Source organism: Hypanus sabinus, chromosome 28 (assembly GCF_030144855.1).
Source record: "Hypanus sabinus isolate sHypSab1 chromosome 28, sHypSab1.hap1, whole genome shotgun sequence".
Lineage (NCBI taxonomy): Eukaryota > Metazoa > Chordata > Chondrichthyes > Myliobatiformes > Dasyatidae > Hypanus > Hypanus sabinus.
Genome location: NC_082733.1, coordinates 31,810,458 through 31,882,546, shown reverse-complemented (window position 1 = coordinate 31,882,546; position 72,089 = coordinate 31,810,458). Strand labels below are relative to the sequence as shown.

The window sequence follows — 72,089 nt, the reverse complement described above, 5'->3', positions numbered from 1 at the left end:
CTGACTTGCACTCAGGCAGACAAATCACATTATATTAGTGCTTGCGGCTGTTACGAATGTGCCACAACTCTGAGGGGCCGGAGGGTACAAAGTAGCCCCCTCCTTTGTGAGAATCACAAGATCGCTATTAATTCGGGTCTGGGACCCAGGAAATGAGAGAGAGACATCCAGAATACGCAGGGTTTGGAATGTGCCCTGGCCTCAGCAAGACGGAACCACTGATAACGGCTATTGTCTCTTGGAGACGGAATTGTGTATTGAGTACTGTACTATTCATTGAAGTCCTCAGGAGATGACCAGAGTGGGCTGGTTGAGGGATTGCATCAGCTCAACCTGATTGACATCTGAGACCCCGTGAGTAAGGATAAAGGAGGGTCTGGGGAACAACCCCTTCAGACGCACCAGGAGAAACGCTAGAAATCCCGTGACAGCGTTTAATAGCGACAGCCAGTGGGGGGCTCGCGTGCGTCCTTTCCCTTTGCCTGGGATTGGGGCCTTACCACGGAAGAACTGCTTTAGCTAAAGGACCGGCTACACCAACGGAACTCTCAAAGGGTCGAAATCATAAAAAAGGAAAAGCTGGCAAGTTTCTAAAAATCTCTCTCTTCACTCCAACCAAAGGCTGCAGCCTGAATGAACTGAGTGACTTTTATATTTCCATCGGACAATACATTACCCCCTAGACAACGATAGAGCTATTTCTTATTGATTATTATTATACCCGCACTTTTAGATTTAGTATTGATGACGTATATTATCTGTATGTTTGCATTGATATTATTTTTGTGTATTTTTACTAATAAATACTGTTAAAAATAGTACAATCAGACTTCAATGGACCTCTCTATCTTTACTGGTAAGTGACTCAGTTACAGGGTTCGTAACACGACCAACTCAGGAAAAAAATAAAACAGTGAGGCACCATGGCAGTGCATCACGATTGCAGCTTGGGGCATTCCAGAGTTTGGAGTTCAATTCTGGCGCCGTGTTGTAGGGAGTCAGAATCAGGTTATGAAGTTTGTTAACTTTGATTCTGATTCCGAAGGAGTCTTTGTATGTGCTCCCTATGGAACGCCGGGATGTTCCCTGGGTGCCCCTGTTTCTCCCACAGTCCAAAGATGTACTGGTTTAGTTAATCGGTCATTGTGAATTGTCCAGCGATTAGGTTATGGTTAATCGGGGTTATGCAGTTTCTGGGCAGCATTGCTCAAAGGACCTAATCTGCACTGTATTGCTAAGTAAATAAATCAATAAATATGGGAAAATGTAGTATAGACAGTTTGACAGAATGAATAAATTATTAGACCCTGCAGAAAAACATGGTAAAGAAAATATTATATAAAAGGAAGATTAAAAAAACATACCTTTGGGGTGACATGATGGCACAGATAGTAGAAATGGTGTCTCGCTGCTCCAGCAAGCTGGGATGAATCCTGACTTTCGGTGCTGTCCTCTTCTACTGCCATGATGAGGCCACTCTCAGGTTGGAGGAGCAACACCTCATGTTCTGTCTGGTTTGCTTCCAACCTGACAGCACGAACATTGGTTTCTCCAACAAATAATAATTTCTCCACCTTCCCCATATTCTCTTTTTCCATTCTCAATTCTGGATCCCCCTTTACCTCTTCTCCTGCCTGTCACCTCCTTCTAGTGCCCCTCCTCCTTCCCTTTCTCCCATAGTCTGCTCTCCTGTCCTATCAGATTCCTTCTTTTTCAGACCTTTATCTCTCCCTCCTGTCACCTCACTTCATTTACCTCATTACCTCTCTCACACCCACCTTCCTTCCCCTTCACTTGATTTCACCTATCAACTTTGAGCTTGTGTTCCTTCCCCTCCCACAACCCCCAAAACTTTTTATTCTGGCCTCTTTCCCCTTCCGTTCCAGTCCAGATGAATGGTCTCAGTCTGAAACAGAAAATAAAATGGCTCTTTATTCCTCTCCATAGATACTGCTTGAGTTCCTGCAGTGTTTTGTGTGTGTTATATTGGTGCCGTCTTTGTGGAGTTTGGATGTTCTCTCTGTGGAAATGTAGGTCTCCTTGGGGTGCTTTGGTTACTGTCCATATCCTAAAGAGGTGTGTGTTAGGTTAATTGGCCACTGTAAATTATCCTGTTGTGTAGGTGAATGGGAGAATTTGGTGATGGTGGGAATGGGAAGAGATTAAAATTCGATGTTTATAATAGTACTGCTTGATGATCCAAGGATTCAATGACCCCAAGTGTCTGTTTCCATTCTATATTCTCTCTGGCTTTACGATATCTCCAATAGTAGGAAGATTAACATTGGAACAGAGCGATCTAAAAAGGTAAAATACACTTAAGGTTTTGAGGCAGAAGAGGGAAATTGGATTCAGCTGTTATACAAGACCACGAGAGCAAAAACATAGGAGCAGAACAGGCCATTCTTCCCATAACCTTTGATACCCATACTAATCAAGAAGCTATCAGCCTCCTCTTTAAATCCACCCAATGAATTGACCCCCACAACTGCCTGTGGCAATGAACTTCCCCAGATTCACCATATGTTTGTTGAAGAAATTCTTCTTCATCTTTGGTCCAAAGGGATATCCTTGTTTACTGAGGCTGTGTCCTCTAGTCCTAGACTCCCCACATCTACTCTATCTAGGCTTCCAACAGTTGATTGGTTTCAATGAGGTTCCCCCCCCCCCCCAGAGCCATTTAATGTTCCTGATACGTTAACCCATTTATTTCCAGGATATTTATCCTAAATCTCCTCTTTACATACCATGATATTGAATATGAAATCAAACAAATTATTTACAAAACATTAATTTGAGCATTGTATTCAAAGGCAACACAAGTGAATCTGCAGATGCTGGAAATAAATAAAAACACAAAATGCTTGCAGAACTCAGCAGGCCAGACAGCACCTATAGGAGGAGGTAGTGACAACGTTTCGGGCCAAAACCCTTCATCAGGAGTGAAGTAACGTGTGATGGTCGATGGGGGATAAGAAGTAAGGGGAGGGATGAAGTAGAGAGCTGGGAAGTTTCAGGGCTGAAGAAATAGTAGGTTGGGAGCAGAGAGAGAGGCTCTCGCTGAACTCCCATCGGAGAAAAGGTCTGAACTTCTTCAGTGTAGGCATCACTAAACTTTTGGACCACATGCTAACCCAGACCTGGTATTATAGTCAGCCTATCACTTCCCAGCATCCCTCCCCCCACTTCTTATCCCCCCTCGACCATCCCACGTTACTTCACTCCTGATGAAGGGTTTCGGCCTTCTGTCTCTAGTAGTGTTCAGTGCTTCCTTCATCTTATCAGTAGCTTCCTCTTGGTTTTCACTATAGTCAGTCATGCAGTCTCCAGCTGGAGACTCAGGAATACCATTACACTCATACTGTATGTAGAAGGATTCTTCATTGCTGTATCTGTAACAATTTTATCTTATCAGTCACAGTTGTTAGCCCTGTGCTGAACCCCTGCACCTGGCGGACTGGTGGATCGCCCTTAGTCTGGCCTCTACTCTTTGTACTGTTTGGGATTGTTGACCCTGCCAACAATTATAAATTATAAAGCCCTGACTCCAGCCAACATGGCACTGTGGGTCATTGAGGCATGCAAGCTGCCAAAACCCTATGACAAGGTTGTGGTCCTCTTGGAGTCTCCTTTAGTGTGCTACAGAGTAAATCTTCTGGAACTTCAGGTGCACAGACAAAACAGCAGAAATTGTGCAGAGAGCTTGGTTTTGGTTTGTTCAGTTAGATGCAAGTATCTGATGCTGTGAGGTAGACTGTGATTTGTTGTCAAGTCTCATTTTACAACAACAAAATCACTAGTCTTCCACAAAGTGTCAGATGATTGGAGACATCCAAAGCAAGGCTCATCTTCATTGGTCTTTAAACGTCTAGGGCTGTTGTGATTTTCCTGACATAGCAGAAATTAACTGGAACTACCATTCAGTGATTTGGAACATGCTTTCTACATTATTAACGTAAAATAATATAATTAAGCCAAATTTGAAAGGTCGGGTACAGGCCATATCGAAATGGCAGAGCCCAAGTCTGAGAGTGAGGAATATCCTGAGGTTTGGATGATCTATGTCCCAGGACAGATTGAAATGGTTGGGGTGTCGGGGTTGAAGGTGAGAGACAAGCCAGTTCGCCTCACTGCTGCACAGGGTTTCCTCAAATCTGAGCTGGGCTGAGGCCATGGCCTGCAACAAGTGTATGTCTGGATCAGCTGCATTGATGCCCAGCGTTGTGAACTTCACCTCTGAATGCTGTTTGCTTGCTTTTATTGTTTGCACAATTTTTATTTTTGATCTCTGCACACTAGGTATAGGAATCAGCCTTCTTTTGTTTTTAATAGGTTCTTTTGGGGTTCTTTGTTTTGAGGCTGCCTGGAAGGAGACAAATCTCAAGGTTGTATAACATATACATACTTAGATAATAAAATGTACTTTTAACTTTATATGTACACTAATATATTTACTCAGTAATTTATTTATTTAGGGATATAGCACAAAACAACTCCTTCCAGCCCAGCAACCCACCTATTTAATCCTAACCTAATCACAGGACAATTTAGAATGACCAATTAACCTACGTCTTTAGATTGTGTGGGAGGGGACAGGAGCTCCCAGAGGAAGCCCACATGGTTCAAGGGGAGAACATGCAAACTCCTTGCATACAGCACCAGAATTGAACCCTGAACTTTGGAATACCCTGAGCTGCAATGGCGATGGACTAGCCGATATGCTACCATGGTACCCATTTATGCAACTTTTTATGCAAAAACTATGCAAGTAAGAGACAAAAAAATGTATACAAGGCAAGCTTTATACACAATGCGAGGACCATGTATAATGGGAGAGGCATCTGTATGTGTATTTTTGTCTGTGGAAAAATAAGAACAAAACAGAGAAAGATTAATCAGAGAATTCTTAGAACCTCAATAAATTCAATAAATTATATCTGGTGAACTTACAACCAGTTGAAGATACAGAAAGAACAAAATAAAGACATGATTTCTTTTGACAAACATTAGCCAAAGCCCAGTATTTCCCATTTGTAATCTTGGTAAAAATAGCTGAAAGTGAAAAAACAAGGAGCGAGTTCTTTTTATGTAACGAAGCAAGGAATATCCAACAGTACCCAGAAGGAAAAATAATTGTAAAAACTAATAGGTTGAAGCAACGACTTCTCTAAATTTTCATTATAAACATGCAATTTATTTGTTTTCATGTGATTAATCTTGGATTTAACTTCTTTTAAACTGCAAACCTCAAGGGGGATTTCAAAAAAATTGAACACAGGCTGCAGAGCATCCAGTGTTGAATTCAGTTACGGAAGCACGTTTGCTGAGTTAGGGGACATCTTGTTTCAGTTAATGACTTTATTCCTTGGGTGACCTGTGTCAATGTATGAGTGTGTCACCGGCCAAGTATATCACCACATGTGCAACGGCCTAAGGGACCTTGGGGGGCAAGTTAAAAGGATTCCGTGTCCTCATTAAAGGACGCTCATTTTCAGAGACAAGTGGCTGAGTCATTACAGTAACTGCTCTCATTCTATACACTTCAATCACCATTGACCTGGATGAAATCGCTGTCAAAATGCGATGAATATATCATCCAACTCTCTTCACACTCATCAAATCAGAACAACGCACAGACTGATCTATCACTGAGAATGTTCCTGAAATAACACTTCCTGTTTCCTAAACGCCTTTTATTGTGTAATAAGTCCGAGCACCAACTGGAAAGCTGCATTGAGTTATTTATGACACAGTTATACGTTGAGCTGGATTTAAGCCCACTGCATTGACCCAGTGTCGATTCCATCACAAGTGACAGAGTTACCTCACTTAAGTATCCATCTGGTGCAACAGAACACATCTTATGTGTAAACTGACGGTTTCACTACAGTAAGAGCGTCGGGATTTTATAAAAAGCTAAGAATGACTGAAAATTGACATTGCAGTATGTAAGTAGAAAAATGTTAAGACTTACAGAAGTGCCAGCTAGCAGTAATGGATCCGTCACTGAGATCTATACTGTTTTAAAAGCAGGCCTTCAAGGAAAGCACTTGTTTTCATTGTTTAAAGAAAGAGAGAGACTGAAGGACACAGATTCAATGAGACTGACCCTCTTGGATGAGGCAGAGAAAGGTCACTGTGATAGTGGGTCAGCCACAAGTAATTTCTTCCTTACCCCCAATAGTCCCATTATTATCCCTGTCTAGCAGTGCTCTAGTTACGCTTATCGGATAATACTTGCACTTTTTCTAAAAGTTTTCCAACTCTGGCACACGATAAACACCTTTGCACTGAATGTGCTATACAGCCTGTTGTCTGATTTTTAAAGTCCACACCTTCATAAGGGCATGCGACCTTCACCAAAACCCAACTGTGACAGTCACCATGGGAAAAAACTGCAGAGGGATGCACATTGGAGCACGCATGTTATAGGCAATAATTGTTTCCTGTACCGCTGCCCACCATGAGTATCAATACCATGACGATCTGCAGGTTCGTGTTGCAAAAGTGCCAGGGAGTGGAAGGAAGCTATGAGGATGTAAACAACTGTAACCATGTCTACGCAGTGAATCATTGTGTGAATAAAACACCTTTGTTGACAGGTCAAATTATAATCTACTTCTATTATCTTAGTTAGAGAATAATAGGTTGACTCTGTGGTTAAGAAGGCATTCAGTGCATTGGCCTTCATCAATCGTGGGTTTGTGTTCAAGAGCCAAGAGGTAATGTTACAGCTATATAGGACCCTGGTCAGACCCCATTTGAAGTACTGTGCTCAGTTCTGGTCACCTCACTATAGGAAGGATGTGGAAACTATAGAAAGGGTGCAGAGGAGATTTACAAGAATGTTGCCTGGATTGGGGAGGATGCCTTATGCGAATAGGTTGAGTGAACTCGGCCTTTTCTCCTTGGAGTGACAGAGGATGAGTGGTGACCTGATAGAGGTGTATAAGATGATGAGAGGCATTGATCATGGGGACAATCAGAGGCTTTTTCCCAGGGCTGAAGTAGCTAACACGAGAGGCCACAGTTTAAAGGTGCTTGGAAGCAGGTACAGAGGAGATGTCAGGAGTAGGTTTTTTTATGTGGAGAGTGGTGAGTGTGTGGAATGGGCTGCTGGTGATGGTGGTGGAAGCAGATACGACAAGGTGTTTTAAGAGACTCCTGGATAAGTACATGGAACTTAGAAAAATAGAAGGCTATGAGTAACCCTAGATAATTTCTAAAGTAAGTACATGTTCTCCACAGCATTGTGGGCCGAAGGGCCTGTATTGTGCTGTAGGCTTCCTATGTTCTAATAGAGATAGTGAATCATACACCATCAGGAAGGAAGTGGTAATAACACTGAGAAGTCACTTTATATCCTTAGTACATAGGAACACAAGAAAAGGGCAGGCAAAGTCCTTGACTCTGCTCTACTATTTCTACTTTCTGATTTTTTACCCAATCTTCACTCCTCTTGAATCACTTTCTGCTCAGGATGTTCTTGATCACAATGCAAATCAAAAATAAATAAATAAATCTGAGAACCTGAGTTGTAGCGTCCTTGTAGGTCATCGAATCAGTTCAAAGTTGAGGTGAGTGAAGTTACCCATGCTGGTTTAGGAACCTGATGATTGTAGGGTAATAACCGTTCCTGAACCTGGTGGAGGGGGACCTAAGGCACCTGTATTTCTTGCTTGATGGCAGTACAGGTTGAGTACCCCTTATCCAAAACCCCAAAATTTGAAAACCTCTGTAATCCAGACATTTTTGAACACTGACCTGACGTCACAAATGGAAAATTCCAAAATGCTGGGAGGATTCCCAGGTGATGTGCAGGTTCCTGCACACTGCAGACAGTTCTGAGAAGTGATCTCGCTTTTGTAAAGAACAGAAGTTAATGAAAATAGAAAGAAAGCACTGCATGAAGCGGAAAATGAAGATCTTGATTGTGCATTGCAAGAATGGATTCGTCAGTGTCGGAGTGAGCATATGCCGCTTAATGGTATGGTGACCATGAAACAAGCAAAGATCTATCACAATGAACTGAAAATTTAAGGTAACTGTGAATATTCAACAGGTAGGCTGCAGAAATTTAAGTAAAAGCATGGTATTAATTTTTTCAAGACTTGTGGTGATAAAGCATCTGCTGACACGAAGCAGCAGAGAAATTCATTGATGAGTTTGCCAGGATCGACCCTGATGAAAATTTACCATGCTGAGCCACCGAATCAGTACATAAGTGTGATGAACAAGTGCAGACAAAGACTGTCTACCAGTAGCACGTAAATTGAGTCAAAAATAATGGTGATCCCAAGCTGTTTCATTATATATTCCAAAATCCGAAAAACTCTGAAATCTTAAGCTCTTCTAGCCCCAAGCATTTTGGATAAGGTGTACTCAACCTGTTGTGAAAAGTGAGCCTGGCCTGGATGGTGAGGGTCTTTGATGATGGGTAGTTTCTTAAGGTAGCGCTCCTTGTAATTGTGCTCATTAGTGGGGAGGGCTTTGACTATGATGGACTGGGCTGTGTCTCTGTCTGTCTCTTTAACCACAAATTATAACAATGGGAGAGCAGGGATTACCAGGAAAATAATGATTAGAAGAATGTTTCAATGAAGGAAACTTGGGAGAAGTTGTTTTGGATATTGGTGTGGAATCAGATGTACCTCTCTCCCAGCTTCTTCAATCTCACTGGCCTCGTTGTTCGCTTTTTCAATTCCAAATATCACTGACATGTAATTTCTTCAGGATAACATTGCTTACCTTAAGTAGTTCCCTGTTAGGAGAAACTGTCCACGAGAAAAAACACAACCCACTTTCAACAAACAACACACGCACAATGCTGGAGGAACTCAGCAGGTCAGGCAGCATCTATGGACAGGAGTAAAAAGTGGAGATTATGGTTTGAGACCTTTCATTGGGACTGAAAAGAAAGGAGGCAGAAGCCAGAATAACAAGGTGGGGGGAGAGGAAGGAGTACAAGTTAGCATATAATAGGTGAAGGGGCAAGGTAGGTGCATGAGGGATAGGGGATGAAGCCAGAAGCTGGTAGAGAATAGATGGAGAATATATGGGGCTGAAGAAGAAGAAATCTAATTGATGAGGACAGCAAACCATGGAAGAAAGGGAGGGAGGTGGGTGCACCACAGGAAGGTGATGGGCAGGCAAGGAGAAGAGAAGGGCTGAGAGGGTAACCAGACGAGGAATAAAAAAGAAGAGAAAGGGGACAGAGAAATTACCAGACATTAGATAAATTGATATTCATGCCATAATGTTGGAGGCTACTCGGGTGTTTATTCTTGTGTGTGGCTCCGGATTTCCAACATCTGCAGAATCAGCCTGTCAGTTTGAAAGAAGCAGTCAACCAGGTATCACGATATTGACCATCATATTGTTATTGGGCTACAGAACAGCATACGAAGGAAAAACTCTTATGCACCTATTGAAACTATTTTCAAATAACCATCATTTTAGAGGGTTTAGTATTAAAGTACAGTGTTTGACTGCGTATACTGTGTTATGCATGGTAAGCATATCTCTACATAGATGCACTAATTGAATCAGATGAATGATGTTAGAAGGATTTGTTACTTATTTGAGGGATTAATTGCAGAAATGACACAGAGGTACACAATTAAACAAATTAAAGCATTTATTTTATTATTCAGACTCTGAAATCTCTTACCAATGTAAAGGATTCATTCCTGTGGTAATTGCAATCTTCACGTGGTCCATCAAGCTCTTTCACCTTCAAAGCAGGCAGGATCTACACACAGGTATACCAGGCTCCTAGAACATGTGGGATTGGTATCTGTTGCAGAATTCCCCCTGATTATTCTACGCAGAAAACAAATAAATGTAAGTACAAAGAACAAATAAATATTTTTCTCAATATAGATGAGAAGGACATTTGTGTAATGATTCACCAAGGATGGGAATTCCCTCACATCACCCTCCCCATTGAACATCTGAGGCCACTACTGGAGATAAAAGCTGGTGGAAACACATGAGCAAATTTAACAACCAAGAATCAACAATGGAACAGGAACTTAAAAACATAAACACAAGAGGTCCCACAGGTGCCGGAAATCCAGAGCAACACATGCAAAATGCTGGAGGAACTCACCAGGATCCATGGAGAGGAATCAACAGTCGACATTTCATTAGACAATAGACAATAGGTGCAGAAGTAGACCATTCAGCCCTTCGAGCCTGCACCGCCATTCTGAGATCGTGGCTGATCATCTATTATCAATACCCGGTTCCTGCCTTGTCCCCATTTCCCTTGATTCCCCTATCCATAAGATACCCATCTAGCTCCTTCTTGAAAGCATCCAGAGAATTGGCCTCCACTGCCTTCCGAGGCAGTGCATTCCAGACCCCCACAACTCTCTGGAAGAAGTTTTTCCTTAACTCTGTCCTAAATGACCTACCCCTTATTCTCAAACCATGCCCTCTGGTACTGGATTCTCCCAGCATCTGGAACATATTTCCTGCCTCTATCTTGTCCAATCCCTTAATAATCTTATTTGTTGCAATCAGATCCCCTCTCAATATCCTTAATTCCAGCGTGTACAAGCCTAGTCTCTCTAACCTCTCTGCATAAGACAGTTCGGACATCCCAGGAATTAACCTTGTGAATCTACGCTGCACTTCCTCTACAACCAGGATGTCCTTCCTTAACCCTGGAGACCAAAACTGTACACAATACTCCAGGTGTGGTCTCACCAGGGCCCTGTACAAATGCAAGGGCATTTCCTTGCTCTTGTACTCAATTCCCTTTGTAATAAAGGCTAACATTCCATTAGCCTTCTTCACTGCCTGCTGCACTTGCTCATTCACCTTCAGTGACTGATGAACAAGGACTCCTAGATCTCTTTGTATTTCTCCCTTACCTAACGCGACACCGCTCAGATAATAATCTGCCCTCCTGTTCTTACTCCCAAAGTGGATAACCTCACACTTATTCACATCAAACGTCATCTGCCAAGTATCTGCTCACTCACTCAGCCTATCCAAGTCACCCTGAATTCTCCTAACATCCTCATCACTTGTCACACTGCCACCCAGTTTAGTATCATCAGCAAACTTGCTGATGTTATTCTCAATGCCTTCATCTAAATCGTTGATGTAAATCGTAAACAGCTGACCTTTTTTTCAGGACCTGAAACATCAATTGTTTATTCGTCTCCTTAGTTGCTACTTGACCTGCTCAGTTTCTCCTCTATTTTGTGTGTGAGGGTTTTTCATTGGCATTTGGACAGACCTTAACAGAAAAAAAAACAGAGAGGTAAGGGTCTATTGCGGGCAGAGAATTGGCCTAGATAGGCAACAGGTACGGATGAGCTAGGCTGAAGGGCCTGATATGTATTAAATAGCTCAATAGTTCTAAACTGAAGCTATTTAGTAGCAGGATCACTCTGAAAAGTGAATGAACAGCACTATACACACAACAAGGTATGGATACTGCTGGGCATGAATCCGTGACTTCTGTAACCAGGGAGAAAGTTCTTTGAGTCACCAAGGCAGAGCCTGCTCTTCTGCAGATTTGTTTAATTAACGGCACATTTAAGTTGCCCAAAACCGGCTGATGCTGAACACGTCTCATTTATTTTGCAGCTCTCTGTCCAGGAGGGAAACATACGAGCCTGCCAGATTGATCTGTTGGTAATGTGCTTTAATAGCAGGCTATGTTAAAAAAAAATGCACCACTAATGTCTTTTGTGCTCCTCAGCAGTTCATTTAGGAACCCACTGCCAAAGCCCTTGGTTGGCCTTAGTCTGTCAGCCTGTGACCTCCTCCTGTAATGCTGTAATCTTGCTGCGCGCGATGCGCCTGCTTTCACTGAGAGTCTGGAATTAAATGGGAATTAAATACATTAAGAGCCACAGGCTAAGGAAAAGGATTAACTGGCTTCTATTAATGAGGGAAGGTCAAGAATGGGAAGGCACTTGACATTTGGAAAATGAAATGAATTTGAATTTGCAATTAATGTTGTCCCGTAATAAATGCTTCTAGATGTGTGAGCAGATTTCATGCTGGTTCTGGGATGTTTATGAATTCATATCACTTCGTTAGGGCTTATTTACAAGAATAAGATAAAAGTGAGCCATGCACTTAGTACTTGAACAAAGCAGAACTGACAGGAAAAATGCACATGAAGTGCATTTATGGAATATTACTGGGAAATACAATTCTTTCAACTTTCTATTCAGCGACAACAATGGGACAGTGGAAGTAACCCCTTGTTCCTTGAAGGCAGCTGGAAAAACCTCTCTCCTTGGTTTTCTAGCTCACTCCTTCAGAATATGGAAGTACAAATCTTCAGGGATATTTTAGCTTTTCTTCAGCTGAGCCAATAGAATGGAAGTCGGCAGGACTTTTGACTGTAAATACTGTGTAAGCCTGATGGCCGAAGACTGGAGATTGGAGGACAGGAGGCGTGTCCTGGAGTTGAAGCACTGTCCATGTGTGAGGGTGGGAAAGAGGAAGGAAAGGGGCTTGTTTCACTGTTGTGTAGTTGTTTGGCCTGTGTTGTTCTGACAAATCTTGTGGGCATGCTCTGTTGGCAGTGGAATGTGCGTCTACACTTGCGGCTGGCCCCCAGCACATCCTTAGTCGTGTTGGTTCTGAACACAAATGATGCATTTCACCGTATGTTTCAACGTACATGTGATAAATCTGAACATGAATCTGAATCTAAAGTCTGATCTTCTCATCACCTTGGATGAGCTGAAGCAGAAATATCACTACTCCAGGTCTAGCAAAGTCACAGTCAAAAGGACCAGTCTGCTATTATTTCCCGTCTACTGATGAGTGACCCAAACACGGAGTCCTGCCTGAACGTGTTAGCATGACATTTAAATTCACTTTTTTTTTGGATTAAAAACAAGAAGTGATTGTAAAAAAACAATATTTTTAGCTTGCAAGTTTTGCTTTTGTTTTTGTTTCAATCCTCCAGTATTATCATTTTTTTCAGAAAACTAATGAGTTTTAAAGGGGTCAAAACAGGTTTAAATGATCCAAAAGGAATGAGAACCTTTCAGATAGTTATGTAAGAACAATTCTATTCCTCTCTGAACCTTTTTCCTTTGCTTAAAATTTTCCTATCCTTTCATTTCAATTGCCCAAAGATCAAAACCTTTGCCCAACTAGTTTAATGCTCTGCCTGTTTTCTGCTATTTTCTTGAAGCTTTTTTCGGTTCACCTCAGGTACAGGCACAGTTTGATCTTCCACTTTTACTTCAATTATGCACTTCACTAAGGAGGAAGTAATGGCAATAAACAAAGATTTGAGCTTTTCTTTAAAAACATTTATTTTCCTCCAGTGTCATGCTCAAAGAGTTTCTGACCAACTGCAGAGTAAATATCTCTGAACTACCTGTCATCAGATACTACCAGGTAAAATGCAGTGGACTTCAGGGTGAAGTTATTGCTGTTTGATCTGATTAGTAGATGTTAATACAAATTCAGAAGCATTCCAGTGTGGCCTTATTCACAATAGAATGTCAATAGCTATTACACCTGGGCAGAGATATGAGACTAACCCTGATATTGCCTGCCCTGCTGAGTGTTTCCAGTATTTGGCAAGATGCTGTGTCTGAATCCTCACATAAAGATGAAAAGCAATCATGTTAAAGTTACTGCTGATCTCCCCGCCTTTGTTTTGCCAGCTGTAATGCTTGCCCACTACATTCTCCAACCTGAGCAATACCAAAAAGAAATGTGTGAAGCTAACATGGCCGGTAAGGAAATAACATAGCACTCAGATCATTGGTGAGATGGAAAAAAAAACTCATTCCATCATCAATTATTTCAGGATGTTAACCGACCCTAAATGTGGGAACTTTCTCATTTCTTCTGCATGTGAGATTATGATAATATATACACAAAGTAATCTTATACAGTACGTCTCAGGAAACGGTCAGCAAATCTTTAGCATAAACTCTAACATTTTACCTCAGACAATAACAATAAGCTTCATAGTAGTTTCATATCAGCATAAATACATACCTATGATTTCATTTGCACTTTCTTAACTATCCTCCAGAGTCTCTTACACTCCTATATTAGCTTTACTGTTCAAAGCCTCTTGCTCCATTTCCTTGTTTTCTCAAGGCCACTGGCATTTGTCAAGTCTCCAAGACCTGAGTTCTTCAAATCTTCTTAAGGAATTAATAAATTTAAAAGTTCTGCTTTTAGCTGTGTGCAGTTCCACTGATCTCACACCAGTGGTAGAGCCGACCTCGGTGCTTCATCTCAGTCAGGAGACAGTGGATCCCCAGTGCTACTGAATCACGGAAGCAAAAATCCGAATGGTTTTCTTATCCTGTTCAACTATGCTGAAAGTCTGAAAATCTGGGACAGATTCCTGGCCATTAAATTTTCTACTACCTGAGATGAGGTAGCTTGAAGACAAAAGGGATTGCGGATGCTAGAAGCTGGAATACAAAAAATTAACAGGATGTTGAAAGAATTTAGTGGTCAAACAGGAATTGCAGAGGTAAAACCTGTAAATTACCTGAAACAGGGAAGCAGCGTTAGTAAATCTCATATTCAACAATGGATTCTAGCCACAGATATCACTGACTCTGTGGAGGTCTAGTTAAGTTTAACCTAATGGGATGTAACCTTAATATCTTACTTCAGAATCAGAATCTGAATCAGATCTCTTATCAATGACACGTCATTAAATTTGTTTTGTGGCACCAGTTCACAGTAACATATAAAAATATATTGTAAATTACGATAAGAAAAATATATATCTCTACAGTATAAGTTCTTCTTTTGGTTGGGGTTGACCATGGATATTGTGACCTGGTTGTCTATGTGATAAGCAAGGCATATGCACACCAGAGCAGTATGATATGGAGAGCAAGCTGTTGCCCATGTAGCAGGCTCCATTTCTCCATGCAGCTAATGAATCCAAAGGAACAGCAGAGACCAATACAATTTGGCACCATTGGCATCATAGGCATTACTCAATGTTGGACTGCCTTGGGTACTCCAGCTCTGGATTTTTCCTTCAGGGTTTACTCCCAAAGTCTTCCCCGTGAGTGGGTGTAGCCACAAGACAGCGGAGGTTTGAGATCAGAGTTTTCCTTCTCCTTGATGAGCTGCCAAACACGACAGGTAACCCCATCTGCCTGAAGCATCTGGTTTTAAGGTACCAGTAACCTAACTTTGCCTCTTCTCCTATCAATAGAAAAAGTCCCGCTGGTCTTAGTTGCTAAGCCACATGTGAAAACCAGAAGCTGGACCTGGTTGTCAGAGGCTATTTGAAATGCATGCCATTGGGTGCACTTAATAGGTAGTGGGAGCTTATCCCCACTAAATCCCCTGGCTTATTGTATAACTATTAAATAAATAATGTAAAAAGAGCAAAGATAAAGAGGTAGTGCGCTCTTGGGTTCATTGTCTATTGAGAACTCTGATGGCGGAGGGGAAGAAGCTGTTCAGAATCACTGAAGGTGTGACTTGATGTGACTTTCAACTCTCCATATAACCTATAACAGAGACTGTTAACAGAGATTATTAGGCTTTCCTGCTTTCCCTCTCTTAAAGTACAATCAATTGGTGCAAAGTTGCTGGTCTTGTGCCTTCATCCACTTATAAGTACAGTTCATGATTGTTTCCTACTGTCTCACTAAATCCTCATGGCATCTTTGGATCTATACTACAACTTTGTACTGTTCTGTAATCCCACTCCAAATATGCATTCAGTGACCACTTTATTAGGTACACAAGTGGAACCTAGTGTGGTCTTCTGCTGCTGTAGCCCATCCACTTCAAGGTTCAACGTGTTATATGTTCAGAGATGTTCTTCTGCATTTCACTGTTGTAACACATGAGTTACTGTTGCCTCTCTGTCAGCTTGAACCAGTCTGGTCATTTTCTTCCGACCCCTCCCATTACCAAAGTATTTTTACCCACTCACTGGTTTTGTTTTTGTTTTTCGCAGCACTGTCTGTAAACTCAAGAGCAGTGGTTCTCAACCTTTTTTATGCCATGGACCCCTACCATTAGCTAAGAGATCTGTGAACCCCAGATTGGGAACCCTTGCTCTAGAGGTAGTCATGCATGAAAATCCCTGGAGACCAGCAGCTTATGAGATACTCAAACCATCCCATCTGCACCAACAATCATTCCACAATCTAAGTCACTTAGATCATATTTCTTCCCCATTCTGATATTTGGTCTGAACAACAACTGAACCTCATGACCACATCTGCATGCTTTTATGCAATGAGTTGCATGATTGGCTGATTAGATATCTTCGTTAACAAGTTGGTGTGTACGTACAGGTGTGCCTAATAACATGGCCACTGAGTGCCGGTTCCTATTCACACCCTCATCTCCTCAATCGCTGTACCGCCTGTTGCACCTTCTGCAATTCTCCCTCCAGCCTTGTTGTCCCTGCCCCTCTCGAGATCACCCTGTCAGAGGAGAAGACAACAAGAAGGAATGAACAACAAGCTGACACACAAGCAAATGCTCCATAACAAAGAGTCTCATCTGCAACTGCTTTTTGAATGATTGAAATGTTATTGTCACAGAAAAGGTTGATTCTCTCATCTTCTCCATTGGTAATGGCAGGGGTTTTGTAGCACAGTGATCTGATGCCATTCCCCACTCATTCCTTGCAGCCCTTCAAATTATTCCCCTTCAAGCACCTATCCAATTTCTGTTGAAAGCCCGGTGCGACTGTCTCCACCACTTCTTGAGACAGTAAACTCCAAACGATAACCACTATGAATAAATGCTTCTGCAAACACTTACTTCTTAATTATAGAGTTTGCCCATCAGTTACTGCTGCCAGTTGATTCCTTCCTCACTCTCTACACCATTTTTCATGATCCTAGACTGCAGCAGCACACTAATACATGATTGTTCCTCCTCTTCCGACCAAGTTCCCTGCTGGTGTTTGTAATAGTTGAATAATGTTGATGATAAATCAACTGGACAACCACAAAGCCTTCTCAGTTTTTTTAAACAAACATTACAGCATAAATCAAATTGAAACAACACTGTCTCACTTGCCCCTAACAAAATAACATGAAAATATAATTTTGCAGTAAGTGAAGGTGTTCTCTGATTTTCTTTCAAAGCAGGACAGCAGTATTTGTTATAAAATTAATTAGTAAATTCTTCAATACACCAATGAAAGAGTTATTTGCATTTTTTGTAACACTTTATCACATTTTAATCATTCAAAAGTGCTTTACGACATTGAAGTGGGAAGAGTGAGCAATTTCAAGTTTTTGGGTGTCAATATCTTGGAGATTTGGTATGTCACTAAAGGCACTCACAAAATTCTAAAGATAATACCATGGAGAGCATTCTAACTGGCTGTACCACTGACTGGTATGGGGGTGGGGCTACTACAAAGGATCAAAATGAGCCGCAGGGAGTTGTAAACTTAGTCAGCTCCATTATGAGCACTAGCCTCTGTAGTGTCCGGGTCATCTTCAAGGAGCAATGTCTCAAAAGGGCAGTATTGATCATTAAGGACCCCATCACCCAGGTTATGCCTTGTTCTCATTGCCACCATCAGGAAGAAGGTACAGAAGCATGAAGACACACACTCAAAGATTCAGGAACAGATTCTTCTCCTCTGTCGTCTAATTTCTGAATGGACATTGAACCTTTGAACATTACCTCACTACTTTTTTATTTCTATCTTTGCACTACTTATTTAATCTATATACACTGACTGTAATTGGTGTTTTTTTCGGTTATTTTATATTACATTGTACTACTGCCAATTAAGACAACAAATTTCACAATATATGCCAGTGATATTAAACCTGATTCTGAAAATGGCTTTCATGACAGTTATAAGGCAAATGCTCCAGCCATATTGCTTCCAAGAAACACTAAAGATAGAGCAATATATTTTCTCAGACTAGTTGGGGAGCTCTTTGCTTTAGTTTTAATAAGGCAGAAGGTGAACACATATGCAATGAGATTAGTTTATCTCAATGAAGGTTTAGGAAAAATTATTACTCTCAGTCTGTCAGCTTTTAAAGTAGAAACACTAGGCTAGATAGGATGAAGAGCCTGTTTCTGTCGCTGTAGTGCTCTTTGACTCTATGGTGTTCATTTGCAACAGGGACAAGCAGAAGCAGCCCAGTGGCACAGATGGTAAAGTTGGTGCCTTACTACTCCAGAGAGCCTGGTTTGATCCTGTCCTCTAGTGCTGACTGAGTGGAGGGAGGATCAGCTTACAATGTGACCCAGTTTAGACCCAATAGGTCAAAGCATCCTCCTCTTATGTTGTGAGGAAATACGGAACCATTACGTTACACAAATCAGCCTCTGCTGAAAGCTATTAATGGGAGGCTATGAGCAGTTTTGGTCCCGTTAACTAAGAAAGGAACTGCTGGCATTGGAGAGGGTCCAGAGGAAGTTCATGAGAGTGATCCTGGGAATAAAATGGTTCATGTACAATGAACATTTGAAGGCTCAGAGCCTGTACTTGCTGGAGTTTAGAAAAATGAGGGGGGGGGGGAATCTCATTGAAACCTATCAATTACTAAAAGACCTAGATGGAGTGGACATAGAGAGGATGCTTCCCATAGCAGAGGAGGCAAGGACCAGAGGGCACAGCCACAAAATAGAAGGCCATCCCTCTAGAACAAAGATGAGGAGAACTTTCTTTGACCAGAGGACAGTGTATCAGTGGAATTTATTTCATTGCCACAGATGGTTGTGGAGACCAAGTCATTGGGTATAGTTAAAGCAGAAAGTTACTTGGTTCTTGATTAATAAATGTATCAAAATTTATGGGGAGGGACAGGAGAATGCGGTTGAGAGCGATAATAAGTCAACCTTGATGGGATAATAGAACAGACTCAGTGGGCTGAATGGCCTAAATCTGCTCCTGTGTCTTATGGACAGGATGAGCACTGGCTTCTGCCTGATGAAATTAATGACACTTTTGTTGAAGACCAAAGCTTTTCTTTCCAAGATTTCAGGCAACTCAGCAAGGATCTGTGATACTTGCACTGGTTCTCTTCTCTTTCTACCACGGGCAGCTTTCCAGGAACATTTCTTGGCTCATCTAAGTGGAGACGCTAATTGCTGTCAGGTGCGATCACACCTTTTGCTCTATTGCACTATATCAGGAAAAAATCATGCCAGAAAACCACTGATTGCACCGATAATGAAGGGGTCTCATTGCTAGACGGCAGCTGCCGAGGCGCGCAGCGGAGATGGAATCTGATGAAGCCGCTCCACTTCTCCGGTAGCCGAATTGAGGAAACAATTGTATGCAGGGCATCAGATCATTACTGGAGTTTTACTGTGCACATGATCACTGTATTACACTTCAAACATATTTCTCTGACTGTAAAGCCTTCTGGGAGATTCAGACTCATGCGAGGAGCTATATAAATGCACATTCTTTCTTTGATCATTCAATAAAAACAGGAGTTGGACAATATATGGGACCTGCTGTAGATGGATAGAAGAAAACTGGCGGGCTATGTGATAGTGAAGCATTAGATTGATTTTGGGGTCACTTAAAAGGTCAACACAACATCGTGAGCAGAAAGGCCTGTATTGTGTTATAATTTACATGTTCTGTGCTCTGTGCTCTATGTTTCAACAGTTCAAGTTGTTGGGAAGACTGCACTTGGACTACTGTGTGCAATTCCGGTGAACCACGATGTCATGAAGCTGCAAAGAATGCAGAAAATATTCAGAAGAATCTTACCAGGATGGGGGGCCTTAAAAAAAAGAGGTTGGATAGGGTGGTACTTTACTACTCAGAGAGGAAGATGGCAAAGTGGTGTGTGAAATCATGAGGGATGGTCACAATCTTTATCCCCAGGCTAGAAAGGTTTAAAATTAAAGGACATAAATATAAAGCAAGAGGTAAAATATAAGTATATACTTATTGTAATTCACATTTTCATTCTATATTATCATGTATTACATATTTCACAACATATGTTGGTGATATTAAACCTGATTCTGATTCTGATTCTGAAAGGTTGGAAAGGAATCTGACGGAAATGTTTTTCACACAGAAGATGGTGGGTATATGGAATGAACTGTCAGATGAAGCTGCAGGTGGGTACAAATCCAATGTTTCAAAGACAGATAATTGCATGTCTTGAAAAGGCAGAGTTATGGGCCAAATGCAGGCAAATGGGATTAAGTCAGACGAACATCTCACTTGCATGGACAAGTTGGGCTGAAAGACCTGTTTCTGTGCTGTCCAACTCCATTACTCTAATATTTAATACAGGATATATTGATGAATGGCTGCATTCACCTTGCAAATAGCAAGGTGCAAAACCATCAACAAAGTTGGGGTTAGCAAACACACAAGCGGGCTAGGTCCACATTTGTCCTGGGAAGATGAAGATGACTTGAAATGTGGACTTGGTTTGTTTGTTAAACCAAAAGTACATATTGGACAATTGAAGTTCTATTCTGAGTCTGTCATGGGAGGTGATTACCAGGTGGGTGGAGGAGGTAGATTTCAGAGGTGTTCAAAGATTCCATTGAAACATCCAGACCGATTCCTGGGAGCTCCTCTCCCAAGTTCAGTTAAGGTAGAGAAAGAGCATTTAGGATGGCATTGAGAACGTCAAGACCATGCCTCAGGGGCACAAAGAAGCCCTGTGTAAATATTAGGGCAGGGTTTCCCAGCCTGGGCTCCATAGAGCCCTTAGTTAATAGCAGGGGTCCATGGCACAATAAAGGTTGGGTACCACTGGCCCTAGAGGGGTACTCACAAAACCATCCACCCTCCTACCCTTTGAGCCACTGTACAAGAGTCTGTGGCTCCCACGTTGGTCTCATTGGTCAACTCAGAGCGGAAGCAAATCAATGTTGATTCTGGGTGGCTGCCAAGAAAGATAGGCCCAACATTTAAAAAAGAAATCAGGGAGAATATGTGAGATCAGGAAAATTTACTCTTAGAAAACAAACACTGCCGATGTTCCTCACGATTAAAAACGCAAAGAACAAAATGCTTACAAAAAATAGCCTAGATCTGGCTGGAAATCAATTTGAGATTATGGGCTGCAGCGAAAAGTGAATATCTATACATGACTACCAGTTGTAACTATGGGATGAAAGGTCTGAGGGTGTAATTTGGTCACAATTGGAAAACAGGGGCAGGAATATAAATAAATATATTGTTCTTTTTGTATTTGTGAATTTTGTATTCAGTCCAACCCTTGCCTCAGTGGACTGGGTAGCAACAGCAAGTAGACAGGTAGATGGGTCAGAGTTCCAAATTAAATAGATAGGTGAAGTCCTAGGAGGACAGATTAAGCCCAGATAAGACACACAATACTGCCATGGTAAAATAGTATTCAATCTTATTGTTTTTTAGAGATACACTGTAGAACAGTCCCTTCCAACCCAATAAGCCACACCACCCAACAAACCACCTATTCAACTCCACCTATTCACAGGGCAATTTACAATGACCAATTAACCTATCAACTAGTACATCCTTAGAACATGGGAGGAAACCCACATACTCACGGGAAAAATGCACAAACTTCTTACAGACGGCGTTGGAAGTGAGCCCTGAACTCCAGTGCCCAGAGCTTTAATAGCTGCCCTGCCACGGCGTCAAGATTCAATATTCAGATTTATCTATCATATGTATATCAAAACGTAGAGTGAAACACATCATTAACAACCATCACATCCAAGGGTGTGCTGGGGGCTGCCCGCAAGCGTCACCACACGTTCCAGCGCAAACATACTCACACTCACAAGGGTCAGCAGAACAATACAGAAATAGGATGTGATATACTTACTTTGAAAAAGGTGGCTCTGATGAATTCAGAATTGGATTCAGTTTCATATATTTATCACATGTACATCAAAACATATAGTGAAGTGTGTTGTTTGCATTAACAACCAACACACCCAAAAAAAAGGATGCGCTGGGAGTAGTTTGCAAGGGCCATTCCCCATTCCAGCACCAACACAGCATGCCCACAGTGCTCAGCAGTACAACACAGAGCAGGCAACAAAACAATACAAGCAAAACAGGCCCCGTTCCTCTCTCCCAATGCACATACGCAGTCCTCTAACCCCGGGACAGGCTGTCTGTTTTGAAAGATGTATTAAAATTTATACATAGGAAAAACAGTAATTTATTCATACAAATGAGTGCAAGTTCGTCAAAAAAAGTTGACCTTCACACAACTGAATGAACTGTCCTGTTAATTGCACCACATTATGCACCCTGACATCCAACAAGCAAATAGTACAACCTCCTTTCCTTTTGTTATAATCACTTTAGTCAAGTTTGGTCATCTGTTTGCCAATTAGTGAAACTAACTTCCCTCCATGCCTAAGGGGTTTGTTTAATGTGCTACAGTTGTGGCCAAAGGTTAATTACTTAAAGTTTCTTCCAGTCAATCATTGAAATATGTCAACAACCTCAAGTTACGTAGCAACCATCAAAACTGCCCAATACGCAGAATGCTTTCAGTACAAGTAGCAACACAATTGTATAATGAGATTCACCTCAAGGACATGGTAACCCTCAGGATAATGAGATCTCTAGGATATTTGCTAAAAACAAGCAGGTCAGTTCTTAATGTCATCAGGGATGGCTGTGGATAATGGCAGAATGCTGTGTGAAAGCATGACATCATGATTGTTTTCCTTTCGAAGTCTTATGCTTAGTGCTCTGATATTCCACAGAGCACTAAAATTCAGCAGAACTAAGTCAGAAAGGAAAATAAATCATTCAGAATTTTCATCCAGACAATGTCCAATTTGACGTGTTCGCCTGTGACTGAATGCCTTGAGATTCCTCCCCCCCCCCCCCCCACCAAAATCACTTGAATTTTCACTGGTCATCTTCACGAGTGGCTTCAGACACAAGTCTCAGAGAGTAGGGAATCACCCGGTTATCCATTGCGTGATGCAGCCTTCTTCACAACGCACTTCACACTTGCATGAAGACGAGTTTACTGCTTGATTAAACGTCGCAACTAATTAAACACTGAGAATCTAACACGATGGTGCAAAAGAAAAGCGAGGGAAGGAAAGCGAGAAGAGTCAACCTAAAGCCTGAAAATGGTGTCAGAGGTGCAGAAATGAATGAACCACTGCAGAGACAAGCAAAGAATATTCAGTGCTCAAGCAAGGAATAGGGTAGGAACACAAAGATGCAACAGAAACACACAAGAAAGACAGATATGTGGTGGTGATAAAATGTGATTTTATTTACTTAGTTTGGATTCAAATCTTTAAAGGAATATTTATCACTGTTTGAAAGAATGGATTGAACTTGAATAGGTTTTCGAGGTTACAGCTTTGAGAAAAATGTAAACCACTGAATATTGAACTTATTTTGCTGTGATACAAAACTTGTTCACAGGAGTCTTGATTGTCATTGAAATGCCTGCATCATCCAGGTTCTGAAACAAAATGGCTTCTAACTTCAAAATGGATACCAGGTAACTAAGACAATACTGATTTAGGCTGTGTTTTTTTCCGAAATTTTTTTGTCCAGCTTTGTATCAAAAATGGCATCATACAATATCTGCACTTAAGCCAAATAATATTTTTTTCTCATGTCATAGAGTCTTTCCATAAGAAACAAGTCATTCAATATTCTGTTCCTCAATCAAACATTAGTTGCTCTTGAAGCTTTGTGGTTGCCCTATTTGTGGGGATTTTGCTCATCACAACAATCTCCCTATAGGCAAGATTTAATGTTCTCTGCAGCTGAAACTTTGTGCTGAGCACCTTACAGAGCAGAGTTGAGGTGATGTAAGATTTAAAGAGTAGGATTTATTGGAGTATAAAAGTTGCATTATTTGCTGTGTAACCAAAACTATGTAGTCAGTTTGCTATGCATGTATCCAAAATGAAATCCTAGGAATGTAGAAGACAGTGGTGTGTTAAAGGTAGCTAAAGAGATGTAGATTAGAATATTGGTCAGTTCTGAGTTTGCTATTTGCTATGCATGTACCCAATTTAGCAGGAGAATGAAATATTAAGAATGTAGAAGACAATGGTGTGTTAATGAAAGGTAGCTAAGAGATGTAGATTAGAACATGATTAAGTCACGAAGTATTAAGAATGTAAACTTGCTATTTGCTAGAGAATGAAATCTTAGGAATGTAAAAGACAATGGTGTGGTAATGAGAGGTAGCTAAGAGATCTAGGTTAGAACATGATTAAGTCAATGGGTAGAAACAATAGTGACAAGATGTACGTATGGTACGTGTGATATGCAACTATAGCAACTGGACAAGGAGATTGCTATAAAAAATGCTGTGTCCAAAGATCGGTGGGCAATCAACGACTAGCTCAATGACTATCTCAGCTTTGATTTGCAAAGTAAAGCTTAACCCTTCTTGAAGAATCTTCTGCGTCTCCTATACATTTGTGGGGCCCGAGAAACCATGACAGATTCAGCTAGATATGCATAGGATTGTGAAAGCTTCCCCTCACCATCCTGTGTGGATGACATATCTGCACTAACATTAATCCAGCTTCTCTGTGCAGACAGTCCCAGTAATTCCTCCTAAAGATTAGCTTTATTTGTCACATGTACACTGAAACAGACAGTGAAATGTGTTGTTTACATCAATGAGCAACACAGTCCAACGATGTGATGAGGGCAGCCCCCAAATGTCACCATGCTTCCTGTGCCAACGTAGCATGCTCAAAGCTTACCAACCCTAACCTGTGCATCTTTTCGATTGTGAGAGGAACCAGAGGAACCCCACACAGTCACAGAGAGAATGTATTAACTCCTTACAGACAGTGGCAGGAATTGAAATGAACACCAATCTTTTAGCTGTCGCTGTAAAGCATAACGCTAACCACTATGCCACTGACCATTTGACCATGGCCCAATAATACTGGTACTGTCCCTGCTGAAGCCAGTCTCACTGATGAACTTTTCAGTTCCCCCTCATGCCAGATAAGTATTAAAGTGTAGTTAAGCTCTAAATAGAGAGTAAATAAAGAGTATTAAATCTACTGGTAAAGAATAGGGGAAATGAGAGACCATTAGATCATTCCCATCACAAGACTGCTTTGAGACTATTCAGGTTATTTGACAGAGCACAGGCTTAACTCATTTCCTGAATACCCCTCCGAGTGCATGGCTGTAAGTCCCCCAGGATTTGATACCTATCTTTTCCACTGAGCCAATATTACCGTTCCACAAAACTTACCACTCATAGGCCCGCCGTCAGCTCACTGCTGCAGGACTCCTCCTCTTCACCTTCATCCTGCTTCCTGTCAATCATGCCTTCTACAGTGAACAGAGGGAGAGAGAGAAAGGGTGGCTTCAGTATCATGGATTACACCCTACGTATGTTTTACATTGTGCGAAAGGTTTCTCTTCTGTCAGGGAAAGACGATGAGAAATGTATTGTGTAAAAGTAAATAACAACAGAATAAAAGATTATGGAATTAACATTCAGAACCAAAGATGAATAAATTACTGATTGAAGGAATGGTAGCAATTAGCCTAACACTATTACAGTGCCAGAATTACATATTCAATTCCACTGCTGTCTGTAAGCAGTTTCTAAGTTCTCCCCGTGATGTTGTGGGTTTCCTCCACATGCTCTGGTTTCCTCCCACAAAGATGTACAGGTTAGTGGATTAATTGATCACATGGGTGTAATTGGGTGGCGTGGGTTCATTGGGCTGGAAGGGCCTGTTACCGTGGAAACCCTTGTTGAATAAAGTGCAATGTCCTCTCACCAGAAAGGAGTCACCACTGATGGTGTGAATTGCTCCTCAGCTCTTTGGTTCTTCCTCGTTAACTCACTGCTCCTTCAGTGCAGAGCTACTGACTGAGGCTCGTGAGGAAAACAAATAATCCTTGGGTGTACATTCGGAAGGGACCAAGGCCACCCCCCGATTCCTGCAACATGTGTACCTGGACACAACTCCCAAAGGTGTGCACACTTGTGCAGGAACTGCACTCCATACCAATACACTACATTACAATTTGAATCAGAAACTGGTTTATTATCACTGACATACTGAATTGTGTGAAATTTGTTGTTTTGTGGCATCAGTGCAGTACAATACATAAAACATAATTTATGGAACATTTTATGCATTGCACTGTACTGTTTCCACAAAACCACAAATTTATATAAGTAGTGGAAAAAGAGAGCAAAAACGGTGAGGTAGTGTTCATGGGTTCATTGACCATTCAGAAATGAAGAGGAGAAGAAGCTATTTCTAAAACATTGAACTGTTCCTAAAACATGCCTTCTGGCTCCTGTACAACCTCCTTAATGGTAGCAATGAGATAAGGACATATCCTGGGCAATGACAGTCCTTAATTATGGATGCCCCCATTTTGAGGCATCATTTTTTGAAGATGTCCATGATATTGGGGAAGCTAATGCCCATGATGGAGCAAAGTGCGTTTACAACCCTCTGGAGCTTTTTCTGATCCTGTGGCATTCACATAGAGCTTCTCTTGCCCTCTTCTTGACCTAATAATTAAACTTTTCCACAAATGCCCAAATCAGGGGCAGGTTCAGATGCACTGGAGGTCCTTTAGTCCACCTTGTCCTTACCGACCATTTAAAACAGCATCTAGTTGAACTAATCCCCATTAACCAAAGTTTGGTTCATAGCCTAGTATACCTTGGCTAATAAGTGCTCACTCAGATGTTTACTAAATGTAGAGACTCTAACTTACTTCCACTTGCTGGAGATTTTTTTTCCATTCTCAATACTCTGTACTCATAAGCACTGTTCTCCCTCTCTCTCTGTGAAACTAATTCTTATTCACAGTCCTTCTAAAACTCTTATTCTAATGTTAAACCTATGTCCTCAGGTCCACGAGACCTCTGCTATGGAGAAAAGTTTCTGAGTGCCCATCTTATCTATGCCTCCATCAAGACTCCCCTCAGCTCCTATTCCAGCCTATCCAGTCTCATTGTAAATGAAGTGTTCCAGCCCAGGTGACATCTTGGGTGCGTATTCATTTCTATAGGAGATAGCAAAAAAGACAGCAAGCATTGGAATCTGGAGTAACAATCTGCTGGAGTAACTCAACAGGTTGAGCAACATCTATGGAAAAAAGCAACTGTTGACGTTTCAGGGGTGCATGGTTTTGATACAGGGTTTCAACCTGAAATGTTGACATTTCCTTTCCTTTCTCAGATGCTGCTCGATCTTCTGAGTTCTTCCAGCAGACTGTTTCTTGCTGGTGATATTTTTTTCCCCATTCTCAATACTCTGTACTCATAACCACTGTTCTCCCTAAGCTGTTCTGCTGCATGGCAACGCAGTTACTGAAATGCTCCCACACACATAGCCTTTGTTACCATACCGCTGGAATTTTCTTTCATATTATGTTTTATTAAAGTGCCACGCAGTTTTCAGGCCACATAAAAATTTCCTGCTCAGAGCAATGATTAGTCTGTGCAGCTGTTAAAAAAAATTTAGAAGGAACTTTGCTAATAATGGAATTAATGATCCTGTATTTGTTTTTCTGAAGGTGATGGTCAGGATCTACAGATACTGCTATTTTTCCTCTATTTTTAAAACAACGTCCTTGTTGCGTGAGATGAGCCTCTCTTTTGAACACCATACACTGCACCTTGAAGCCGTGCTGAGTCGTGAGGCAGTATCTCCGTCTATGGGTCCAATCGACACCAAAGACATAGTGGTCATGCTACGCTGGCGCAGAATACGTTGAGACACTTGCAAGCTGTCCCCAGTACATCATTAGGTAGAGTTGGCTGTTAATGCAAACAATGCATTTCACTGTATGTTTTGATTAACATGTGATAAATAAAGGAATGTGATTCTGCATCTGAGACACCAATCTACCTGCAACTCAGGCGACTAAGCATGAGACTGTTCCTTGTCAAGCGTCTCCTGACAGGGCTACAATGGATGAGTCAAATTTAGAGTGAATCCTTTGTAAGGACCTAGGCTGCAACACCCAGCCTTCTTTGAGTTACCAACGCATCAGATGAAAAGAGCCTTTGTAAGGAACTTTACTGCATTATTTGAAATTGTCGCTGAAAAATAAAGCCCATTGAAAAGAAAATGACATTTCCTTGTAACTAAAATAAAACCTGCCTATCAAATAATTAATTTGTGATGAACATACACCAGCTCCAGTACATTTACTACCACTATTGGCTCACAAGGAATAATGAGAAAACAGGACACCATGGTAGCGTAGCAGTTACGTGACACTATTATAGTTCAACTCCGATGTCATCTTTAAGGAGTTTCTATGTTCTTTCCATGCAAAGCATGGATTTTCTCTGGGTCCGTCCAGTTTCCTCTCATAGTCCAAAGACATACTGGTTGGTAGGTTAATTGGTCATTGTAAATTGTCCTGTGATTAGGGTAGGGTTTAATCAGGGGTATATCAGGGGTTGCTTGAATGACCAGAAAGGTCTACTCCATGCTGCATCTCTAAATTAAAAAATATAAATAAGTCACTCAGCTCAACAACCTATAAGGCACATGGTTTATTACATCAATGGAAATGTAGAGAAGTAGGTAATCATCCATTTTAAATGGCTGAGCAGCTTCAAGGGATCAAACCCATTGAGATAGCCCATGTACTCCTGGCTGGCCTGTACTAAACCAGAAGACCACCACAACTGCACTCCATCTTGGGAAGAAGAGGGGAAAGGATTCAGTAAAAGTTCAGACTACTGCTCAGCATCCATCGACACCAGCAGAGAGATTGTGTCTCCTTAAGTTCATGCTCAGATTGGTTGGTCCTGAAGCTCCTTCTTATGTTTGGCACCAGCATGAGTAATGGCCAATTGCTAGAGAAACCATCATTATGGCTTCAAACAAAGCCAATGGAAAATAGGGCGGGTGGGGGAAGTAGAAAGTAAAGAGGGAATATCTGAAGTAGACACAAGAAACTGAAATCTGCAGAAACAAACAATCTTCTGGAACAACTTAGCAGGTCAAGCATCATCTTTTGTTTATACCTCTTCACACCTTGGGTGGCAGGTGGCAAGCTTGCCGATTCTTTAACATTTTGTCTGTTTTTTACGAGGCCAAGTTACTAGCTTGACACTCAGCACAGATGGAAAGCATGCAAGGATTTGAACCCAGGACGACTCCCCTTGAAGTCTGGTTCCTGTTGCCACTGCATCACCAGCTAGCCATCATCTTTGAGAGGAAAGGAACTAATGAAGTTTTGTGTTGAAAACCTATAGCTGGATGTCCTGATGCAACGGCCTGACCGAAATGTGGACAATTCCTTTGCTCTCAAAGATGCTTCCAAACCTTCTTAGTACTTCCAGCAGATTGCTTGCTACTGCATCCAAAATACCTTGCTTACTATAATACGCTGTCAGACAGGGAAGCAGCAAGCTTTCCTTATCTGGTGCTGTTTGTGGAATGATCGGAGACAGAACTCCTATCACCAACGCTTTGCATGCAGTCATTGGAAAAGATTGCACAAGTCAAATAAACGGTGTCTTCTCCAGAACACTTTCATCTTATGGATGCTCTCTTACTTCTTCTCTGAAAACCTTCTGGAAGAAAAAAAATTTGTCAAGGGTATGGTGTATAGCTTCAGGATTTTGCTTCGTTTGTACATGGATAACACCCAAAGTAGCAGTCAAAATGAAAAAAACACTATCACAAGATGGTTGCCAAGTGACAGCTCCGTGAACACTAGTACAGAGTTAATGTCTCGCCCAGTCGCCTTGCAACGAGATGGAAACTGGAGAGAGTGGGCCGTGTGTCACTTGCTGTGTCCTGTGAATTTACAGCTGCTCATTAAACCCACAGAGATTGGTGAGTTGGTAACCAAGGCAACAAATGTTTTGCCAGGCAACACACCTTTGTACCTTTGAAAGTGCCACTGAAAGCGGCACAGGCCTATCTTCACATGATCATGAATAATTAATTTTTAAATTCAACATATCACAATTGGAGGCAGTAGACCTGATCTCAGTTTGCGTGACTAAAAGAAAAGAATTATATTTATGCCAAAAATGAACGTTAGCCCTTGTTAATTATGACTATTCATGCAGGAGGTGCTAACCCATGCTCAGAGCTTTATTTTGCTAAAAAGTTTTCAACTGAAGAATTGTTTGGAGTCGTTTCTAACTGAAGCTGAATTCCCAGTTTTTATATACACTCCGCTCCCCACCTAAAATTATCCTCCAAAGATAAAATAATCATGAAAAATCCTAAAGTAAAGCCAGGGCTTAGGATACTGCAGAGAGGAAAAATTTGAGTCCGTTCAGAGCAGACACCAGCCTCTGTAGGTGTAATGAGCAGAGAGTGACATATGGCCCACTCCTTCTGGCGTCCATTTTATTGCGGGGCAACTGTGTGCGTGTTTAGTGTGTTGAATTCAGACCAAAATGGCTCCTTTCTCACTTGCTTCTACCTGTGTTGGTGTAAAACTCCAATTAGTGAAATTCTATTGGCATTGAAAGTGAAGCCAGCCTAGGGTTTTAATTCTGTTTGAAATATAGCCATATCAATAGCCACGGTCTGGCAGAATCAGAAGAGTTCCAGTGCATGTACAACCTTGCTGGTTTTTCTCATCATCAGCGACAGAGTGAACAAGACCATATGGCATAGGAGCAGAATTAGGCTACTTAGCCCATGGAACCTGCTCCACCATTCCATTACGGTTGAATAATTATCCCTCTCAACACCATTCTTCTGCCTTCTCCCTGTAACACTTAACATCTTTATTAATCAAGGACATATCAAGCTCTGCTTTAAATATACCCAAAAACGTGGCCTCCACAACTGTCTGTGATAATGAATTTGATAGGTTCATCACTCTCTAGATTAAGAAGTTCTTCATCATCTCTATTGTAAAGGGATGTCTTTGTACTCTGAGTCTGTGCCCTCTGTTCTTAGATTCTCTCACTATTGGAAATACTTTCTCTACATCCACTCAATTCTAGGTCTTTCAATATGCAGTATTCTTCACTAAGATCCCTCCCTTATTCTTCTAAACTCGAGCGAGAAGAGGCCTAGAGTCATCAAACACACCAAATATGTTAACACTTTAATTTCCAAAATAATTTTTGTGAACCTCCTCTGGCCATTTCCAATACCAGCACATCCTTTCTTAGAGATGGGGCACAAAACCGCACACATGCTCCAAATGTGCTCTGACTAATGCCTTATAAAGCCTCAGAAAACTAGAAGGGCTAATTAAGTCCATCAGATTCTTTTAGCGTAATCTAGAAAGGTACTTAAAAGGAAAAGGGAATGTAAGAATATGCTGATAGGATTACAGATGAAGTGAGCTGGCTGCCCATGTGGAGCAGCATCAGGGTGGATTTGTTAGGCTGAAAGGCCTATTTCTGTGCTGTAATGTTCTGCAGATAGTTGTGTGTAAATAGTATGAAAAGTGGTGGCACAGAAGTGAATTAAGAAGCATATTGACATAGAAAGAGAAAGAAATACATGGTGAGAAGAGTGGAAAAATGTGCACTTACGGACATGCACACACACACACACACACACACACACACACACACACACACACACACACACACACACACACACAGTGAAATTCATGTCAATAAGAGAAGGACAGGCAAGCATACATTTGGTATGGTAGTGTAGTGGTTACCACAACACTTTACAGTACCAGTGATCCTGGTTCAATTCCAACTGCTGCCTGTAAGGAGTTTGTACATTCTCACAGTGACCACTTGGATTTCTTCTGGGTGCTCTGGTTTGCTCCTACAAACCAAAGACGTACAGGTTGGTGGGTTAATTGGTTATTGTAAATTGTCCTTGATTAGTCTTGGATTATATTAGGGTTGCTGGGCAGCATGGCTTGAAGGACTGGAAGGGCCCATTCCACACTCTATCTAAATAAATAAAAATAGAAAACAATTACACAATCTAACACACATGCACGGGTATGCACCATAGAGCAAGGATCATAAAAATCACACACCTACACAGAAAAAATATCGACATGCACATACACACACAGAGACAGACACAGACGAGGATCATCAATATCAGTAAGGCATACACATAGAGACACTAACCTGTACAATATAACATACACACACACACAAGAAACATAACTGCTCACATCTTGAGGGAGTGAATAACACAGAGAAGTAAGCATAAGTATTATGATAAAAATGAAAGAAGCACAAATGAAATGGAGACAGCCACAGAGAAAAACACATTCTCAGGGTCAATCAGAACATTGCAGAGACACACACGTGCTTTCCAAAAGGTGGTAGTGAAAGAGTTTACACATTAAAACAATTTTAGGCAAAATCTGTTGTGCTTTCTAATAAATCTAACTGCATTGCACTGTTGATATAAACTCAACCAACTCCTTGCCAGAGGTTTGTGTGTAAAACAAAAATTGCCTCACTGAGCAGAAGAAAGAAACATAGACTCTCCGGCTAACTCAACTCATTTCTCCAACACCCATTCTGGTATTCCACAATTTTTATGTGAAAGTAGTGGAATGTATGGAAATGCAAATAAACAGTAATTAATAATAAATAATAATTAGCAGAATTGAGCAGGACACCAATAATGGGGACTTTGAAACGTCCCTCTCTCCCCTTTTCTCCCATAATCTATCGATGTTTAAAATCGTTGTTTGGAGTTAGATATTCACTACTTCAGTGTCTACTTGGCTCATCCATCATTTGAGCCTCAATGCAGTCCTGCATTGCGAGGCAGATTGCCTCAAATCTGAATCCCTTTAAGGGTTCAGGGACCTCCACCACCCCTCCAGCCTCAAAACCTTCTGTGATCTCTATTATCCTTAATAATGGCCCCTTGCACATTCCAAATTTTCATTAGTTTCAAAACAGTCACTGGACATTTGACTGCCTGAGCTCATAAACTCCTGAAATCCTTTAACTCCTCCACCTCTCTCCTCCATTAGCTCAGGAACCGCCTGGTGAAAGAATTAGTCACTTTTTATGACAGCGATGTTCAATTTTTACCTAATAACTCTGAGGATATATTTCCAGTTTAAAGCTGTTTTGTAGATGCATGTGTGCGTGTCTTTGTGATAAACACAAAAGATTCTACAGATGCTGTAAATCCAGAGCAATACATTCAAAACACTGGAGGAACTCAGCAGGTAGAGGAATAAACAGTCAACATATATCAGGATCCTGATGAAGGGTCTCAACTGGGAACATTGACTGTTTACTCCTCTCCCCCAGCAGTCTGTGTGTGTTGCTCTACATAGAGTATAAGTGATTTTTGTCACAAAGTAAATAAAACAGCATCACCATCATATCCAAAAAATGTTTTGTATTTATTGATTGAGGTACAGCATGGAGTGGCCTTTCGAGTCACGCCACTCAGCAACCTACAGAGCTAACCCTAGCCTTATCACGGGACAATTTACAATGACCAATTAACCTACTAACCAGTAATGTTTTTGGACTGCAGGAAGGAACTGGAGCAGCTGGAGGAAACACATGTGTTGACGGGGAGAATGTATAAACTCTTTACAGGCAGTGGAGGGAAATGAACCCTGATCTCCTGTACTGTAAAGTATTATACTAACCACTACACTATCCTGTCACCTCACAATCCATTCTCAGTGCAGATGACCATTATCTCTGTGAATATCTGTCTCTTTTAATTTTTATTCACTAGTAGGATTCTTCCCAGGCACCCATTCACATTGAGCTGGCCTTAAACAAAAGTGCCTTGGTATTTTCTCAAATGTTTCAGCTCACAAAAGGTGGGGAGTTTGCCATTTATTCTGTACAGACATCCAGCAAATAAAAAGCAACATTAGAGCGGAGGGGCCTGGCACGGGGATGGTTAAGTGAGTGCGTCATCGGTGCAGGAATATTGCCTCTCTGGTTGCCAGGTGTTGAAGTGCTTCATCCTTTTTTATCACTTTCCTTCCTCTGAGAAGCCAGAAATCTGAGCCCTGAGGTGCATCTTTCCTTAATCACGGACTGCTTGGTATTCACAGAATCGCACCAGACCAGGGCAGCCAGGATAACTGGCTGGTTTATTGATGGGTGCAGGCTTATTATTGGAGGTAGCACTGACACAGTCACGGGTAAATGGGATGCATTCAGTTCAAGCCCCACCACTACACTTCGGGAATTAGAATTTTGTTTATTTGAAAGTACTGTAATATTAAAAACAAAATACTAGAATTAGCAAGAAGTGGCAGGTTGTTTTGTAGGTGAGTGATAGAAACTGGATCGGGGGGGGGGGGAATTGGCAGGAACAGAGTGATGGAGCTTATACAAAATGGAAACAGGTCCTTTGGCCCAACTTCCCCATACTAACCAAGATGCCTCTTGAGCTATTCCCAGTGGCCTGCATTTAGCTCATATTCCTATAATCCTATTCTATCTTAAATGTCTTTCAAACATTGTAGTTTTACTTGTCTCTACCACTGGAAGCTTGTATGTCAAGAGAATTTTTTAAAAAATGGGATTAATGTAGATGGAATCTCTTGTGTTAATGTAAATGGAAGCTTGATGCTTGGTGTAGACTCAGAATGCTGTGTTCCCATTCTGTATGACTCTATGAGTAACTTAAAAGAGGTATACCTCAGGTGGTGGATGGTTGGGTTGAGTTGCTCTCCAATCTTTTGGCAATTTCCTTGCAAACTTTTCATCACCATGCAAGAAGACATTGTGAGTGTGCTGTTGATTGTGGAGTCTCCCCTGATTGCTTGGCCTTTATATACTATTCAAATAGCTGACTGGATGTTTTTTCAGAAACTCGATTGTGATGTGGGGATGAAATCTCCATCGCTGATTGGCTATGTAGTGAACTTCGTGTTGTGGTCTGGAATTTTGCCCGTATCGGCTCATAAATAAGACCAAGGTCTGTGTGTTTGTTTACAGAATTGTTCGCGGAAAACCACACTTCTAAGAAGAAGGGAACAATGATTGGGAAAAGCAGATGGAGTGGGAATCACCAGAGAGACACTCTGTACTGATCAATAAACCAATTGTATGAAATCAAATAACCTGACCTGGTGTCTCAGGGCTGGGTAGGTCTGCACCTATGCCAACCCCCCACCCCCCGCACACCCCTGGCACTCCTTCTCTACCACTTGCCCCACCCTGCTCCTGCAGCGCTCCATCCTCACCATTTCCAACATCCTCTGATCATACCAGGTTTATAAACTCGCTCTCTGCTCCACATTGACAAATACAGTACTGTACAAAAGTTACAGGCACCCCAGCTATATGGGGTGCAAAAACCTTAGACTTGTGCACAGCGTACATACAGAGGTAATGCAAACATCCTTCCTTGTTCTGATTAGGTGTGACCCCAGTTCCACACCAATACAATTATGGTAATATGTAAGAATTTAAATGTGATAGGTTTGAAAGGCATGTTAAACACACATATATTATACACAAACACATATATGTTATACACATTGAAGTAATGTTATTTGGGGAAGCTATGGTCCAAGGTCCCCTCTTGTGAATGCTCTTGAATAGAGCCGAACTTACGTTTTGCTCAGTCAAATGAATCTCACTATGTTGTATCTGAGAATGAGCAAGAAATGATGGGTTATTGTCATTGGAAGAAAGCAGTTTCTGAATTAGCCTTGATGACGGTCAAGGTTGAATACCTATCCAAATATACAAAATAAATCAGATCTCGAAGACAACTACTAGCTGTCAATCTGTATTTTGTCAAGTTCATGTCTTCAAGCAGACAAAGGGAGATAAAAGAAACTTGTAGGCATTCATACCTCGATTGATCGTCATGAAGCATGGAGTGAGAAACAGCCATCCGACATAGCATTTATGATCAACCAAAGTAAAGTTCAACAACTGTTGAAAGTCTGTAACTTATCAGAGAAAGGTCATTGGCCTGATATGTTAACTTTTGTTTCTCTCTCCACTGATGCTTCCTGTCTCATTGAGGGTTTTCATATTTATATTCTACCCGATGATACATTCCAGCTCCCCAGATTAAACCTTATATTCACCATGTACAGTTCACTCTGTCCTGGAGATTATTCCTCAAAATGCCAAATGCAGTAAAAATTCCTACCATTATTTCTCATCCAGCATTTAAACCACTTCCCAAGCCTATATTTAATCTATCTATATTTGATTCCATCCAAACTACTTAGCTCCTAAATCTAGCCAGCCTCAATTCTAAACCACCCTCTTATTCCGTTTCAAGGTGGGATAAGATGTAGGGCACCACGGTAGTATAACAGTTAGCGAGATGCTTTTACAGCTTGGGGGATCCAGAATTCAGAGTTCAATGCCAGCGCCATCTCTAAGGAGTTTACATGTTCTCCCCATGACCGTGTGAGTTTTCTCTGGGTGCTCCGGTTTCCTCCCACAGTCCAAAGTCATACCATTTAGTAGGTTAATTCATCACAGTAAATTATCCTGTGAATAGGGAGGTGTTAAATAGGCGGGATGCTGGGTGTCTTCTGTTCTGCGCTGTATCTCTTAAAAAAGATGCAAAAAGCAATAAGCCTACTACATCATTTCTCTCCCAGCACTTAAACCACTTCCTAAGCCTACATTTAATTAACCTACATCAGATTCTATCCAAGTTATTTAGTTCCTAAATCTAGCCGGCCTCAATTCTAAACCACCCTCTTATTCCTTTTCATGCCAGGGTATAATCTATTTGATAGAAGTTATGTCTCACCCATTTAGTTGGTTGAGGAAATATGTAGAAGGAAAACACTCACAGATTTCCAAAGGAATTCAGCCCAAATTTTGGAGAATAAATCCAGCCTCCATCTGCATTATTCCCTTCCCATCCCCACCAAATTTCTTGTCCCAGTAGTAAAACATAGAAATTTAGAAATTTCAGAAAAGGGATGCTTTGGGGTTTGGTATTGATTCAGTCAGAGATTGTCCATGCATTCTTCTGTCAGCAGAATAATAAGTATCCTGCTCCATAAAAACACTCCTGTTCTACTGAAGGACTGAACAGTTAAACATTTCTCTCTCCTTGATTACTGCCTGACTTGCGGACTACCTCTCACAATTTCTGTTACAGGTAGACTTGCACTGCACTTAGTTCTTTCAAAGACCTTTTATTACCTTGCAGACCACTTTACAGATTGTAGAAGAGAACGAAGTTCAGCTCTACAGCCAACATTTTCAGAAAAGTCACAATTGGATCCTCCTTTGTTACAATGCGTAAAATGTTTTCCCACAATTTCCCGATTACCTGTACAACTTCACTATACATTTTGAAACTGATGTTGATCGAAAGAAAACAGGAACAAGTATGTGGGCTGTATATTTATTTATTTATTGAAATAAAGCTGCACGGTCCAGCAACCCTGATTTAACCCTAGTCTAATCACAGGACAATTTACAATGACCAATTAACCTACAAACCGGTTTGTCTTGGGCTGTGGGAAGAAACTGGAGCACCTAAAGAAAACCCACGTGGTCACAGGGAGAATGTACAAACTCCTTATAGACAGCAGTGGTATACTTTCCCCTTCATGACACCAGAGATCCTGAGATCAATTCAGACTCAGCACAGCTTAGTTGTTGAGCCTTGGCTCTCTCTCTCTCTCTCTCTCTCTCTCTCTCTAGAGAGAGAGAGAGAGAGAGAGAGAGAGAGCTAGGGTGCCCAAGACTTTTGCACAGTACTGTACTTGTCAGCGTGAAGTACACAGTGAGTTTGTAAATCTGGTGGGAGCAGACAATGCCAGGAATGGTGAGGGTGGAGTGCCATGGGAGGGGTTTGGGACAGATGGCAGAGCAGGATATGCCAGGGATGGGAGGAGTGATGGCACAGGTGCAGACATACCCTGCCCTGAGACACCAGGCAAGGTCGCCTGATTCCTAACAATTGGTTTATTGATTATTCCAGAATGTCTTTCTAGTGCTTCCTGCCTCCTCCGCTCTCCCTTCCCCTTTTCCCAACCACGATTCCCCTCTCCCTGCCCCCTTCCCACTCTCAGTCCACAATAGAGACCCATTTCAGAATCATGTTTATCATCATTCACATATGCCATAAAATTTGCATTTTTTGTGGCTGTAATACAGTGTAATACATAAAACTACTACAGTACTCTGCAAAATTCATAGGCACCCTAGCTATATGTATGTGCCTAAGACTTTTGCACAGTACTGTATTTGATTCACATCTTTGTTCGACTGGTTTGAGTTAACCTTCAGCTCTTTTCACTGATTCTCCTCATTTGCAATAGGGGAGATATATAGATCATGAGTTTAAAAAAACAAATAGAAGTAGGAGATCATAGGCAAGGCTGCAGCCAAATCCGTTAACAATATAATCTTTCCCAGACAGAAAATATTTCCTTAATTAGAAATATGACATGCGCTCATACACAAGAAGGCCAAGAGGCATTAGAGCTGTGACTGAGGTTACCTAGAAACCAAGCAATGATAATTACAGCTCAAAGAGAAGAAAATGGCAAAATATATTCAGACTAACCTTTACAGGGAGCATCTAGGGACCTCCTCTTAGCTGCATGTAGTCAGCTCTTCGAGCCTGTGAGCTTTGGAGGAGAGACATCTGGTTATAGTGGAACCAAACAGACTGAATTAACAAAGGTTGGAAGGGAACATGACAAATAAAACATTCAGAGAGAAAAGAAGAGACTTAGGCAAAAAGAGACAGACAAAAGGGAATTTAAAAAAAACATAGGATTAAAAAAGAGACAGGCAAATACACACAATCCAAAGAAAAAACAAGAAACAGTGACTGTTCAAAGGCTCCGAATAAAAGAGGAACCAAAAATTAAACAAGATCAGGGATGTTATTTAAAAAAAACACTGATATGGTTACCCTGGAAACTAATTAAAAAACAATTACCACAATTCTGCAATGTTTAACCAGATTTCAGCAATTTTAACTCTTTAAGAGCAAATGGAATAACCCTGCCTGTGAGGAATAGTGGGGCAGGGAGAAAGGACAGATTATGAAGAGGATGATTACGAGGCTTCTGGAATAATGGTTCTTACATTTGCAGTACATTTGGTCAGGATAGCACAATTTACTTTGTTATTAAACAAAATTAATTCAGCTGCTGATTAGTACTGTGTCATTCCATTTCTTCCTCTGTTTCAGAATGCATAGGCCATCCTTTTTGTTCTGCTCTGCTCTGAAGTGCAGCCAAACTTTAATGCTTGATGCCTAAACCACCCTTGGATTCACATGCCTTAGTGCTGAGTTACAAAGACTTTATTTTTCACTGGACCTCTTTGGAGTTCTCAGCTCCATTTAGTTGCTAAAACTACACTTAGTGGCTACTCTATTAAGTACCTCCTGTTACCTAATAAAGTGGACACTGAGTGCATGTTCATGGTCCTCTGCAGCTGTAGCCCATCCACTTAAAGGTTGGTGTGCTGTGTGCTTAGAGATGCTCTTCTGCTCACCACTGTTGTAATGTGTGGTTATTTGAGTTACTGTCGCCTTCCTGTCAGCTTGAACCAGTTTGGCCATTCTCCTCTGACCTCTCTCATTAACGGGGACTGACTGCCACTCACAGGACTGTTTTTTTTTGTTTCTTTCTTGCACCATTCTTTGTAAACTTTAGAATCTACTGTGTGAGAAAATCCCAGAAGATCATCAGTTTTTGAGATACTCAAACCACCCCGACTGGCACCATCAATCACTCCATGGTCAAAGTCATTTAGATCACTTTTCTTCCCTATTCTGATGTTTGGCCTGAACAACAATTGAACCTCTTGACTATGTCCGAATGCTCATATACATTGATTTGCTGCCATATGATATGAGCTGGTGTACCTAATAAAGTGGCCGCAGCGTGTATTTGAGACTTACTTCTGGCACAATAGGAATCAAAGGAATGGTGAAATGGTTATATTGAGAACCAGTTATGGCAATATTGAATGACCACACAGAACCCACTATGTTTTTATGTATACGTTTAATCTCTGTTGATCTGACACAGGGGTAGTACCCCTGAAGGAAAAGGGTATTTGCCCCCATTATATTTGTAAACAATTTCCAACTATATACAGGACAGAGACAATAAAACTCGCCCTATAGTCTGTAGTTTGAATGAAAAGGTGACACAGTGGAGAGTGAAGAGCTGGAGAGTGGATATGGAGAACTGCCATCTTTGATAGCCAGCTTGATGGAAATACCTTTAAAAGATTTAAATTTGATTTTGTCCAAATGGACGTACTTTCAAGGACTCTTCCTCTCTTGTTCTTGATATTTACTGCTTATTCATTTATAATTTTTATTGCTATTTTTGTATTTTCATAGTTTTTTTGTGCATTGATTGTTGTCCATCCTGTTGGGAGCAGTCTTCCGTTGATTCTATTGTGTTTCTTGTAATTACTGTGATAGCTCACAAGAAAATGAATCTCAGAGTTGTATATAGTGACCTACATGTACTTTGATAATAAATTTATCTTGAACTTTGAGTTTTGAAATGCTGATCATCTGAAAGATACTCGGAAAAGTACAGTTCCGCACACTTCGTTACCTTACCCCTTTCTAAGAGCAAACTACCTACTCATTTATTTTCTCACAACAGTATTCTTGGTACATTTCTTCCTTTGCACAGGAGTTTTCTCCGTATGCAAGAAGTAGGAGTCAGGAATCTCTCTTTCTCTCTCTCCTCTTTTACTCTTGCTCCGATCAAAAGAAACACACATAGTCCCTCACTTTATGTCTTGATGAGGGGTCTCGGCTTGAAATGTCAACTGTTTATTCTTCTCCCTATTGCTGCCTGATCTGTTGAGTTCTTCTGGCTTTTTGTGCGTACAACCCCACTCCCTTTTCATTTCCTTCTCTCCCAAAATCACTGAATTGCATCCAAAAATTAGGCATAGGCCTCATGGAGACAGTGGATCTGCTATAAAAGTGAAATCCTGTTAGCAGAGTAGTCGATGCTCACATGAATAGCTCAGATTTTCTTTGCTGTGTTGTGGGCAATTTAACTTTTTCATTTATAAGAGGGACTGTTTTTTTTTCAGTTACCTCCTCATTAAGGATTGCTATTCACAATGATTTTAATTCTGTCATAAAAACATTATAATGGTAAAAATTAATGAAAGTAGAAACTACAATTAAATAAAACAAAGTTTCTGGGGAGAGGCCAATAACTAGTCAGAGTTACTGTACCCTGTAGGAGTATTAATCAAACACCTCAACATGATATCAAAGTATGTGTGTACCTGATGAGCAACAATCTCACAAATAAAAAGATTTCATTAAACAATAGATTCCTGTTAACAATGACAAGAGAACATTAATGGCTGCAGATTTCAGTTTAAAAACAAAATTGCAATGGACCGAGGTAATTTTCTGGTTGAGTAAATTTACTAAAACATGTCCCGATATCCACCTAGCAAGGGTTTATACAATAATGATTGTATAACTGAGAGCAATTTATATTGCTCTTGATTTTAAAAATGCACAGTAACCAAATTAATGTAAGATTCTGCTTGTGTAATTCCTTCTCTACAGAGCAATAGGAACTGAAATGAAACACTAAAATGTCCATTTTGAATGGTATGGCTTAGCGTAATGAAAGGTGCAAAGAGTTGCAGCTGGGATGAAAATTAAAAGTCAACTGTGAAGGAAATAAGTGATAGAGAAAAATCTTTCTTTGTTGGCTGGGTGTCTTTTTAATAGAAAACCTACTGTAGTCTCCAAATGAAGTGATTCAGGAATCCATAAGGGCAAATTTCCAAGATGAAGCACTGACTCTTTATACAATGGGATTCACATTGAAAATCTGTATGCAGGTTGCCGGTGCCAGAGTTTAAACAGCGACATGGTATGGGTTATTAGCTCGGAGTGCTCGTAAGATTCAAACTGCTTAGGCCAAGCACATTCACGCTCTGTTGAGAAGCTAAAGTTTGGTGCCTTCACTCCAGCTGTTCTTTTTGTACTTCAGTGTGGTGGTTACAAATATTAATGCAAGTACCAAGCCAGTATCGTGATTTTTAACCTGCATCTTTGAATTAAAAGCCCAGAAGCATTAAGTACAAAAAAAGTGATACAGATTCAAGCCAATAACCTCACAGCAGGATTGCTGGTCACAGCTACTTCCTTTAACAGTACAAGGCAGATGCCATGATGTTTGCTGTTGGATGGCATGGTAGCATAGTGGTTAGCTCGGTAGCATAGTGGTTAGCACAACATTTTACAAAAATGGGGTTCAGTTCCCACTGCTGCCTGTAAGGAGCTTGTACGTTCTCCCACGTTGTACTGCATGGGTTTCCTCCCACAGTCCCAAGACATACCGGTTGGTAGGTTAATTGGTCATTGTAAATTTTCAAGTAATTAGGCTCGGATTAAATCAGGAGATTGCCGGGCAGCACAACTTGAAGGGCCAGAAAGGCCTATTCCTCACTGTATCTCAATAAATAAATAAATGACTCTTGTTGAGTGAGGTCCTGCATTGAAATAGAACCTGATGTTGTTGTTAGAAGTAAAATTCAATTAATTTAGGATCAGCCTAAATTAGATGGTAGCAGATTGTGGTCAGCTGTTTCTTAGTTAAAGACCACCTCCGTAACTTGAATGCTCAATCCGTATTAACATTGAGTTTAGGACTGAGATGTAATGCATTACCAGTGATTTGGTTTTGATCATTTTAATTCAAGTAGATTCCAAGGATTCTAAGGCACAAAGAACATGTTTTGATGAACATTCTTCTCTCATTAAGAATAACTAACACCTTAGCTTGTACTCATAGCTTCTGTTTATGGTACTTAGCTGACAAGTTATTTGCTACCTTGCGTATATATCAACAGTTCCTGCCCAGTAATTCTTTGTTTGTGATCATCCTGACAAACTCTAATTTCAGTCTTTGGCAACATAAGCTGAATTTCCTCTTTGTAGTATACCAGGCTTGAATAAAGTTCATAACTAAAACTGGTATGATCATTAGCCGCTGCAGCAGACAACCTGAAAACAGTAAGGGTGAATGGACTGAAAGCACAAAATGAGGAAATGCATTTGAGGTCCAGGTATCACAGGAGTGAAGATGAAGAGAGAGCATGAGTTGCAAGCACCAGACAAAAAAATAACAGGAACAGAAATTATTCCCCATGTGTTTAGAAGTTCCTACAGATCCAGCCACATCAATGCATTAGTAATCCAGAAAAGATGGGAGGGTTATCTCTTCCAATGCCAATAATATCAACAATATAACCTGATTGAGCCATAGATATCATATTAATCATGAAACCACTACTGTATTTGGTTCCCATCCTGTAAACTTTAAGAATCTTATGGATCACAACAGAAGTAACTAAACCCATTAATCACAAATTAAACCTCTCGTGAAATTTAAACAAACGTAGATTGATTCCAGTTTTTTCTTGTATCATTGATCTCCTCTCTTGTCTTGGCTGTTGATTTCCCCATCTGATTTTACTCTCTTTTGAAAGGTGCCTCTATTTCAACCAATTTAGCTCTCTCAGTCTATCCTTCTTACAGTTTTTTTAAACCAGGGATACTACCCAATACTTGTTCATCTCTGATGTACTGTACTTCTGTTGGAACTTTCTTTTTCTTTATTTGCTGATGACTTATCCATACAACTGCTATCTGAATGTCTCATTATTTGTGATAAGAATAAACATTCTGTTTTATTCCAACCCAAACATACCCGTAAATACAAGGGATTCCGCAAATGTTGGAAATCCAGAACAACACCCACAAAATGCAGAAGGTACTCAACAACCAGGCAACATCTATTGTTAAAAACACAAAATGCTGGCAGAACTCAGCAGGCCAGACAGCATCTACGGGAGGAGGTACGATGTTTCGGGCCAAAACCCTATTGTTGTTCCTTTTCATGACCTATGGTGCATCAGGCGGCATTTTTACTGCTTCCTTAGCGTTTGACTGTGTTTTCTGAGGCCGAGTTGCTAACTCTACGCTAAGCCAAGCAAGGATGGAAAGCACGCAAAGGGCTGGCCAGATTTGAACTTGGGACCATTTGCTTCAAATCTAGTGCGTATGCCGGTACACCACAGGCTGGCTTTGGACAGCATCTATATAGGGGAATAGTTGATGTTTTATACTCATTGAACATACTTATGCCTTTAAACTTACCATTTATTGTCATCACAGCATGATAGCATCATGATTATTATTCTAGGGGCTTAGAGAGTTATTTTATAAATAACCATGATATTCCAAATATTTCCAATTAACCTCATACTATGCATTGAATCATCGGCCTAAAAATGATCTACATTTCAATAGTGTAATAAAATTCTCAGATTAGTGTACTATCAGGTGTCCTATGTCAAATTATATTTTACGCCCTATCACTTATAATGAAAACGTGTAATTTTATTCATGTTTATTATGTGGTCAGACACAGCTCATTGTTAAACTGAGGCCATCCATTGTTAATTGGGTAATATTCCCATATCTGATTCCGATGGTGTAAATCCAGTGGTCAGAAGTCCATTGTAGTACCAAGTCAATACAATGCTGTTAAGGATGCTGCTTTTGTATGTGATGTTAAACTCTGAGGTTGGTGTAAAAGATCTAATGGCTTTAATCTGAGGCATTGTGTCGAAGTTCTCCCGTTTGACAAGCCAATGTCATACAACATTACCCAAAGTAAAAAAAAAACTAATCACAATGTTGCTACTTGGAATTTAATCTATGTAAAGTGGCTGCCATGTTTAGAAGGTTACCTGAATTACAAGATCACATACAATACAATGACTGTACTTCAAAACTGCCACAACAGCTGCAAGTACATTAAAGTGTCTCAAAGTCATGAAAAAGCTGCATAAATATAAGTTTTTTTGTAACGACTACACTCAGTAGCCATTTTATTAGGTACACCTGTCTACCTGCTCATTAATGCAAATATCTAATCAGCCACTCATGTGGCAGCAACTCAATGCATAAAAGCATGCAAGCATGGTCAAGAGCTTCAGTTGTTGTTCAGACCAAATGTCAGAATGGGAAAGAAATGTGATCTAATGGACTCTGACCGTGGAATGATTGTTGGTGCCTGATGGGGCAGTTTGAGTATCTCAACAACTGCTGATCTACTTTTTTTTCTAACAAAACAGTCTCCAGAATTTACAGAGAATGGCAAAAAAAAACGAACAAAAAATCCAGTGAGTGGCAGTCAGTTCTGTGGGCAAAATGCCTTGCTAATAAGAGAGGCCAGAGGAAAATATTCAGATTGGTTCAAGGTGACAGTAACTCAAATAACTACATGTTACAACAATATAGCGTGGAAAAGCATCTCTGAACACACAATACATCAAATATTGAAGTGGATGTGGTACTGTAGCAGAAAGGCACAAACATAAACTCTGAAGCCACTTTATTAGGCACAGGAGGTACCTAATAAAGTGGCCACTGGGTGTATAACACTACACAGAGGCTAGTGAAACTGTCTGACAACTGTTATTGATTTTTAACCTAGTTGATATATAAATCACTTGGTATGTGGGAATATAATCACATCCTGATTAAGGTAATCTATTCTTCCTAATCACATTCTGCAAATGCAGTTTTAATTGAGTCACATGATACTTTTATTACAATGCAGAAATGCTAATGCAATCTTCAAATAGTTAATTGTTAACAAAATGCTGGCTGTATTCAAAGCACAAAAGGAGTCCAATTCATTTAGAAGCAGCTCTATTCTGAGGTTCTGCCTGGGGCATTAACACGATGGGTGCTTTAGAAGAACAAATATGGTTACCAGGGTTATACACTTGAAATTTTATAGATTCGCTGTCGTTGTTGTCAGCTACAGAACGGACATGCCTCAAACTGCACATGTAAAGGGCATGTAATTGGATTTCAGTAGGAATTATTTCTGATAGAACGTGGCAGATCCTGCTGTAACCCGTAGCTTCTCCAGTAGGTCATCAGTAGGATAATTCTGATCCTGGTGATGCCGAACAGCTGGATACTGGAAATAAAGAATTGGATAAATGGGAATTATACTTTGGGGTAGAAATCCAGATGAAGGATTACCAGTAATGTTCAAGAAAGGAAAAGATAGGACAAATCGTGAAGCGGTGATTTTTGTAAAATATCAAAAGTTTAGAAAATGTGTAGTTTGAAAGATCTGGATAATGAGGAAAAGTGTCTAGGGAATAGAATTTGGTTTTATCTTGTTACTGGGTAGAATGATAAATCTTGCATTAGAAATCAAACAGGAATTTCAGGTGAGCAGCCACTATTGTGAACTAAAGAGTGACGGCAATAAAATTCAGGATAAGACTAGTGATCAGCTACAAGAAAATTATTGAGAGTAACACAGACAAATGCTGGAGGAACTCAGGTCAGGCAGCATCTATGCAAAGGAATATGTGTTGACGTTTCGGACCGAGACCGTTCATCTAGGAATTATTTATTTCCGTGTTCTGGGCTATAGCGAATTGCTAGGAACAGGCTGCACTGGCCGCTGTATAAATAAGTGCCAGACGGTTGCACGGTTGGTTACAGAATTGGCCGAAGAATAAACAGAATTGAGAGGTAGCACTGAACACGTGGCAGGATGTACAGCTGGGGCGCTGTCCCTCTCTCAGTGCTGAAACGAAGGACGATCTTCACCTCTCAATCAGTACTCAACGCGAGAATGAAACAGGTGCTCAGTCAAAACCTAAAATACCCTGAGCCTCAGATCCATTGAGAGCTGTTAAGCATAGCGAGAGGAAGAACATAGCAATTCGTATGTTCGTGTAAAAATTCTAATCCTTGATGTCCAGTCAATGGAGTATCACATTTTTGATTTTACTTCGTTTTTGTCTTAAGTCGCTCTGTTTGATTTTGTGCATATTGAGGCCAACGGATAAGGGTTATAGAACCCCGCTGAGAAGATCCAGGTTCTCCTAGTAAACCATTGAAGATATGAAAATGGTAGAGAAATACACAGATTTACAGTTAGCATCCATTAGGTACTTTCACCTTTTACAAGTCACTAAATTTGGGGTTGAGCTGACGAGTGAATGGACCTGGATCTGCTAATGTACGAAATTTGCAAATTACACTTTTTAATCCAAAATAGACTCTCAGGAGTTTCGATATGCAGCGAGCTTAATGATAGAGATGTGTGGGATTTACCAGTAATACTAACCTGATGGTCAATGTATACAGTTCCTGGATTATCCATGAAATTAGTATAATGTCATCAAAAAAGAAAGCATAATTGTAAGTTTAAAGGAAAAGCAATAAATACCCCCCCCCCCCCACACACACACACACACACAACTGCGTAGTAGATCATGTACACACAAAGACACGACAGTGGCAGACAGACTGAGAGGCAGGCAGACACGATGGCAGATATTCAGGGAAGGATTCAAAACAAAACACCCAGGAGAGGAGCAGACAGAGATCAGGTGAGACACACGCGGACACCGAGATCCAGAGATTCATAGATACCGATGCAGAAAGTGGGGGGGGGGGGGGGGGGAAGAAAACCGAGGTCACGCTCAAAGCAGCGAGGAACACGCAGAACTAGACATCGGGAGCAAGAAGCACGACGGAGAGACGCCGTAATCCATAAAGTGGAAGCGCGATGACAAATTCAAACTGGACACTGAGCACCATTTATTAAACTAATTGAGCGGTTTGTTTTTTTATTTAAAAGAGGGCAGAAATACTTGCATTTGAGACAGCCGTCTCTCCCAAATCAGCCAGAAGTTCTGAATGTGAAGGCGAGGAATTCGTGAGGATGCGGTCAACTGCAGCTTCTCGCAAGTCCAGTCTTTCACCGCCAGATCCGAAACTTTAACTCGGAAATGCTTACGTTGTTCTGTACCTACGCGTCACCTGCCACCACATCCCTCATACACTCTCCTAACTCGTGAGCCCCGGATATTTTAACGTTGTCCGCTCATCTCCCCCACGCCTCTCCATTTTAGGATTGAAATGTCGCAGCATTGTTAGTACAAAAAAAACCGAAGAGATAAGCCAGTGATGCATCGGCATCAATATATTCACAACCCTTCCTCTTCTTCCTTGACCTCTCTTCACAACATTTTCACCGACACTTCTTTGGGACTTCACGTCTACGATGTTAATGATATTTCTTAGAAATTGAGATGAAGTTTAAAGAGCTCAGTGCGTTCCGAACACCTGTTGAGCGCCTGAGACCGCTTCAGGGACACTGGACAATCTGAACCAACTGGGCGAAAGTAATGCGCGCCGATTCGTCAACTTAACGGGTCATTTAAGATAAAACAAAAATCTTAAAATGTTATTCTTTAAATAACAACCGATCCTTCATTTTAATACACTTCATGTGCCCCACCCTTCTATGCAGAATATCAATTCGACAATAGAAGTGGTGGACACAATGACAAGCCTGTATGGGAAATTGAGTCAAATAATTATTTGCTAAAGCCAGTTTACTGTTGGAAGACAATTAGCTGGCCTGAAAGTTTGAATTGTAAATCCGCTCTACAAATGTATTGCTAAAATAAGTTAAAAGATAAAAGGAGATACATTTTAAGACGGAACATCTCATCCAATTAGATTCTCCATGAATGCATTTGATAAATACACAGTTAATATAATTAGTACCATATTACCCCAACAACATGCCTTCCCCAAGATCCATCCCTTTCTTACCTTGCTGGGAGTAATGGTTAATTCTAATTTTTTTTTGCAACTCACCCTCCAGCCGCGGGGCCAGGTCTGTTCATGCTTGTGAGTCTGACTGAGACACTGTTGTTGACAGGAAACTGGAATCGAGCCCCTGCATCACAGGAGCGCTGGCTTCTGCCCAGCCTGGTTCCCTGCTCGTCTTTATTAGCAGTGACAGAAGCAATCAGCCAGGAGTACTGGGCGGGAGACCAGAGACTCTCTTATATGTTAGGCTGGAACAATAGGCAGGACATTTTTTTCCCTTCTTTCTCCCCTCCCCTCTCACCACTCACCCTCCCCCAGCATCTAACCCCCCCCCCCCCCACCAGCCTTCTCTGTCACTCTCCTTTCTCGCTCTTACTCTTCTTCTCCTGCCCCCTCTTCCATCCCTCACCTTTGGCCAGGGGCTGTCTGCTGAAACCACTCTTCCTCCCTGTCAACCCACAGGTGGCCTGTCAATTATGCGGGAGTTCATGGCGTCATCCTGAAGGGAAATCTCATTTTCAAAAGAAGAGTCTCTGTGTTAGATCTTTGAAATGCTGGCGAGAACCCTTGGGCTGCGATCAAGCTGTTTGGGGGAATATTTCACTCCAGACATTTAAAGAAAATACAAACTCTTGCTGATTGTGTGTTCCTGAATGATTGTCGAAGTACAGCCTAAAGTATACCGGGCTCCGGTTACAGAGACTGGTCCACTCTTACTCTGAATACATGTTAAAAAAAAACCTCTACAAAATAAAAGCTGGTATAATTTTGTGATGTCCATTGAACTGTAATGTAATCGATGTGCACGTGAAATATCATTTGAGTGTTTACTCTCGCATAGGTCGCGTGTTGAGGTAGCTGATTAGGAGATTGATTAGGTGCTGTTCTGTAGTCTTAGCCCACAAATATTGTATGTTGTTGGACCGATACCATATAACCATGTAACAATTACAGCACGGAAACAGGCCATCTCGGCCCTTCTAGTCCGTGCCGAACGCTTACTCTCACCTAGTCCCACCGACACGCACTCAGCCATTAACCCTCCATTCCTTTCCTTTCCATATACCTATCCAATCTTGCTTTAAATGACAATACCGAACCTGCCTCTACCACTTCTACTGGAAGCTCATTCCACACAGCTACCACTCTCTGAGTAAAAAAATTCCCCCTCATGTTACCCTTAAACTTTTTCCCCCTAAGTCTCAACTCATGTCCTCTTGTTTGAATCTCCCCTACTCTCAATGGAAAAAGCCTATCCACGTCAACTCTATCTATCCCCCTCATAATTTTAAATACCTCTATCAAGTCCCCCCTCAACTTACTACGCTCCAAAGAATAAAGACCTAATTTGTTCAATCTTTCCCTGTAACTTAGGCGCTGAAATGCAGATAACATTCTAATAAATCTTCTCTGTACTCTCTGTATACGGGGCAATTGTGTGTGTTATTGTAAATATTTAAAACTACACTTCAAAATTAAACAAATGTACATCAACTCCACAGACTTGGTATATATTTTTTTCAATTTCCTAGTTACTTCATTCCTGCTTGGCAATCCTTCCTACCCACACACTGGAGGTTCAATCATTCTGCAAGACAAATCTAAATAAATTCATATTTCATTTGCCCTGCATCATCCCAACTATTTGTAACCTGACTGTGTGAGCCTGGGCACACACATTTATATTCAAACCTAGTTGTCCCTTGGATACAGTAGAGCTGTGGAAATAATTATTCATACAAATATATTTTCACAGCCTGGATGGGAGTTGACCTCTCACCAGCTAAAGTTGATATAAATCAGTATTGTGCATGAATTTGATCAGTAATCGAGATGGGAATGTGAGTAGAACAGAAACCTATTTGACTGCAAGTATTAACCCTTAATATATTTTATTTATTAGTGGTCATTTGTTTTCTATCAGAGGCATTGTAAATTGTCTCCTGGAATAGAGTTTAAAAAAATCTATTGATCCCCACACAGAAGATCAGATGTTGTCCTAATCTGGCTATTGGGAACTGATTAAATTGGGTGCAACGCTGGTTTTGAACCATTTTCAGATTTTACTCTCTACTGAAGTTATTGAAGTGTGACATAGAATTCAGAACAGTACAGCACAGTACAGGTCCTTCAGCCTATGATCTTGTACCAACCTTTTAAACTACTACAAGATCAATCTGATACTTCCCTTTCATATAGCCCTCCATTTTCCTTTCATCCATGTGCCTCTGTAAGAGTCTCTTAAATATCCCTAATGTAACTGCTTCTACTACCACTGATATCCTCCCTATACCTTCTCCAAATCACTTTTAAAATTATGCCCTTTGGTATTAGCCAGTCATAATGAGAAAAAGGGGCTGACTGCACACTCTATCAATGACTCTTAACATCTTTTCAGTGAACTTCCATCCAACTTCGTTCCAAAGAGAAATAGCCTAACTTGGTCATGCTTTCCTCTTAAGACATGTTTTTTAAATCCGGGCAGCATCCTGTTAAATCCCTTCTTTAAATCTTCCATATCCTTCCAGAGACAATCAGAACTGAACACAATACTCTAAATGTCATCTAACCAAAGATTTATAGAGTTGTCCCATTACCTTGCAACTCTTGTACAGGGTGCCAAACTGGAGTTCCATGGTTCTTCCACCCACCCATTTCTTAGTGAGTCAGTTGGTCAAGCCCATTGATGGAGAGGTTATTTAAGAGCAAAGATTGTTTGGCTGCAAATACTCACCCTCTCTATAATCTCACAAAAACAGCCTCTGGTTAAAACACGAAGGTGTAACAAATGAGGCCTGGTGCGAATGGCCTGCTATGTTAGACCATAAGACCTGAAGTCATGGAGTAGATTTAGGCCATTTGGTTCATCGAGTATGCTCCACCATTTCATCATAGCTGATCTATTTCCTCCTTAACCCCATTCTCCTGTCCTCTCCCCATAGCCTTTCATGCTCAGACTAATCAAGAACATATCAACCTCCACTTTAAATGCACCCAGTGACCTGGCCTCCACAGCTACTTGTGGCAATGGATTCCACAGATTCACCACCCTGTGACTAAAGAAACTCCTTCTCATCTCTATTCTAAATGCATGTCTCTCTATTCTAAGCTGTGCCCTCTGGTCTTAGACCCCCCTCCCCACCCCACCAAAGGAAACATCCTCTTCACATCCATTCTATCTAAGCCCTTCAATATTCAATAGATTTCAATGAGATCTCCCCTCATTCTTCTAAACTCCAGTGAGTACAGACCCAGAGCCTTCAGTCACTGCTCATAAGTTAACCCTTTCATTCCCAGTAGCCATTAGACCAAAAACTGAACATAGGCATTAGTAAGCAATCAAACCAGGTTCCTACCTAGCTATAATTAGATATCCTTACAGAATTACTAATAATACAGATGGGAAGCCAGAGATGGTTGCATCAATGCTTTTAATGATAATGTTCCACAAACGTCTCCTTCCATTCCCTGTCTGATCTCACCAACAATGGCTTCTAATCCTTTCTATTTGTGTGTTCAGCTCATTTCTCCTAAATAATTAGGAATAACTCTCAGAGATACTGGTGCCAAGAACAATCTACCATATCCACAGCTGCACTAGTAGGACTGCTGAAGAACAGTGCCAGAAACCCGGGTTGAAATCTGACTTCTGGAATAGTCTGTGTGGAGTTTTGCACGTTCTGCCTGTGACCATATGGATTTCCTCTGGGCTGGCAGGATAAATTTCATGCACATCCATCAAGAAATCCTCAAATAGATCCTTTGGAGTTATTTTTCTAACATCTCAGGATCTGCCTTGTTGTATGAAGTGAACATTATTTTAGCTCTGCATAGAGTCAAATAGTCTCACAGGGTGACAGCTGAGAAACTGCAGATGTGTGGAATGTCCCCAGCCATCTGTAGGCAGAGAAACTGAATTAACTTTTCAGATCGATGACCTTTCATCAGAACTTAGGTGGGGGGTTGGGGGGCTGAGGGAGGAATACAGATTTTTAAGATGCAGAGAAAGGGGAAGCGAGCCAGCGAACAAAGGAAAATGCTATGTCAGGATGGACAAAACGAATAATGTTGTTGTTTCCCTTCTGTTAGGTGGTCTCTCACTTTCTTTACACATAGATTAGTCATAGAGCCACACAGCATGGAAACAGGCCCCTTGGCCCAACTTGTCCGTTCTGACTGTGTGGCCCCATGAGCGAGTCTCATCTGCTCATGTTTAGACCATAGCCCTCTCCTATCCACGTAGTTATCTAAATAGCTCTTGAATGTTGCTAGCACACCCACCTGAACCACTACAGAGTACAAAGTTCAAAGTGAATTTTTATTATCAAAGTACATATATGTCACCACATACGACCCTGAGATTCATTTTTCTGTGGGCATACTCAGGGAATCTATAGAATAGTAACTACAACAGGATCAATGAAATGTCAGCCTTAGTGCAGAGGACAACAAACTGTGCACATGCAAATATAAATAAATAATAAGAACATGAAATAACAAGATGAAAGAGTCCATAAAGTGAAATCATTAGTTGGGGGAACATTTCAATGGATGGGCAAGTGAGTGTAGGTATCTGCTTTGTTCAAGAGCCTGATGGTTGAGGGATAGTAACTGTTCTTGAACCTGGTGGTGTGAGTCCTGAGGCTCTTGTACCTTCTGCCTGATGGTAGCAGCGAGAAAAGAGCATGGCCTGGGTAATGTGAATCTCTGATGATGGATGCTGCTTTCCTACGACAGTGTTTCATACAGATGTGCTTAATGGTAAGGGGGACTTTCTGGCAGATCATTCCAAATATGCCCCACCTGTTGCATGAAGAAGCTGATCCTGCTGTCTTTTTCACTCTCTGGACTCTGATCTTAAATTTATACCCTCCTTTTTAGTACTCTGTCCCATTGGAGAATTTTGCAGAAATGTTGGTGAGTTCCCTCCTGAAGGCCATTTGTATCTCTGCAACTTACAAGGAATTTGGGAATCATGGCTGACCGTGAACTTTGTGCTGGGTTTCACACCTTGATCATCGAAATTCCTTTTCCTCAGTCCATCAAAGGCTCTGGTGATGCACTGAGCATGATGGTGAATTTCACCACCAATGTCAGCCTTCTATGGGAGATGTTTCCCAAGATATGGAAAGTAGTCGAACTTTTCCACATCTAATGCATTCAGGATGATTATTGTCAGAACTAAGGGTGGGGGCACTACTGTGTGGGGGTGGAGTGGTTGAAAGCATTTCTGGTAAGTTTACTGCAAAGGACAGGTCCTGGAAAAGATATTTGTGACTAATAGGAAAGTTTGGAAATTAAATACATGGAACTATCATTAGCCTGTGGAACTAACTACCTGTTAGCCTGACAGGAACAGAATAAAATAAATGAAAAGTTGATCTGAACGTTAATGTGAATTTCCCAAGTTAAAGGTAAAGTCACTTCACCCAGAGTCAGTTTAACCTGTTGTGGAGTTACTGTACACATCTATATTGAGAATTAACCTCTCTGAATTATACACTCCTCACTTGTGAGTCACAGACAGAGAGTCCATGGCATAAAAGGATCAATAAGTCACTGGGAAAGGTGCAGGCCTGATATCTGTGAATTCATGAGCCCAATAGAGGTCGGAGGCCACAAGGCGGCCTGTCCTGCAGTTGAAGGATTGTGTGTGTGTGTGTGTGTGTGTGTGTGTGTGTGTGTGTGTGAGTGTGTGTGTGTGTGTGGGGGGAGGGGAAATGGGGCTTGTTTTCCTCTTGGTGTTTTGATGCCGTTGTCCTGTGGCTGTCAGTGTTATTTGTGAACGTGGTGGGCACGCTATGTGGGCGATGGAATTTGTGGGGACAGTTGCAGCCTACCCTTAGCACGACATTAGGTTCTGTTGGTCGTTAATAGAAGACGATGCATCTCACTTTATGTTTGGATGTACATGTGATAAACAAGCAAACCTGAAACTGAATCTGAGGTAGAAACCAAAGGAGTGAAAGAGTCCTTTTCAGGATGGCAGACTGTGACTAATAAACTATACAAGAGTTGGTGCTTGAATCTCACCTAGTTGCAATCTACATTAATAATTGGCTTGACAGAACCATATGTTACACTTCCAGATTCACTGGTAAGTAGTGGTAAGAATGCAAAAAGGCTTAATTGGGATAGAGACCTGCAGATTGAGTAGGCAATATCATAGCAGTTGAAGTACAATCTGGAAAATGTGAGGTTATTCACATTGGCAATAAAATCAGAAACGTTAAGTAAATTTTAAATGTTTAAACATTGGAAATAATTCAAAGAGCACAAGCTGTTTTTATGGGCCTCTATTCTCCAGAATTTAGATTAATTGAGACATTCAGAGTACTGAAAAGACTTGACTGGGCAGATGCAAGGTGATATTTCCCCAAATAAGATTAAGATTTAGATTTATTTATCACGTACATCAAAATATACAGTGAAATGTGTCATTTTGCGTTAACAACCAGTGATACCCAAAGATAAGCTGAGGGCAGACCACAAATGTCACCACACATTCCAGCGCCAACGTAGCATGCCCACAGAACAACATGAGCAACAACAACAAAGAATAACTAAATAAAACAAGCCAAAAACAGCAAAATAGGTCCCTTTCCCATCCATCCTTCCTACCCACTTGCACACCCAGACAGAACTCCAACCTGAAACACAGGATCACACTCTCAAAAAGTGGGTAGGTTTTAGGGAATGAAGTGAGGAGAATTGGCTTCGCTTAGATGGTGTTGAATTGTCAGGACTCTCTATCCAAAAAGGTTGTTGACATTCAGTCACTGATTTGAAACCAGATTTTTGAATATTAGTGGAATCAAAGGGCGGGCAAGAAACAGGTATTGAGGTATATCAGCCATGATCCTGTTGTACTGCTGCTCTTTTTCTCTTGTGTTCATGTATTCTTTGTTTCATAGATATTTAAAGCAAGATCCATTATCTTGTACGCTTCACACAACAAGTCAGTGATGACTTACAGTATACTCAGCCTCTCAAGGCACATATAGAGAAGCCTTGTCCTCAATATTATTATAAATGAAGTAAGGCGAAAAGGAATGGTGAATATACAAAGAAGGAAACAAACAATGGATCTAGATGATGGATAAATGGGAGCAGCCGAATCATTATCTGAATTGTTGTACATTATGTTCTCTGGAGATTGGTAATGTGCCTATTTGGAAGAGAAGGTTTTGTTTCTTGTCGTCACATTGAGTTTCAATTGAATAGTACGAAGAGAGGACAGAGAGGTCTGAGTGGGAGTAGGATGGAAGATTAAATTGCTGGTGGTCTTGGTTGCAGGCTGACTAGAGGTGTTCCTTTGAGCAATCACTATTTGGGGTTGGGCTGCCCACTGCCAACAGAACATACAATGAGGAATAAATATTGTATTGAAGGAGATACAGCTAAATCAGCTTCACTGGGAACTCAGCGGTTGGAGAGGAGGTGGGAAAACAAAGTTCAAAGTAAATTTTATTGTCAAAGTACATATATATCACCAGATACAACTCTGAGATTCATCTTCCAGTGGGCATACTCTGCAAATCTATAGAATAGTAGCCACAACAGGATCTGTGAAAGAGCAACCAGAGTGCTGAAGAATGCAAATATGAATAAATAGCAATAAATAATGACAACATGAGATAATGACATGAAGAGTTCTTAAAGTGAAATAATTTGGTTGTGGGAACATTTCAATGACGGGGCAAGTGAGTGCAGTTATCCCCTTTTATTCAAAAGCCTGCTGGTTGAGGGGTAGTAACTGTTCATGAACCTAGTGTTGTGAGTGCTAAAGCTCTTGCATCTTCTACTTGATGGCAGCAGTGAGAAAAGAACATGGCCTGGGTGGTGGGTAATACAATAGGTATCAGTGGAAAATCCACAGGAAAGGGACTGTCCTGTTCTTTGTTGAAAGAAATAATAACGTTGCCTCAGACCAATTGCTCAAGATTTGGAGAAGACTCTGATGTCGATGGCATAAAGGTGAGGCATGTGGAACCAGTAAAATGAAAAGTTTTAATGTAATTGAGGGATTTAAAAGTTTTGCAAATTTGGCTGGAAAGTGCATGGTCAAAGTAAGGCTTGCACAGGGTTAAATTAAGAAGAAATTAATTCTGTGGACGATGAACATTGTGAAATAGTGAAGTCCTACTTGTGGACTTATGGAGGAGGAAGAAATGAGTTATATGCTTTGGGGGATTTGAGTTTGGAAATGCTGGAGGGAAGATCAGTTGTGACTGATTCCCCCTGTGGATAACAAGATCCCCAGGTTTTTGTGCAACTGCATCTGACCTCTGTCTTCTTATGGACAGCAGCGGATCAAAGTCCAAAATATAGAAAAGGGACAGTAGTGTAAGGGGTGGCAGGGTAGTGTAGCACTTAGTTCAATTGCTTTAAGGAGCCAGCAATCAATAACTAAGGTTTGGTTCCAGCTGCTACCTGTTAGGAGTTTGTACATTCTCCCCGTGACCACATGGGCTTCCCCTGGGTGCTCCACTTTCCTCCCACAGTCCAAAGACATACGGGATAGGGTTAGTAAAGCTTTGTGCTTGGAGACACTTGCTGGCTGCCCCCAGCACAATCCTCACGGATTAGATTTGACGACAACGACGCAGCTCACTGTATGTTTTGACGTGTGTCTGACGAAGACATTTTAGAACAACGTTTAACCGAAAGACACGTAAGCAAAGGTGGGGGGGGGGGGGTAGGGGGTAGGGTGTTTTGGTACAACTCATCCTGCCTGCCACAAGTAACCCTGACCTGTGCACATTGTGTGCTCTGCTGAGAAATGTGCCACACATCCAGATTAATTAAATGGCAGCTGTGCAGGGATTAACTGAACACCTGCTGTGTTATCTCCAGCCGCTAGTGTAGATGAAGGTGGAGCCTTGAAGAGGGAAGGTGGCTTAGGGGTTATTGGTGGCAGTTACATAAGTAAATAACATTGGCATAAATGCTTAGAAACAAGTACTGCTAAGAGTATTTGTATTCCAGCTACCTAACAGTAATCATACAAATTTAGTTCTCTTGGAAGATTACACAAATGCAGTCTTCCAGGTATATTTAAAGCAGAGGTTGGTAGGTTCCTGATTAGTAAAGACGTCAGAAGTTATGGGGAGAAAGCAGGAAAGTAGGGCTGAGAGGGAAAATAAAACAGCTGTGATTAAATAGCAGAGCAGATGGGTTGAATGGCTTAATTCTGCTCCTATGTCTACAGGTCTGATGTGCAATAATTTTTATTCACATCCTGTATCCTCCATAGGTGGTTCAGGATGAATGTGGACACCTGATGCTGACAAATTTAGACCCCTTTTCAAAGTTCAGTCAATTTATTATCAATGTATATATATGTTACCATATACAACCCCAAGGATTATTTTCTTGCAGGTATACTCAATAAATCCAATAGCCAGAACAGAATCAATGAAAGATCATGCCAACTGAGCAGACAACCAGTGTGCAGAAGGCAACAAACTGTGCAAATACAAAAAAGAGAGAATGATAAATAGATAGATAGATAGATAGATAAGCAAGCAAGCAATAAATATCAAGAACATGAGATGAAGAGTCCTTGAAGGTAAGTCCATAGTTCGTGGGAACATTTCAGTTTTGGGGTAAGTGAAGACAAGCGAAGTTATCCCCTTTGGTTCAAGCGCTTGATGGTGAAAGGTTAATAACTGTTCCTGAACCTGGTGGTGTGAGTCCTGAGGCTCTTGTGTCTTCTTCCTGATGGCACCAGTCAGAACAGAGTAAGACCTGGGTGGTTGAGGTTCAGAGGGCTTTGAGCAGGTTCTGGGATCATTATTGACAGAGTGTTAAGTACATATTCCAGCTTCAGGTTTTGGATGTTCACTTTATCATCACACAGGGAGCTAAACACTTGCTGTGGAGTCCGTGCTGAAGTCTTGCTCCTTTTATTGGATACTCCTGTCTCAGTTTTTCTGCCTGTGAGTTAAGGATGCCTTTGATCTGTTTCTATGCCGTCTTGTTAAGGTAATTGGACAGATAACTGGATAGGAAAGGCACAAAAGAACGCAGGCCCAATGTGAATGAGATTAGTGTTGAGAAGCACCATGGTCAACACGGAGGAAGTAGGCCGGAAGGTGCAATTGCTACGCTGCACGTTTCTACAATTCTCCAAGAATCTAAGAAGTAGAATCAAGAATGGGTTGGAAGCATCCTCTCCAGTTTCCTCATGGTTTGCTGTGGCAACCTCTCTATGCACGAATAGAAGAAAATGCAGAGAGTTGTGCACGCAGCTCAATGTATCATGGAAACCAGCCTCCCCTCTATGGACTTTGTCTATACTTGTCACTGCCTCAGTAAAGCAGCCAAAGACTCCACATTCTCTCTTCTCACCTCTCATCTTGCCGAAGATACAAAAGTGTGTAGGTTCAATCCCACTGCTATCAGACCCCTGAATGGACCTCTTGTATGATAAGGTGGACCCTTGTGCTTAATTATTTACCTGATTTGATCTGCATGAATAATATACAAGACAGGCCTTTCACTGTAGTGTGGTGTGTCTGACAATAATAAACCAATACCAATCTAAATACACTCAAACTTGTTCCATCATCTTAATACAACACCATTTCTGACCCTTCACCTCAAATCCATTTTCCCAAGCAATTTGCATATCCACTGATTTTCTTTGTATCTATTAATCTATTGTTCACAGGCTTCTCAGGGTAGAATTCTAAAAATTAACAGCCCTCTTGTGTTAGGAAATGTCTCCTCATTCTATTCTTCACAGGCAATTTCCTATCATGTGATTGTGTCTGATCTGAAATCTCCAAGTGCATGTCCTGGATCCAAGTGAAGCCTGCAAAGTCATCAACCTTTCCTAGGGCTCTGATTGACAGCATAATATCGTCAGGCGCTTAAACAAATGCTGCAGATCAGATGAAATTAATCACTCTCCCAGATAAAACATTGCCCTCAGGTCATCTTTGTTGATTTACAGCTGATAATATTTCTTCAGTCCTCAAAGAGGCAGGTTATTGAAGGCCCCTGTGAATACAAGTTTTCTGTCAATATACACCTCCCGATCTGAAAGTGACCCAAGCACTTCAGGGGGCACCCAAATTCTATTTCCAGTCTCTGATGGATTAGGTGAATGCAAATCGCTTTGAGTCGGAGTGTACGTTTGAAGATTTGTGGACCACTGGCTGGATGGTAGGGCTGGGGGTGCTGGAAGACAAAGGCTGTACTCTCTGAGTCTGAATAGTGGCTGATGAAAGGCTACAAAATTAAGCTTCATATAGTGCTCCCCTCATACCCCTTCTCTTCTCCTCACCTGCTTATCACCTCCCTTTGGTGCTCCTCCTCCTGCCCTTTCTCCATGGTCCACTCCACTCTTCCTATCAAATTCCTTCTTCTTTAGCCCGTTGCTTCTTTCATCTATCACCTTCCAGCTTCTCTCTTCTTCCCCTTCCCTCCACTATCTACCTACCTGCCCCCTCACATGGCTTAACCTATCACCTTCCAGCTTGTAGTCTTTCCCTTCCCCACTTTCTTATTCCAGCTTCTTCCTTTTGCTTTTCAGCCCTGATGAAAGGTCTCTGGCTGAAATATCAATTCTTTATTCCTCTCTATAGATGCTGCCGGATCCACAGAGTTCCTCCAGCATTTTGTGTGTGTTACTCAACATTGAGCTTCAGGCTTGCAACAAGAATTTTACAGAGAGTAACATTTTACAGAGGGATTGAAATGCAGTTATCCTGATGAAATATTCTTCAGCACTGGGCTGATGCCTTCTCCAGGTTAGACAGGAAGGAAGGAGGAATTAATTGTTTAGACAGAGGGGGAGTAGCATCTAACCAGTTATAGAATTATTGGAACTGGAACTGGAATTGGAATATTATTGTCACATGTACTGAGATATAGTGAAAAGCATATCTTCCATACTGTTACTACAGATCAAATTATTACACTGTGCTTTGAGGCAGTACAAGGTAAAACAACAACAGAATGGGGAATGAAGGAGGGGGGAAGCTTTGCGGAGGAGGGAAGAGTGCTAAACTCAAGCTGGTTGATGACTTGTTGGCAATTAGAGGTGAAAAGATGCACAGCAAGCAGAGAACCAGTGTGGGGTTCCATGAAGGTGAGGACAGTTGGAGATGGGAGAAGGGATCATCAGTGGGAGGGGGGGGGCGGGCGGGGGTTGGAATCCTTACCGAAAAAGTGGGACTAATGAAGAGCTCAGTGTCTTGCCGGGTGCAGAACTCACTGAGGTGAGGGCAAAGGGGGACAAAGGTAGGTTCTTGCTGAGGACAGAATGTTCAGCCTTAGAGCGGGGAAGGTTGGCAGGAATAGTAAAGAAATGCAGAGATTAGAAGTGGGATCAGAGTGGGGAGGAAGAGGCTGCAGGATTCTAACTTAACTCAATTATTTCCACTTCCAAATGGTTCTGGGAAATGTGCTCACTCCTTGTCCTTGACAGTGGGTAATTCAGTTCTACAGGAATACGTCATCCTGTAGAATGCTGGAAGGGAACTGCTTAATGCCAATATATTCATGGCTGTGCAGCTACCCTTCCAGTCCCATAAGTTCAATATTTTGAAGTCAACTTTAAGTTTGAGATCATGAGCCTTTTCATTGACAAACAGTAATATTCATGGAGTAATAGAGCGATATATTATGATAATAGGTTCTTTCTTAACCATCAATAAGCAACCTACACTAATCCTAACCTAGTCCAATTTTTTTCTCCACATATCCCCTCATATTCAGGGCTTGGAATGAATTCTTCAGTAGGAGACAGGATCAAAATACATAGAATCATTGAGGAACACACACAAAATGCTATAGAAAAAAAGTACAGTTGAGGATATTGATTGCTACTGTAATGGAAGAAAATATCTTTTTCAATAAGTGTATTAAGATGCTGAATCGTCTTCCTTGTCAAACAGGGGATCATGTAATCAACGTGTTTTTCTGCTCTGGATTGCTAACCAGTGACGCCTACTGGTGAAGTGTCATTTGGTGTCACTAACAGACAGGACTCTCAATGGCCACTTTATTAGGTATACTTGTATACCGCTCTTTAATGCAAATATCTAATCAGTCAATCATGTGCCGGCAGCTCAATACATCAAAGCAGACAAACATGGTCAAGAGGTTCAGTTGTTGTTCAGACTAAACATCAGAATGGGGAAGAAATGTGATCTAAGTGACTTTGACCATGGAATAATTGTTGAAGCCAGATAGGATGGTCTGAGTATTTCAGGAACTGCTGATCTCCTGGGATCTTTATGAACTCTTCTCTAGTGTTTACAGAGAATCGTGTGAAAAACAAAATCAAATCAGTGTCCAGTCAGCAGTTCTGAGGGTGAAAACATCTTGTTAATGAGAAACGTCAGAGGAGAATGGTCAGATTGGTTTAAGCTGACAGGAGGTGATAGTAACTCAAATAACCATACTTTACAACAGTGGTATGCAGAACAGAACCTCTGAATGCACAACACATTGATACTTGAAGTTGATGGGCTATAGTAGAAGACCACGAAAATCACTCAGTGGCCACTTTATTAGGTACATGCGGAACAGAATAAGCTGCCACTGAGTGTATAATATTAAGGCTGATTCTCCCCTCTGTAATCTGTGGGCTCTGAGACTAATTGCAGTATCTTATATGCTGCAGATTGCTCTTTCTATGGCCCTAATCAGCATTGTGGCTGCCAAATGAATTCTTGGAGGCACTGGGTAGCTGTGCCATTAAGTTAACAACGACACAGTAGGGAGAAAGAGCATTACAGATGTGCCTTCCTTGGCTGTGAATCAACAAGTAGATTACATACAATAAAACACAATTCCTCACGTTGATGAAGGAAGTTTCATCACTGGTGCGGGTCAATTCACACTGATCAATGCTCCACAGGAAACTAACTCAGTAATGGAAACCGAGCAGACTTTAACTAATTTCTACCTAATGAATGAAGTCCTCCAAAACAGATACTCAAAATAGTGATAAGCTTCTCTTAAATATCATGTTGGAGTCACTGCTCACTCAAATTGGATATCTGTAGATCATAATCTGAAGAAATCTTGCATGGAAAAAAATTACATGAATTCATCCCAAAACACCATGAGACATATGGTCTCCAAAAGATTTGCAGATCATTTCTAAATATAAGAGATATACAAGGCGCAGTTCTACAAGTGGTAAACTTTGGCACTAATTCCTGAGATGGGAATGGATTCTGACCCCACTGTTCCTTGTCAAATGGTTCTTATGCATCTGTGGCTTGCAGAGACAATGCAGGTCATGAACATAGAGCACAGAACCTGACTATTCAGCCCATTGCATCTTCACTGACCACGTGTGGGTTGTCTGTTGATTCCAAGGATGATGAAACCTGTGTGGGAGGAGTTTTATAGTGAAAAAGCCATTGCACTGGAGCAATTCCACTCTCTTGGCTTCAAAAATCTTGGTCCAATGGTATGAAAAAATCATCACAACTGGAGACCATCAGTGCAGTGGATGACCATGACACTTTCAGTGCCTTGTCAAGCCCTTCGCTCTCCATGAATCGTTGCAGCACTGCCTTCTTGGCCGTTGCATCTTGTAGTTGATCACATCTGCCCAGTCTGCTGGAACTGGCCACATTCTGAGGGAGGCATAACCCTATCTCACATGGGTTGGGGGTTTCCAGCTACCCTCACCTGCTTTAGCTTGCCTGCAGAGGGGGTGTCCCAGGGTATGGCCACCGTCGCGTGCAAACAGTTCATTGGAGCCACAGGTGAGATGAGTGGAAGGTAGGAACCATAGGTGGATGAGCTGATCCTGGGCAGAGAACAACAAGCCGGCCACTAGAAGTGCTACCCCTTCCAACACCCCATCATACTGCCTATCTCTCCTAATCTCACTTGCCTGCATTAATTCCATGTTTATTCCATATTCCATGCTCGTTATGCCTTATTCATTCAATTACCTGTCAAGAAGCTCTTGAATGTTGTTACTGACCTTACCTCCATAACTTTCTCTAGCAGCTCATTCCAGATACCAACCAAGTGAATCCGATTATTCATTGCCTTGCTCTGCACACAGACTAGCCTACTGCAAATGTGTCCCTTTAATACATGATTAACTTGGCAGCAATTTTAATGAACGTGGTGTAAAAAGTGTTAGAAATGGGATGGACTGTATTGCAATGGGGAAACCAGTAAGTACAATTTAGGATGAATGTCTCCATTTACCGCCAGCATAGGCTGGGCTGAGAGTTGGGAAACACTAATATAACCACCTTCTCCCGATTCTCTAGTGCCCATCCCTAACTCACAATACACACCAAATTATTATCAGCTATAATTATACGGTCAGAGGCTCATGTTGGCCTCTGATTCAGCATCACCTTTTAAAATGCTCATCCTTATTTTAGTTCCCTTGGTTGTGTGTTGCCCCCTTCCTAATTGTTACTCTCTCCATTTCTACAATGCTCAAAGAGATCGGAACATTCCAATTCTAACCTCTTGTGCACCCGTGATTTTTCATCGTTCCACCAGTGTTTGTCGTCCTCAATGTTCTTCTGAAATTCCCTTTCTACCTCTTCTTTCCTTCAAGACATTTGCTGTCAGGGTCACTAGCGAACACAAGTGCAGGAATCCCAGAGCCTTTGGCAATTCTAAGAAAACAAAAGGTTTAGTCCATAAATTACCAAAAACTAACAAGAACTCAGGCAAACTACACAGAATCTTGAAGAACTGAAATCACTCATGATACACAGAAGTGCTCGTTCAGAGTTTTACCAGAGAAGAATCAACAACGGCTGAGCAAAGAGGGCTTGGCATGCATCCCTGAAACACACCCTAGAGCACCTAGTAACTCAGGATCAATCAGACAACCCAAGTGTCCAGGTGCAGCAATAATTTCGAAAAACAACAGCTACAATGCAAGACAATGACAATACCATGCTAATTAAATTATCCCAAATTGAATAAAAGTGATAAATACAAAGCAAGCTTAATAATCCACATGATACTAAATGAGACACCTGCAAAACAAAGTGAAAACCCAGAGCTAGTCCAAAGACAATTAGGTATAAAAGGTAAACAATCCAAGGAACACCGCAAACCTATGAGATGACACTGAGAAAATGCAATCCACGTACTAAATGTAAGAACTCTTTTCTTTTCCTTTTAAAAACAACCCCTGCTTGTGACATTTGCAGAGTTTGTCTTCTTTTGCAGATTCTTGTTTCTCAGACTCTATGTAGAGTTTTCCACAAATTCTATTGTATCTCTTTAATTTCCTATAAACGTCTGCAAAAAATTTATCTCAGGGTAGTACATGGTGACATATTGTACACATAAATTGATAATAAATTCACAGACTTTGGCCTTGACATTAGCTAGAGTTTACACCTTTAGTTATTAACATTTCTCTCCATAGTGTAGAGACAATTTTTTCTGTTTTGTGCAATTAATGTACATATATATACTTACTGTAATTGATTGATTGATTTTTTCTATATTTATCATGTATTTCATTGTACTGCAGCTGCTAAGTTAACAAATTTCCCAACACCAAACTGATTGTCATGTCAAATGAAAAGCCTCATTTGCATCAGAAGAGCCTCCATCTTTGTGCACCTTCTACTCCAAGCGGGTGAGCAAGAACTAACACTGTGAACATAAAAGGCACAGTGATATTGTGCTGGTAATACAGAAAAGATTTGCCCACATTTGTTAAGGGAAGATGACATGCTCATAGTTGAGGCTTGGAAGTTTAAATCTAACCTGATGCAAGGAAGAACATTGCTGTCGTTACTTAAGATTTTAAGTCTCTGTGTTTCAATGGGAGCAGATGGAACTCTGGAGCAAATTATTATAATATATGCATCAATCTGGGGGGCGGGGGTCGAAAGGGAATGAAAGAAATGAAGAAAGAAAGTTGAAAAATTAAGTGGAATAGAAATAAAGCAGAGGAAAATAAAGGACAAAGAAAAATAATTGAAAGGATAAGCCGACATTTGGGAGACATCATACTCATTTGTGAGATCATAAATATTGTCTCCCAGTCTGGAAAGCAATTATTTCCAATCTGCAATTGCCCTGAGAACAGACACAGGCATGCTCTGAGGTAAATGAAGTTCAGATTGCTCTGCTATTGTAGCTCAATACAATCTGAAACAGTGTGTTTACAAATCAAGAAAGAAAAGCATGAATCTATGAACGTATTCTGCAATGGATGTCAAAGTGGGTGATTGATAGAAGAGTCAGGACACATCACTGGATCTCAGGATATGGCCGAGAGCAGTGCAGTGGAACACTTGGCACCCAAAAGGCAAGATGGGAAGTGAAATGCAGACGGTTACTGCATCTTCTTGGACACCTCCCTCAGCACCTACTGCTAGAAAAATTCCCTAGGTGCTGGAAACCAGAAATACTTGGTACTTAAGGGCGATGACTTTTCTTGAATGGAAGATTTTGAAGAAAAGCCATTAGCTTAATTGTCGGTGCTTGTTTATCTCTCTCTATGGAGGCTGCCTGACCTGGTGAATATTTCTAGCATCCTCGGTTTTTATTTCATGAGGGGGTTTGCAATTTATTGATTTATCGGAGCATTATGATTGAAAGAGTGTTATAAAGCAACAAAGCAGTTTATTTTGTAGACAACTGGGAAAGATAGATAGGAGGCCTCAACCTGTGTCATCTGAGACAATTTTAGATTTCACTTATTATGAAGTAAAAACAAACAATATAGAATATGACTTCAGTTTAGACTGGGGTACAGCATGAAGAATGTAAGCTCAAATCATTGAATGGAAATGTTAAATTAATATAAAGAAATTTTTAAAAAGGTGAGAGCAATCCATGGAATGGATCATAAAAGTGAATAGTAGGGAAAAGGCTAATTTGTTTTGAAAAAGCAGATGTTAATAACCAGCTTTTTCCTGTCCACCGCGGGATTTCTGAGCAGATAATGAATCATGTACAGCAGCTCACTATTTTTTGCACTACTATTTTTAATTTAATGGTTTATATACATATTTCTTATTGTAGTTTATAGATTTTTTATTATGTATTGCACTGTCCTGCTGCTGCAAAACAGCAAATTTCACAACATATGCCAGTGATATTAATTCCGATTTTGAGACATGTCCACAGTAGCATTGGGATAGGCCAAATTGTCTCACCAGTTAGCAGTGATCTTGAGGGAGAGGTTAACCATGTGGGAGTGTGGAGGTAAGGGAGGGCTGGGAGGGTTTGTTTTTACATCAGTGCAGATACAAAGGCTGAAAACAGCTGTCAAAATGTTTGATTTAAAAGGAGCCAGCATATCTTGACTCTCCCTGGGTGCTCTTCTGCATTCAAGAGAGAGGCAATCAGACTAGCAGAAAATTTCATTTCGTTCTAATCTTTTTTAAGGTCAAACCTACGTAAATTGGAGTGACTGTCAATCGCTCATGAATTAGGTTAATACCGATCTTTAGAGGCGGCCCACTGGGTTGTTTATTGAGTGAATGATCGTCAAGGGGAGAGAAAACCCAGTGCGATAGTTGCAAGCTATAATCAGATTAACCAGGCAGCAAAATCAATGTAAAGGTCAACATTACCATCTTACACAGCGAAAGGTTCAAAGGTCTAGGAAAAAGATGTTCTACTGTTTCAGCATTGCACAAATAAAGGCTGAGCAGGCCGCTGTTTGTTTTAACAGATCATGTGTAATTCATTCTGCAGAGTAACAGTGAACATATGTTTGATTTAGCATGACCAGAACAATTCTGCTTCTCACTCTGTCTAAGCCATGTTTCAATTATACAGAACTTGACACAGATATTGCCAGGGCTACAAGACCCTGAGTTATAGAGAGAGGCTGGCTAGGCTAGATCTTTATTCCTTGGAATACGGAAGAAAAAGGACTAGCCTATTATGAAAGTGTTTAAAATTAAAGTGAGACATAGATAATGTAGATTGTAACAACCTTTTCCCTTGCGCAGGGGAGCAGAAAACTAGGGGGCATAATTTTTGGAGGAGAAAGTTTTAAAAAGGACCTGAGGTGCAACTTTTGCAAAGCAGAGGGTGCTGACTATATGGAAGGAGCTGCCAGAGGACGTGGTTAAGGGAGATACAATTCTATCGTTCTACAAACTCTTGGATAGGTACATGGAGAGGTGGGTCTGAGAGGGATATGGAGCCAACTGCAGGAAATTGGGACTTACTAAGTGGGGACCATGGCTGACATGGATTTATTGGGCTGAAGGGCCTGTGGTCTGTATTGCTGCTGTACTACCACATGACATGACTTTATTTACTAGTTCCTCCACTTCACCTCCCCCCCCCCCCCCCACACACACACTATGTCCCTGGATCAACATCAAACTCCCCGCACTCCACCTCCAGTCATCCACCAACAATGCACCCTATCTAAGTGATGTAGTTATGTTGCTAAGTTACGTAAAAAGTTGAAGTGGAATGATTGGATCTCAGAATCATGCTCAATTTATACATATATGATTGGATGGAGTCTATGTATCTGGATGGGAGGGGTGAGGGCGGAAGGTTCCTTCCAGATGACCATTGGGAGCAACTCTCTCCTTGCTGCTATAAGTAACTCAGAGCTGAATGGAGGGTTTAAATCATGTCACTTCCCAGTTCTCGTTCGCTTAATCAGTCCGTTCTCCCTGAAACAGCCGCTGCTGAATATAAATGTGCCACACAGGGGCGAAGTCGTCTTGGACCGGGCTAGCAAGAAATTCGAGCAGGGAAGGCATCGCAACGCGAACCAAACGTCTTTTGTCGTTCGCTCCTTCAGAAAATGGACAGAAAAGGGCCCTTCGGCCCATCATGCCCATGAAGTGGACTGATCCTGTTCATCAGCATTGGATCACGCCTTATAAATCCAAGTGATGGTCCAGATCCTTCTTAAATATTCTGAGAGTACCTGCCTACATTACCAACTCGGGTAATACTGTACTTTACAAATTCCAGTCACCCAATGTATGAAAAGATTCTTCCTTAGTCCCCGGCTAAGATTTCTCTTTGCCTTGAGACCCATACCCTCTTAAATTGGACAAACCTCCGGCAAGCGAACCTTCCCACTGATCTCAGCAGCATTGTTAGAACGGGGTGGCCCGACACTGATGCCAATTCCCGCCGTCACGAAGTGAGGTTTGGCATTTGTCCCGGACTATTTGTACAGTGCTCACTGGGCCACGGTGCCAAAGGGCATGCGAGTAATGATCGCCCCGGTCAAATTATCCCGCGGGGGATCTCTCAGGCGGGGAGCACACGACCTGCGGAGCCCAGTCCCAACCGCAAAGGTCAGCGTCTATCGCACGGAGGGACGGTGCTAGGAAATGTGAAATAGCCTGTCTGGTTTCTGTGGCGAAGGACGAGGCGAGGACGCCGCTGGTCCTGTGAAGCAATTATGACTGGCACGTAAATATGTACTTAAATTGTGTGTGAATAAAACCCAGAAAACACTTGGTGCATTTGACTGTGATTCTAAGAGTCACAATTTAACTGCGTGGTGTGTGGCGGGGGGGGGGGGGGGGGCGTTAAAAGTCCTACAAATAATTACCTAAATGGATATATTAATGTGAACGCTTTCTCCTCAGGAACTGGTGCTTGATCATTGAAATTAAAAATAAATAAATAAATATGGCGTATGTATTACATGCCTGGTAAGAATCGAACCGCCCACCCCCACTTCGCCCCCACACACCACACAGTTAAATTGTCACTCTTAGAAACACAATCAAATGTACCAAGTGTGTCTTTGGGCTTTATTCAAATACAATTAAAGTAGAAATTATTTGCCATCAGTTATAGCTTGCGGGTGTTTTAATCTGTCTGCAATTGCGTTTTCACAAACCTAGAATAATGAGGGCGAATCTTAATGGAAGACTAACTTTACCAGTGTTCATCAGGGAGCCATCACTTCTTGGTGTGAACGGGGAAATACGCAATAATGTACTGGGCACGATTCGACAACGAACATATCCTCATAAAACCAGCTCTTATAACTAAACAAACAAAGGGTTATTCGGTTATTGGAAGCGTTTATGACATGTTCTTGCTCTTACGGATAAAAAGTCAAACTGGTTCACACACCATAATTACTTTGATGGGTTTCAACCCGTTATTCAAGGAGAAAATTCAATTTACATACTCTTCGCTGCTCGTAGACTTTCCCAAGCCCTGTCACCAATGAAATAGTGTCGAATTTAATCTATTGCTGCTAACGAGGCAGCAAAATTGCAAGCGAGCGCGCATAGACACCAGTGTGATAACGCGCAAACAAATCTGTTTAGGTGAAGCAGGTTGAAGATTAAATATTGAGCCCAGGATACAAGGGAGAAGTCCTTTGCTTTTCATTGTATTGTGCCGTGAGACATGTTCAGTCAGTGGCCACTTTATTAGGCACCTCCCTGTACTTAAAGTGGCCACTGAGTGTATGTCGATGGTCTTCTGATGCTGTAGCCCATCCACTTTAAGGTTCTACGTGCTGTGTGTTCGGAGATGTTCTTCTGCACAGCACTGTTGTAATACGTGCTCATTTGGGTTCCTGTCAGCTTTAATCAGTCTGGCTATTTTCCTTCGACCTCTCATTAAAAGACACTTTTACCTACAGAAGTGCAGCTCACTGGATGTTTTATTTGTGTTTTGCACTATTGTCTGTAAACTCTAGACTGAAATTCCCAGGAGAAAAGTAGTTCCTACAATACTCAAACCACCCCACACAGCACCAAGAATGATTTCACAGACAAAGTCACCTAGATCACATTTCTTCCTCATTCTAATGTTTGGTCTAAACAACTGAACCTCTTGACCATGTCTGCATGCTTTTATGCATCGAGTTGCTGCCACATGATTGACTGATTAGATATTTGCATTAATGAGCAGGTGTACAGCTGTACCTAATAAAGTGCCCACTGATTGTATACCCTGGGTGTGATAAGAATTAAATACATTTTAGCTCCAGTTTAGCTGGAGGTGTTGCCTTTTTAAGTTTTTTAAGTTCTTCCTAGTTTCTTCTAAGACATGAAAAGCCTTACAGCCCCTCTTTTGCTCTAAGCGATGGCTTCTTCAGCTGCAAAGTGGAAGAATTTCTTATAGAAGAGCTTACTAGTCTGGTTGGTGTGCTATGTGCTGTCACTGAGGCAAATAATCTAACCGTGGGACATCAATCAATGTGGCAGTTCCTTCATTGCTTTTGCTGATTCTGATGAAGCCTCAAAAAGTAAATAACTTTTGGAGACCTGGAGTGAAAACAGCAAATGTTGGGAACATGGAAACACAGGAAGCTGCAGATGCTGGAATCTGCAGTAAGACAAAAGATTCCAGAGGAATTCAGTGGGTCAGGCAGCATCTATGGAGGAAAATGGAAACAGCAGATCAGGCAACAGAGTCAGTGTGCCAGACCGCAGATCCATAAGACATAGGATCATAGGAGCAGAATGAGGCCATTCAGGCCATTGAGACTATTCTGTTATTCTACCATGACTGATTTATTACCCATCTTGATTCCATTCTCTGGCTTTCTCCCTGTAACCTTTGATACCCTTATATAATCAAGAAAATATCAGCATCCACTTTAAGTATACCCAATCACAGCCACATATGGCAATGTACTCCACAGATTCACCACTTCTGGAAAAAGAAATTCCTCCTTATCTCCATTCTAAATCAACATCCCTCTATTCTGAGGCTATGCCTTCTGGTCCTAGACTTCCCCACTGTAGGAAATATCCTCTCCACATCCACTCTATCTAGGTCTTTCAATATTCGATAGGTTTCAATGAGATCACCCCCTCATTATTCTAAACTCCACCAAGTACAGTTTATGAGCCATCAAACAATCCTCCTACATTAACCCTTTCATTTGTGGAGTCACTCTCATGAGCCTTATCTGGACCCTCTCCAATCTAATGCCAGCACAACTTTTCTTAGATATGGGGCCCAAAACTGCTCACAATACTTTTAAGTGCAGTCTGACCAACACCTTATAAAGCTGCAGCATTACGCCCTTGCTTTTATATTCTAGTCTTCTCAAAATAAATGCTAACATTGCAATTGCCTTCCTTACTACCGACTCAATCTGCAAGTTAACCTTTAGGGAATCCTGCACGAGGACTTCCAAGTCCTTTTGCACCTATAATTTCTGAATTACCTCCCTGTATTGAGTCTAGATCTGTATTCCTTCTACCAAAGTGCATGACCATACACTATATTCCATCTGCCACTGCTTTGCCGTTTCTGACAATCTGTCTAAGAACACCTTCAGACTCCCTGCTTCCTTAAGACCACCTGCTCCTCCACTTATCTTTCTGTCATTTGCAAACTTGGCCACTAAGCCATAAATTCAGTCATTGATGTATGTTTGAAAAGAATCAGTTCCAACACGGACCCCTGTGGAATACCACCAATTACCATCAGCTAACTAGAAAAGGCTCCTTTATTCCCACTCTTTGCCTCCTAATGGTCATGGTAGATCAATAATCTTTCATCAATAAACTCGGCTTTTCTCTCCACAACTGCTGCTTGTCCTGCCGAGTATTTCCAGCTTTCTTTGTTTTTATTTCTGGTTTTGGTTGTGGACTCAGTGAAAACTCACTTTGATTGATATTTTAAGGCCACTGAAGCCAGTCACT

At 41.2% G+C, this 72,089-nt stretch overlaps 2 long non-coding RNA genes across 2 annotated transcripts; both read right to left on the bottom strand.

The window, feature by feature from the left end:
* Window positions 1-8,695: 8,695 nt before the first annotated feature.
* LOC132382549 (uncharacterized) lies at window positions 8,696-14,550 on the bottom strand. The gene is made up of 4 exons (XR_009508387.1): window positions 13,999-14,550; window positions 11,136-11,251; window positions 9,671-9,822; window positions 8,696-9,324 (listed from the first exon to the last, which is right to left on the bottom strand). It is a non-coding gene; the product is annotated as an uncharacterized LOC132382549 (long non-coding RNA).
* Window positions 14,551-25,230: 10,680 nt separating this feature from the next.
* On the bottom strand, window positions 25,231-64,025 carry LOC132382550 (uncharacterized). The gene is made up of 3 exons (XR_009508388.1): window positions 63,961-64,025; window positions 38,371-38,451; window positions 25,231-25,246 (listed from the first exon to the last, which is right to left on the bottom strand). It is a non-coding gene; the product is annotated as an uncharacterized LOC132382550 (long non-coding RNA).
* Between the last annotated feature and the right edge of the window lie 8,064 nt (window positions 64,026-72,089).